At 42.8% G+C, this 71863-nt stretch overlaps 1 protein-coding gene and 1 long non-coding RNA gene across 3 annotated transcripts; one reads left to right on the forward strand and one right to left on the reverse strand.

The window, feature by feature from the left end:
- Positions 1–12608: 12608 nt before the first annotated feature.
- Positions 12609–37417, reverse strand: ATP12A (ATPase H+/K+ transporting non-gastric alpha2 subunit). Of its 2 annotated transcripts, XM_058276360.1 has the most exons (23): positions 37303–37417; positions 36337–36492; positions 32859–32918; positions 32075–32278; positions 30812–30925; positions 29921–30055; positions 29675–29792; positions 29152–29420; positions 27272–27470; positions 27003–27112; positions 24892–25026; positions 23138–23330; positions 21005–21180; positions 20154–20290; positions 18229–18379; positions 17016–17184; positions 16774–16928; positions 15413–15536; positions 15067–15212; positions 14461–14594; positions 14141–14242; positions 13672–13763; positions 12609–13588 (listed from the first exon to the last, which is right to left on the reverse strand). In XM_058276360.1, exons 1-23 carry the CDS (start codon positions 37309–37311, stop codon positions 13560–13562), a joined length of 3117 nt encoding a protein of 1038 aa, XP_058132343.1. In that variant the 5' UTR covers positions 37312–37417; the 3' UTR covers positions 12609–13559. The 2 variants fall into 2 exon arrangements, with proteins under 2 accessions (XP_058132343.1, XP_058132344.1); XM_058276361.2 differs by lacking the exons at positions 36337–36492; positions 37303–37417 and adding an exon at positions 34734–34852 and having other exon boundaries at positions 13443–13588.
- Positions 37418–37492: 75 nt separating this feature from the next.
- Positions 37493–47515, forward strand: LOC131273404 (uncharacterized). The gene is made up of 3 exons (XR_009180597.2): positions 37493–38054; positions 41905–42012; positions 45848–47515. It is a non-coding gene; the product is annotated as an uncharacterized lncRNA (long non-coding RNA).
- The last annotated feature ends 24348 nt before the right edge of the window (positions 47516–71863 follow it).

Here is a 71863-nt window from a genome sequence, read left to right on the forward strand (position 1 = left end):
TTTCCTGTTGGGAGACTTTTGATAACTGATGTAATATCTTTAAATGTGATTGGTTTATTGAGTTCTTATATTTCTTGTAGAGTCAGTGTAGGTTGTTTGCATGTCCAGGAATTTGTCCATTTCATCTAGATTGTCTAGTTTTTTGGCATAGCTCCTTATAATATCTTCTTATGATCTTTTTTATTTCTGTGTCGTCAGTTTTAACTTCCCCCCTTTCCTTTCTGATTTTATTTATTTGCATCTTCTCTCTTTTTTTCTTTGTTACTCTGGGTAAGGGTTTATCAATTTTATTGATCTTCTCAAAGAACCAGCTTTTGGTTTTGTTGATTTTCTCTATTTTTGGGGGTTCTTGTTGCTGTTGTTCTCAATTTCATTTATTTCTGCTCTAGTCTTTTTTATTTCTTTCCTTCTGCTTGCTTTGGGAATGGTTTACTGTTCTTTTACTAGTTTCTCCAGTTGTTAAGTTAGATCTTTGATTTTGGCTCCTTCTTTTTTAATACAGGCCTTTAGGGCTATAAATTTCTCTCTCAGTACTACCTTTGCTGTATCCTATGTTTTCGTAAGTTGTGTTTTCATTTTCATTCATCTCAATATATTTACTGTTTTCACTTACAATTTCTTCTTTGACTCACTGATTGTTAAGGAGTATGTTTTTAGCCTCTACCCATTTGCATATTTCCCTCTTCCCATCTATTGTTGATTTCCAGTTTCATTCCATTATGACCTGAGAAGCTCCTTTGTATAATTTGAGTCTTCATATTTATTGAGCCTGGCCTTGTGACCCAACATTTGGTCCACCCTGCAGAAATATCCATGAGCACTTGAGAAGACTGTATAACCCACTGATTTGGGATGCAATGTTCTGTATGTGTCTGTTAGGTCCTACGCGTTTACCATATTGTTCAAGTTCTCTGTTTCCTTGTTGATCTTCTGCCTAGTTGTTCTATCTAATGATGTGAGCAGTGTGCTGAAGTTTCCAACTATTATTGTAGAGATGTCTATTTCTCCCTTCAGTTTTGCCAGAGTTTGCCTCATTTATTTTGAGTCACCCTGCTTAGGTGAATAGATATTTATGACTGTTATTTCTTCCTGGTGGATTGTCCCTTTTATGGATATATAATGGCCTTTTGTATTTCTTAAAACTTTTTTGCACTTAAAGTTTGTTTTTTCCTTTATTAGTATAGTTTCCTCTGCTCTTTTTTGGTTACTGTTGGCATGGAGTCACTTTCAGCTTGCTTGTATCCCTGGGTCTAAGCTGCTTTTTGTCTGTTATTTAATTTTTGAGGTTGAAATAAAGTTTTTTTTAAAAAAGTGAAGTCTTCCTCCCTCTTTAATCTTTCAGAAGAATTTGGGAAGGATTGGTGTTCTTTTTTTTTTTAATTTAATTTATTTTTTAATTTTTTTAATTTTTAATTTTTTTAAATTTAATTTATTTTTAGAAAAGTTTCATATTACAAACTGTTACATCAAAAGTATAGGGGATTGGGGAAGTGGCTGTGGCTCAATCAGTTGGGCTCCTGTCTACCATACGGGAGGCCCTGGGTTCGTGTCCTGGGGCCTCCTTGAGAAGGCAGGCTTGCCCACTTACTGCAGAGAGCTGCCGGGCCTGCAAGTGCCACAGAGAGCCAGCTCAGCAAGGTGATGCAACAAAAAGGAGGACAAGTAAAAAACACAGAAGAGCACACAGCGAATGGACACAGAGAGCAAGATAACAAGCAAGGCGCAAGCGGGGGGATAAATAAAATACATACAGACATACAGAAGAACGCACAGCGAATGGACACAGAGAGCAGATAGCAAGCAAGCCGCAGGACAGGGGGAATAAAAAAAGTTTAGGGGCTTCCCATATAACTTCCCTTCCACATACACATAATCTTCTAACAGTTTTTCTTTTTTGAATGTTTGGTAAAATTTACCAGTGAAGCTATTTGGTTCTGGTCTTTTCTTTGTTGGGAGATGTTTGGTTACTAATGAAACCTCCTGTTATAGGTCTGTTGAGGCCTTCTCTTCTTGAGCAGTTTAGGTAATTCGTGTATTTCTAAGAATTTGTCCGTTTCATCGAGGCTGTCTAATGTGCTGGTGTACATTTGTTTATAGTATCCTCTTAGGATCTTTTTACTTTTGTAAGATTGATGCCAATGTTCCCCCGTTCATTTCTGATGTTAGTTGTGTTTTCTCTTCTTTTTCGAAGAATCAACCTTGGTTTCATTGATGCTCTCTATTATTTTTCTCTTCTGTACTTCATTTATCTCTTCTCTAAGCCTCTTTTCTTAACTCACTTCTCTTTGACAATTTATTCCACTCTCTCCCAGCCTTCCTCATTCATCAAATGTTAACACGGCATGTACTGTATGCCAGGGTTTAGCGCTGAACAAAGCATACAAAATTCCTGCCTTCCTTCAGCTTAAGTCTCAGGATTTGAATATGGGGAGATGGACAATAAACAGACCAGCACGTAAAACATATATAGTATGTCTGATGCTGATCATTGCTATAGAGAAAATTAAAAGCATGGGAAAGGGAAGGCAATGTTGGAGTCAAGAGGTAGTGGGATGTTTGCAATGGCTAGGCAGATCTGAGAAGGATTTAAGTGAGAGAAGAATGTGGATGTTTGGGAGAAGGCGTTCCTAGAAGAATAGCAGAAAGTACAAAAGCCCTGAAGTAGGAGATTGCTTGGCGTATTTATGGGGCCATTATAGGTGGAATAGAATTGGGCAGGGTCAGTGAAATAGGGGGTTGGAGGCTTGCAGGCCAAAGTAAGGACTTTAAAAATTATATTAATAATTGCTAAGAAATTTCGGGCTGCTAGTGGGTGCCGTGAACTGTTCTAAGCATTCTACATGCATAAGTTTATTTAATCCTCACAAAAATCCCAAGAAGTAGGCCTTTTATCACTCCATTTTACAGATAAGGAAATGGAAACGCAGAAAGGTTAGCTAACTTGCTTGGTAACACACCTAGCTAATGGTGGAGCCAGGCCTGGAGCCTAGAGAGGCGGTGGTCAAAGCCCATGTCGGCCACTGTTTCTGTACTGATGGCTAAAGCGCTCCTCCTTGCAATTCCTCCTGCCCGCAGGACATCTCCATTTGTGTCTTGTTCATGGCACGACCATCCTGCCACATACTCAGGCTTTCTGGAAAATTCACTGTCAAATAAAAAACAGATCTGAACTTTGTAAGGAGAGACCTAAAAGGATCATTGCAATGGAGGAAAAGGGTTATTGCAATAGAGGAATGGGACTCTTGCAGTAGGGAGAATGCGCTGACCGTAAGATCAGTAAGCATCTTAATTTAGGCAAAAGGGAGTTCTCTTTTATACAGAGGAAAGAACTGGATATATGGAAGTGAGATGAAAGGTTTCCTTCTTTGTCGAGCAAGGCTGATAGGAGATTAGGAGATCTGAAAATACTTGGTGCTGTAGCCGGCCTCTTCCCCAGGAGGGGCCCTTAAGGAGGGCCTGTGCACTAGCTCGGGCAGAGGACAGGCCAAAGTTCAGGGGTCTGGGGGAAGAAGAGAATCTTTTTCTTTTCTTTTTAATTTTTATTGCGGTAACATACATGCAACATAATATTTCCCATTTTAACCACTTTCAAGTATACAATTCAGCATTTTTCATATCCACCCTGTTGTGCTACTATCCCCTGCATACATTATTAAAACTTTTCTTTCACCCTTAACAGAAACTCCCTATTTTTTCCTTTGTTTTTTTTTTTTAAATGTTAGATTAAAAAAATATAAGAGGTCCCCATATACCTCCCACCCCCTTCACCCCACTCCTCCCACATCAACAACCTCTTTCATCATCATGGGACATTCATTGCATTTGGTGAATACATTTTGGAGCACTGCTGCACCACATGGATAATGATTTACACTGTAGTTTACACTCTCCCCCAGTCCACCCAGTGGGCTATGGCAGGACATACATTGTCCAGCATCTGTCCCTGCAGTACCACCCAGGACAACTCCAAGTCCTGAAAATGCCCCCACATCATATCTCTCCTTCTCTCTCCCCACCCTCAGCAGCTACCGTGGCCACTTTCTTCACATCAATGCTACAATTTCTTCCATTACTAATCACAATAGTTCCATAGTAGAATATCAGTAAGTCCACTCTAATCCATACTCTATTCCTCCATCCTGTGGACCTTGGAATGGTTATGTCCACTCCACCTCTATATCGAGTGGGGGCTTAGATTCCACATTGATGATGGATGCAATTCTCCTGCTTGCAGTTGTAGGCACTCTTGGCTCCCTGATGTGGTGGTTGACCTTCTTCACCTCCCTGTTAGCTGGCCGGGGTAAGTCCAATAAACCAGAGGATAGGAGTTGCAAGTTAGAGGCACTTTTTTAAACATGTCTGGAGTGGGAACTGGGCATTGAGATTTTTTTTTTATCCCCCCCCCACACCTTTGTGGCTCTTTGCATGCTGTCTGCTCTCTCTGTCCATTTGCTGTGCATTCTTCTGTGTCTGTATTTATTTCTTTTATTTCCCCTTCCCCCTTGCGGCTTGCTTGCTGTCTGCTCTCTGTGTCCATTCGCTACGCGTTCTTCTGTGTTTTTACTTATTTCCCTTTTTTGTTGCATCACCTTGCTGAGTCAACTCTCTGCCTGCCCGGCGGCTCTCTGTGGCACTTGCAGGCTGGATGGCCTCTGCAGCATGCTGGTGAGCCTGCCTTCACAAGGAGGCCCTGGGATGCGAACAGGAGCCCAATTGATTGAGCCACAACTGCTTCCCTGGGCATTGAGATTTTAAAAATTTCCCAGGTGATATTTATATATAGCCAGTGTGAGAAACACTGATACAGCTAGCCCTTCTGCCTTTAGGCTCCTCTAATTTGTCTGCTTTTTGATTTTTATTGTGGTTACATACATGCAACATAAAATAAGCTGCTGAGTACATAAAATTTTCCTGTGATGTGCCGGTGAGATTATTTTACGTGTCCCGCCCGGGTCAAAACCCCTCAACAGTTCTTCATGAAGTCGGGTGCCTCCTGCACCAGTAGCTCAGGGCTTTCTGGTCTGGCTCCAACCCTGCTCACCTCACACTTCTCTCCTCCTACCCACCGCATTCTTGGAGTGGCCATGCTTTCTCTCCCTGGAAATTCAGAGGGAAAGATGGGCTTTGTCAGGGGAGGCCAGCCGCCCAACCTCCTCGATGAATTCACCCTTGTGTGATTTGGGGACTGGATGCTTCAATCTTCCGTGGGGAGTTGTTTGGCTTCACAGAGGCTGATTCCACAAGAGTCACAAGAGCTCAAGTGTGTAGACTAGATGCCAATTGATTAACTTACATTATGAAATGGAAGGGCGCGAGGTCTTCATTTTACCCAGCCAGGCCTTCTTTCCCTGGCTGTGTTGGAAGTCAGAAAGTTGACAGGTGAATGTGGAATTGGAGCAGGCAGATTGAGAACCTGGCAAGCCCATCCCGCCTGACAGACCTACCAGATGTATGAATCAGCCGAACTGGTGCACCCCAGCTGCTCGCCACCCCACGGGCTTATCATTTGGCCTCAGGCCCGTCCCTTTCTTTGTCTCTGTGGTTGACCAGGCCCTTTTATGGCACAGTGTCTTCTTTAAGGTTACTTGCTGCTTATCTTGGCTATGGCCTTTAATGTGTCGATTGGAGTTTCACTCCCACAGACAATTTTATTTCTGTCTCTAGGGGGTTTGGCAAACTGGCACTGAGCCCCCAGGCACAACCAGGTGATGCTCAGATGAGCCAGTTATGTGCATCTCCTCCCAACAGTGACTTCCTATGGGTAGCTTGTGACCAGCTTCTTAGTCCATAGAAATGAGGAGGTGGTACAAATCAGGGCTCCCCCACCCACCCCTACCCGGAAGCTGTTTATCAGGACACCTCTGTGACCCTCCTGCTCACCCTGGGGCCTTTGCTCTTTCCTTTCCTTGGAGCTGCCACACCCTTCCCTCCCCTCTGCCTGCTGAAACTTGCCTTCCTCAAGCCCGAGTCTACTGCAAGGGCTCTTAACCTTTTTTGTTCCACGGACCCCTTTGCCAGCCAGGTGAAAACGACAGAACATGGCGGCAGGTAGCTTTATGACGCTCAACATTGGCATGTCTTTACATTCAGTTTCAGGAATATTCAAAATTATGTTTTACAACTTTCCTATAATTTCATACCTGATAACCTAACCCAGTTCAGCATCTGTTCAAACGGTCATTTTCAGCAAACATTTAGAAATTCCAGTTTTCCCACAGCATCATTAAACCATCTCTGCCATCCTTACCAACCTTTTTGCAGATAGTTACTCTCACTGCTCTCAGAAAATGGTAAATCAAAATAAAAATCACACTATATCGTGTATTATTTAATAAGTATATCACACCTGCACCAACATGTCCCCACAAGAATAATGTTTTTTTGACTTTTCAATTCAAGCTCACAGACTTCTGAAATTAAGAACTCCTGACCTAGCGCCTTGTCCTCTGTGGAGCCTTCCCTGCTGGCACCTGCTGCAGTTGATCTCTGAACAGCCATGGCACCTGGTTGGTCTGTACCTCTCCTGCCCAAATCCTGTCCTTTCGTGGTTGTTCATTTGTAAACACATCTCATCTTCCTTTGTTACATCATTTGTCTTCTAGCAGGGGCTGAATTTATTAATCTTAGAATTTCTCACTTCATTTAACATGGTGCTATGTATGTAACAGGGCTTAAGTTGTTGAAAGAATGAAAACCGAGGAATGAAATTCCGTATTGTAAGTATATAATGTGAAAACAACAACAACGACAACCCACAACTTTAATAAATTCCATTGCAAAGCCTTCAGGCTTATGCAATGCTTTTCTCCACACTGTCCCAATTTATCTTCACAACAAGGCTGTAGCAGGGAGCTTGATCCCTTTAAAACCAATCATGCTTTTTACCTTAACTAAATTTCCATTAAACTTTATCTTAGAACCTCTGGACCAAGAAGATAAAATTCACATCTTGGGTTTTGGTATGTCAGAGGGGAGGGGTGGTCTAAAAATGGGTGAGGGGAGGAAGGGACCTGCCCTGAGAACTGGCCTGAAGCAGAAATAACAGCATGGAGGAGTAGAATTACAAAATATAAGACAGGCGCTGGAGCTGGGGCCAAGATTCTGGAGCAGGAGCTGGCTTGGGGCATTTGGCAGGGCTGGAGTTGGTCAAGCTGCTCCACACAGGCCAATATGAAGGGCGGATGTCTAATTGTGGAATTCTTTTTTAACTTTTTTTTTTATTTCAAAATTTTAAGAACAATCATGCCTAACATGCAGGATTCCCATACATCACCCCACCACGAACACCTTACTTTGTTGTGACACATTTGTCACAACTGATGAAAGAACATCATCACAATATTACTGCTGTCTATAGTCCATAGCTTACATTTGGTGTACTTTCTCCACAAACCATCCTATTATTAACACCACACATTAGTATTGTATATGACCTATACAGTTCTCATACTGTTAACCACAGACCATCATTCACCATGGGGTTCACTGTGTTATATGGTCCCCTGCCTTGTACAATCCATCCAAAGTGTACACTCAGGGGCCTGAGTTTAATCACAGAGTTGTGGTGTCATCATCTCAGTCCATTTCAGAACATTTTTATTACCCCAAAAGTAAAAATCCTATATCCCCTTATACTCGCCCATTATTGACCCTTGGCATTGCTATAGTACCTTCTTTGCCATTGTTAACCACAGGATTCTTAATCCTGATAAATACTAACAGCACCCCGGATGACAGTGAATGATGATTTTCTTCCTCTCTTTCCATCGCTAAAGGATAATTAAAAAAAAAAGGTAACACCATGCATCTCATAGATATAAAATGAACAAGCATTAGATTTTATAGAACTCTTCCCACCACCCCCAGATGGTTCCCTTGTCTGTTTGCTTGTTGTGTTTGCTCATTGTCTACTTGTTTCTTCTTTAGGAGGCACTGGGAACCAAACTGGGGACCTCTCTTGTGGGAGGCAGGCACCCAACTGCTTGAGCCACATCCACTTCCTGTTTGTTTTTAGTTTTTTGCTCACTGTCTGATCATTGTTTGCTCATTGTCTTGCTTGTTCCCACCTCCCCCCCCTCTTCATTGCTCATTGTTTTATCTCATTGTCTGCTTGTTGTTTGTCTTCTTTAGGAAGCACTGGAACCTGAACCCAGGACCTCCCATGTGGGAGGCAAGTGCCCAACTGCCTGAGCCATACCTGCTCCCTAGATTTTATAGACCTCTTGAGGGAAAGAGGCAGTTGTTATAACCAGTTCAGAGAAAATAAAGTGCACAGATTTATATGGAATGAAGGAATGTTGAATGATTGTGCAAAGGGATGCAAAACTGACTTTTTCAGGGGACTGTGGGAAGATGGTGATGGACTAACAGGCAGAGCTGAATATTTTCACAAAAACAATGGAGAAAGAGCCAAAAGCTGTCTGAAGGATCTGCTTTGGGGGTTAGCAGACTGGAATAGAGTGCTACACAACTCAGGAGGGTGAGAGACAGAGAGCTGAAGAAGCCAAAACAACAAACATCAGTTACCAAGCCCCTGTGGCAGCTGGGAAAGGATCCCCTCCCCACCCCCAAGATAGTAAGCTGGGGTAAAACACCTGGGTCACTGCAGCTGACTGAGAGGGGAACAGATACCTTTCTCCCTGCCAGCTGTTTCAAGGGAAAAGGGAGGGGGGGTTGGGGTGCATTTCTTCAGTGAATTTGGTCAGCAGAGCCCATTTTGAATCTCCACTGAGGAGATTCAACAGAGGATCACAGGAAAGCTGAGACTGAAACAACTCCATGGAAATGTGCATTGACTAGTGCCATCTGCTGGCCGATCTGGAAATTGCATGGACAAAAACTTTATCCTCTCTGTATCCAACACCTGGGAGAAAGTCTGCGCCCCACTAATGAGTCCCTGGCCCGATTTTGAATATTTAAGCTGGGCAGTTTTAAAGACTGAGAATAAGTTGAACCAAATATCTAAGAAGAACTGCAGGGAAAAAAAAACCATAGGCAAGAGAGAGAAATTAGCCATCAGAGTAAATACACCAACATATTCAGATGCCTCAACTTCAGCAAAAAATAACAAGCCATACTAGGAAACTGGAAGAGATGGCCCAGCCAAAAGAACAAATCAAATATCCTGAAGAGATGCAGGATCTAATAAAACTAATCAGTGACAATTATCACACAACTCTCCTAAATCACTTCAAAGAATTAAAAAAATATATGATTAAAGAAATAAAAGATATTAAGAAGACATTGGGAAAGCATAAAGAACAATTTGAAAGCCTGCAAAGAAAAGTAATAGATCTTATGGGAATGAAAGACACAATGGACAAGATTAAAAGTACATTAAAGCCACATATGAGCAGATTTGAATAGCTTGAAGACAGAATTAGCAATTTTGAAGACAGAATATCTATGAATATCTGAACTGGAAAAAACAGGAGAATAGAAAGAGAAGAGAATGGAAAAAATGGAACAGAATTTCAGGGAATTGAATGACAATGCAAAACACACAAACATTCACAATATTGGTGTCCCAGAAAGAGAAGAGAATGGAAACGTGGCAGAAAGAATATTAGAGGAAACAATGACTAAAAACTTCCCAACCCTTATGAAGGACATAAATATCAATATCCAAGAAGGGCAATGCACCCCAAAAGAATAAATCCGAATAGACCTGCCCTGAGACTGCTACTATTCAGAATGACAAATACCAGAGATAAAGAGAGGATTCTGAAAGCATCAAGAAAAAAGCAAAGCCTCATATACAAGGAAAACTTGATAAGATTAAGTACTGACCTCTCATCAGAAACCAAGGAGGAGAGAAGAAGGTGGTGTGATGTATTTAAGGCACTGAAAGAGAAAAACTGCCCGCCAAGAATTCTGTATCCAGCAATACTGTCCTTCAAAAATAAGTGTGAGTTCAACGTCTTCACAGACAAAACCCTACATAATATGTTACCAAAAGACCAGATTTGCAAGAGATACTCAAGGAGGTGCTGCAACCTGAAAGGAAAACACAAGGGCAAGAGATTTAAAGAAGAGTTTAGAAATGAAGATTATTAGGAAGGGTAAATAAAGAATAAGCCGACAATAGAATGATATGACAACAAAGAGCCGAAGGACAAAATGAATGAAGTAAGTAATGCCTTTACAGTAATAACTCTGAATGTTAATGGATTTGATTGACATCCTCAATCAAAAGACACAGACTGATAGAATGGATAAAAAAATATGAGCTGTCTATATATTGTGTACAAGAGACCAACCTCAGATGTAAGGACACAATACTGGCTTTTCCAGGAAGGGGGTGCCTTGTCCTCCAGGGGAGAGAATTCATAATTATATCTATAGACAAGAAATATTTTGCACTGCTCTAAGTTATTTATAGCCTGAGGAATCATAAAATAGTGATGAACTGCCTGAAAGGTGTGCCCTGGGCAATGCATGGTTTTCCATTGGAGGACCAGGTCTTCCCTACACCACTTGACAGATTGTTAAATTGAGCCTCTTTAGTATAGCAGAATAAATCAACAGTGCTGAGCAAGTTACTTAAACCTCTAAATCTCAGCTTCCTTCTTTGTAAAGCACAAAAGTTGATGCTACTAACTCATGGGGTTTTTTGTGGGTATTATTCCACTAGTGGAAAGACGATGGCAGAGTCAGTGAATGTGGAGACCTTAGAATTCTTATAAATACAGAGTCAGAACCAGCTTTCCAGGGATCTGTCAATATATTCAGGTCAAAAAGACAGGCAAGAAGAATATTCTTATACACTGCTGGTGGAAATGCAAACTGCAGCTGGGCAAGAATGTGCATTTGGACATTTATCTTGTTCTGTTTTAAAAGTCTATGGCAAGAAGATACTTGTCTCTTATTTTTTCCCCATCTTGATAATAATTTGATGAGTCAGGAATTTTCAAAAGGACTGATTTGCATAGATATGTCTTGACTCATCTATTAGTAGGCTTAAAACTCCTTCCACAGAACTATGCTTATCCAGTCGAAGGTGTACACACACCCATACTAAAGCAAGCCAGGCATGTCATACGTTGGTCTCATACCCATTGCTACCAACCTGGTCTAAGTCATAGTTGTCCTGCCTCCTAGCTGGCAGCCTTACTTCTATACTTGCCTGACTCTCCTATTCTCCACATAGAAGCCAAAGTGATCTTAAAATGTAAGTAGCACCGGGCTATTGACTTTATTAATCATCTTCAATGGCTTGGCGTTATGTTTATAATGCAATCCAGCCTTCTACACATGGTCTATGATATCCTAAGTGATGGGATTCTTGCCTCATTCTTCTACCACCTGTTGAACCAGCCATGGCAAATCTTCCCTTGTATTTGCTGTATCTTCTTCCTTGAATTCTCTTCTTTCTGCTCTCTACAGTGGTGCATCCTTCTTATTCATCTTTTCAAAAACGACTTTCCTGACCACCACTCCCACCCTGAAAACTTATTATCGACAATGTTAAATTTTACCCAAGCCCCATGTTTCTGGAAAACAGTAAAGGTTAAGAAATCCCAACATCCTTTGTGTTCTGGAAAATGGCTTGCTGCAAAGAACAGCCCTAGCCCATGTGACTTAGATAAGACTCACAATGAAGATGGAACCCAGAGATAATTGTCACTGAAAATAGGGATGAAAAACCCTTAGCAATGTTTTAATTTAAGTACACATTGTAATATATTTATGTAAAGATATACAGGGTGGCCCTTCCCTTTTTCATGCTCCTAAATGTGACTCCTGAAAAACCGAAAGAAAACTATGGCTCTCAGTCTCCCTTTTCTGTCCGAGAGATCCCAATTTAGAGCCAGCAGTGGCAGCCTGTCCTTATCTTAATGCCATGATGGACAAAAGCTGATGGAGTAAATGGGAAAATGGGAAAAAGTTCACCAAAATGTAATTATCAGGTTCTATCTGAGCAGATTTGTACTGGTGTACAATGGAAAGGATGTAAAGATTTCTTTCCCTATTGTGTTGCTGATTAAGGACGTATCCTTCCCATAGAAATCCTGATTTAGAGATGTAGGTGCATCAGAAAGCAAAGACTGGGGAAGCAGACTTGGCCCAATGGACAGGGTGTCCGCCTACCTCATGGGAGGTCTGCAGTTCAAACCCCGGGCCTCCTTGACCTGTGTGGAGCTGGCCCATGTGCGGTGCTGATATGCGCAAGGAGTGCCCTGCCACGCAGGGGTGTCCCCCGCGTAGGGGAGCCCCACGTGCAAGGAATATGCCCCATAAGGAGAGCTGCCCAGTGTGAAAGAAAGTGCAGCCTGCCCAGGAATGGTGCCGCACACACAGAGAGCTGACACAAGATGATGCAACAAAGAGAAACACAGATTCCCAGTGCCCCTGATAAGGACAGAAGCAGTCATGGAAGAAAACACAGCGAATGCACACAGAGAGCAGACAACTGGGGGTGGAATAGGGGAGGGGAGAGAAATAAAATTAAAAAAAAAAGAAAGCAAAGACTGTAAAGCCAGAACACTGGTGCTAGAGAAGTAAAATTACAGGAAGTGGTAAAAAACTTGACATCCTTCTTCATTTTTCCTTTGTGTCCAATGGTCTGCATTCTAGAAAAACTAAAATTAATTAAAACACAATTAGACCTGGTTTTATAAAACATATTTTATTTTAAAAATGAGGCCTCCCTGAGCCCATCAATATGTTGCATATCACATATGAATAAACCAAAGTTAAACATGAAGCACGATTGACTGACAATTAGAATGCTTTGTAACTGTTTTATAAGAAATAAATATTACTATTTAAGACCATGGTGGCATTCTCCTCAGGCAATAAAAAGCTCTATGGGATGAACTGAGTAAGGATATACAAAATGGACGAGAAGGTCAGTTTGGGGGAAGTAGAAGAAAGCCAAATTGGAGATTTAGGGGTAGGTGCAGAAGGAAATCTAAGGGGGAGGAGAGGAGGCAAAAGGGGAGGAGGTAGCACATGGAAGGACTGGTGAGATGGGAAGAGGTTGGGTGAGGGGTGGTGAGACCTTTAAGAAGGATGTCTGGGAATCACAATTGAGATGGTCTGTGTTGCTGTGACGTAAACCTGCCACCACCTCTATCTTGTGCAAACCTTCTGCTGGATTAGCCTTTTTTGAGAAAAGTGATTATTATAATATAAGTTCCTTTGGAATTCACAGAAATTTGGGGGAGGGCATTAGACCTTCAATAGGGTATAGAATGAAGGTTTGAGCAATTCTATCTAGAGGTTTAAGGAACAGGGAGACCCCACCAGATATCTGGTTACACGAGACATTGGCATTTGAAATTTATGTACACATAAACATGCTTTTCTTTCCTACTCCATGACTTTGGCATTCACATATATTAAAACAAGAAGATGGAGATAGAGATAAAAATCACATACAAGCAATTGAATTTCAGCTTTAAATACAAAACTGAGTATCTTTCATACAGTTTTCTTCCTTTTCTTTGTTAATTTTGATGATGTCCCTATTGCACCAGAGATCTTCCAGCTAGTGGCTAGAAGATGAAGAAGACATCCTTAATGTATAGTTGGGAGACTTGGCAAATAAGATGGTCTTAATAATACATGTTCTTATCCCACCAGCCTGTAGAGATAGAAAAGTCAATTAGAAATGGAGAAGCCATTGAAATAGATAAACGAAGCCTGGAAAGACACATTACTACTTACTTCCAGGGTAAAGTCTGATGAAAAGTTTTCGCACCTCATCATACACCCAAATCAGAACAGCGTATGGTACAGCCACAAACCAATACTGAGGCCTGGAAGCAGAAGGGGGGAATATGAGCCCCAATGCAGCTGAAGGGAAGGTCCAGCCCCCAACCAAGGGGCAGAGGGGCTGCTTGTTAGTTTCCCCTGCCTTACTGGCAGTCACAACTGCTTCATTGGGTTACACAACATAAAACTGAAAAGCGTTTTATTTAACCTTTTATAAGCAACCTTTGCCTTTGAACTGATGTATTGGATGAGAGTAGAGATGGGGTAATAGAAACTGGAAAATCCATTTCCCCTTGAGAAAACTGGCAGGTCAAATCCTCTAATATAAAATTTACTCATTTCTATCTCTTTGGAAAGATTTGGGAATGAAAGAAACCCCTGGAATCCCAATGTTTAAGTTGTGATCGCAAGGAGAACTCACCGGAGCATAGTGAAATTCAGGGCTGTGACACTTCCAAGGCCATAGGAGAGGATTAACGCTATGATGATCTGTGAGGCAATCCCTACCCAGATGACTTTATTTCTGCAAGACACACAAAAATAAATCGATTCTGAATTTACATGGGGTTGTGATGATGCCACCCACCAGAGGGACACCATCCAGCAGAGTCAATGCCTTGTATGTTATAAGCAAGACTGTAGTTAGGTCCTTTGACCAACAGGTACCACCCCCCTCCTGCCCTGTGCTTTAAACCCTGGCATTGCAGGCTCAGGGTCGAACTATGAGACCAAAGTCAATACCTGAAAAGACCCTGCTGGAAGATGGAATTCCTCCGGGTTTTCCTGATGATCAGATCTGCTATCTGCTGGACCATAATGCCAATAAAGAAGGCTGTGTAACCTGTCCATTCTAGGTACTTCCGCTGGTATCTCGTCTGTGAATGAGCAGAGGAGGAGACTGTTAGATCCAGGAAGGAAACCTATAGGGAGACTGCAATGTTGTTTTGTAAAGCTGTATTCCCTCCCCCCACCTCACCAAGATGCATAGCAGATTACCTCCTTGCCTTTGGAAAGGAACACTTTTTTCCCCTTTTCACCAAGTAGGGAGAGAATGCTCATTTAATTTATTTGGCCCAAAGGTGGGTGGTGGTGTTTTGGTCACTCTTCCCAACCAATTGCAAAGTTAATATAAAAAAAATTTAGCTCAAGGGATCTAATTTGAGAGATGAAGCTGAGTCCTGGCAAAGGCCAAACCAGCATAACCAAGGTGTCCACAAGCCTTCTTAACTGAGAACATTTTTACCCTTTGTCTCATAAGTTCAGAGAAGCAGATTTCAGTGTCACTGCAGCAGGACAGCGATAGAAGGAGAGAACCAACTATAGGATGCTCAGGGTGGCCTCCCTTACCCATTCTTGTCCATAGCCGTCTTCCAAGTCATTCACACTGTCCTTCTCCCATTCTACTCGGAGGCTGATGAGAGTACCGGGTGTAAACCCCTCCTGGGCATAAACGGCAAAATAAACAATAAAAGCTCCCAGGGATTGCATGAGGCCTAAAAGAATAAACGAGATCAAGATTGAGGTCTAGAATATCTTCGGAGAACTGCCAAGTTACCCTCATTCTTCTCTCACTTCATCCTCCTCCCAACCCCATCCCCAAGAGAAGAGAACAGCCTCTGAGTGTGACTGACTCATATGCATTCTCCGGGTGGACCCTCCCTTGAGTGGCAGGCGAGAAAGGCCCTTGTCATACCAATGTGCAGGTAAGAGTACAGGGCCAGTGGCTTGTTCACCAGCCTGTCCTTCTTCTTGTGGCGAGGCTTCCTGTTCATAATGTCACTCTCGGACTTCTCATAAGCTAAGGCGATGGAGGGAATCTAGAGGGGAGAGAGCCCATGAATCCCGACCCTGAGATATGCTCTACCAATAAAGGTGGTAACAGCAGTGGCACAGCAAGGGGCCGGGGTTATACGGGACCAGTCCATCCAGGGAACAGGCAACAAGGGGGTGTGCACTGTCTACTCAGAATTTCAAGTCAATTGGCTGTAAAAAGTCATGCTGTTTTCCATCATCACTGTGGGCTGGCAGTTGTAAACAATGCTCGTTAGAAAACACTTTTCCCCTCCTGGAGTGGATTTCTCCCACCACCCTTCTCCTTTCCTTCATTATGCAATGCGGGGAAACCGCGGTCCTCAAACCTTAGCATGTGTCAAAATCACCCAGCGAACCTGTTAAGGCACAACTCGCTGGGCCCCACGGCCAGTTTCTGATTCTGGAGGTCTGGGGTGGGGCCTGAGAAGGCATTTTCAACGAGTGCCCAGGTTGTACTGATGCTACCAGTTTGGGACCACATTCTGAGAACCACTGCAGTGGAGAAAGATGAGTGAGTTTAAAAGACTAGAAATTATGGGGGCCTCAACTCTCCTCAAGGGTAAAGGCATTTCTAGTTCCCCTGCAATGTAGGGACTACCTGGTTTTGATTTTAAAAGAGTGGGGAGAAAGGGAGGAAATTTGCAAGGGCCATTTTCCTTGCCATGAATTTAGCCTGCTCTTCTGTTGCTTTTTCCCCCTTTTCCCAGTGTAAGTTCAGAGCCACATGAACTTCAACAGACACATACTACAAGTTCGGACAGTTTAGTTGAAGTTACTGACGTCTTAATAACTGCTACTTCTTACTGTATCTGGGTGAGGGGTTCCTGATCGCACACCTCTCTAACCACTGGGCTCCATGGGCCTGGTACTGCAGGGACTATTTTGGTGATAGGGTCACCTTTCTGAAAGGCAAGGGACACACACTGACGGAAGGTGACCAATGGCACATTTTTCCTTTGTGCATGGACTCATGTCATGAAAAGCTCCCTATGGGGTATAGTGGTTTACTTTCCAAACATTTGACAGATTGATTTGATCCTTTGGTTGGGCTGGGGTCTGGGGGGACTAATGGAATGGGCGCTACCTTAGGGCTCATTAGAAATGCAGATATCCAGGTGCTCCTGCAGCACTCAAGTCTGAGAAGCAGGGGTTTAGTCCTTTCCTGGCTCTTGCTGGTGATGACCCTGATATCCACACCACTGGGGCATTTCTCAGACCCTTGCTCCCTTCGAAGCCACTTACGATGTCTGTGCCCAAGTCGATGAACAGGATGGTGATGGTGCCAATGGGAAGGGGGAGCCCGGCGATGATGTAGATCAAAAAGGGGCAGAGCTCAGCGATGTTCTTGGTCAGTGTGTACGCAATAGTCTTCTTTAGGTTGTCAAAGATCAGGCGACCTAGGCAAAGAGGTTCCTCCTTACAGGACTTGCCCCTGGCCCGAGGTGACCCCAGCCCTCAGCAAGACCCCCTGAGACCTTGCTTACCTTCTTCCACCCCTGTGACAATAGATGCGAAGTTGTCATCCAACAGGACCATGTCAGCGGCATTTTTGGCTGCATCAGAACCTGCTATCCCCATGGCAATTCCAATGTCTGCCTTCTTTAGGGCTGGGGAGTCGTTGACACCGTCGCCTGTCACAGCAACAACTGCATCCTGTGGAGAACACGGTGAACGAAAGTAAGTGAGCAGAGGCAGGGATTACAGATTTGCAAGAACAGCATGGTCTCAGGGTCAGCTGGAGGCGGGAGACAACTGAGCTGAAATGAAGGCCCATTTTGGGGGAACCTATCATTGAGATGAGAAATCACAGAGGCAAGAATAATGACCTCCACACCAGATGTGTTCAAATAATAAAAACCAGTGCATGTGGGAGGTGAAAGTGGAGAGGGACTTCTGCAAGTATTTTCAAGTTAAAAAAAATTTTTATTGTAACATATATATACATACATTACATTACACAAAATTGCCCATTTTAATCACTTTTTTTACTAGTTGAAAGTTTTATTTATATAAAACTCATTAAGAACATAAAAGATCGAGTCTTAAAAATTTAATCACTTTCAAGTGTATATTTCAGTGGTATTAATTATATTCACGATGTTGTGCTACCGTCATTATCATCCACTACCAAACTATTTCATCACCCAAACAGAAACCCTATACCCAATTAGGCAGTAACTCCCCCTATCCCATTCTCCCAGCCCCTGGTAACTTTGAGTCTATTTTCTGTCTCTATAATTTGCTTATTCTAGACGTTTCATCTAACTGAGATCATAGAGTATTTGTCCCTTTGTGTCTGGCTTATTTCGCTCAGCATAATGTTTTCAAGGGTCCTGGATAGGGTGTTTTATGTCTACAATTTTAAACCTCTGTGTGCCCATATCTACACTACTGTCCAAATGCTTCCCAACCAGAAACCAGAGCTCTAGACATAAAATGCAGAGAGCTAGTTTCAGTTCTCCTTTTGTCCTGCAGATGTGGAGGGGCCTGGTACCACCCCCCATGCCCGTGAACCAGGGAGGGCAGGGAGTAAGTCCTCCTGAGTGGGTGGAGACATGAAGTAATGACGAATGGCAAAAGACTTGCTCTTGAGAGTTTCTGAAAGGTGTTACAGCCTTGGTCTGAGATTCAGATGCACATTCTGACATTCCTTCGCGCCATAACAGCTGACGTGCGCCCCTGGCCTCATCCACTCACCTGTCTCTGACAGCTCTCCACGATGATCAGTTTCTGCTGGGGAGACGTCCGGGCAAAGACGATTTCTGAGTGGTTGGCTATGAGCTCGTCCAGCTGTTCCGGGCTCATGTCCTTCAGCTCTGTGCCAGTCACCACGGCAGCTTTAGCATCCCTGGAAGGACCAGAAGAAACCAGTGAGGTCAAAGACCACATTTCAAGTTGAAACACTCTTTTGGGTAGTCCATGGGTTGAAATCACTTGACTTCACTTGGAACTAAGTCTCCTTGGCTCCTGATGCTCTAGTGTGATAAGAGTGGTTATAAGGACTGGTGACAGTTTGCTCTTCATTTCAAAACAGTAAAAGAAGCCTCAAAAATTAGGCTGTTCTTTCCTGGTATCATAAAAACAGGAAAAACACAGAGAAACCGTGTAGCCTTTCATTGCAGGAATGGGTAAGGAAATGGTACTTCCTGGGTCAGTCTTTTACTTAGCAAGAAGGAGGATAAAAGAATACCTGCTTTCTTCTTTTGAGTCCTAGAATTCAGCCTATGCCAAAACACATAGGTAACAATTCTTTGTTGTTCATTTGAGATTTATAGGATCTACTATGTGCAATGTGCTCTGTTACGGAGAAAAATTATTCAGGTCTTCTCTGAGCAAAAATATTGTCTGCTGAAAATAAAAGTAAGTTTCTCTGGGGTATTAATTATGTAGATCTGATTTGTCACTCCATACTAAATCTCTTTAGAGGCTTTCCACTGGGCTCAGAGGAGGCCCCAGAATCCCTAACTTGGCCTCAAAGGGAAGCTCCTTAGGTCAAAGGCAGCCTGTCTTTTGAGCTTCATGTCTCCTTTGGGTCCTCCTTCAGCTTACTGGACCCTTCAGTTCCAAGACCCCCAAGCTCTCCACTGCCCTCCGGGCTTACAGGTCTTGCTCCCTTTACTGGAAATGGGCATCTCTTTACCTTACCTTCCTGTGGCTAACACTACAAATTTCAGCCTTTGGATTTCAGCTTAAATCCTGTAGTACGAAACATTACATGCCTCCTTCTGTCCATTTTATATATTTTGAGCTTTTCCCTCTGGGTGCTACATACAAACTTTAAAGAATTAGGAGAGTCAAGAAAAAACCAGATCTTTACTTAGGAAGCTTCTATTCTACTCAGGACCGAATAAAAGGCAGTGAAGAACACGTTACATAGAACACGTTCATATACCTTATGAATAGATAAACGTACCTGGGGTGCTCACACGGGAGTGCATGAAATCTATTCTTGATTATACAACCAGATCATTGGCAAGTAATTTCATATAAACCCTTTGTTTCAGTTTTTCTCACCAAACTGAGTACATAAGTGCTCAGATCACCTACACTGGATTTTGAAATTTCAGATAAGGAATATGAAAGGGGATAATTTTCTTGAGTGTCAATACAGTACCTGGCATATATTAGTTGCTCAGTAAAGTTTTTTTTTTTTAAAGGCTAGGTCTGATCTTTATTTAGATACTAGATTTATTTTTTAATTTTTAATTTTTATTTTTTTGAGTACCGGAGCTGCCGGAGATTGAATCTGGGACCTTGTGTGTGGGAAGCCGCCAGTGCTCGACCACTGAGCCACATCAGCTACCCTGAGTTGGTTTCTTCATTTGTTTATTCGTTGTCAGTTTTTTTGTTTTGAGACACTGGGAACCAAACCCAGAACCTCCCATGTGGAAAGCAGGCGCTTGACCACTTGAGCTATATCTGCTTCCCTCAGTAAAATTTTGAGTGTATAAATCGATAAGTGAATTAAAGCTCAAGCTACCCTTGCATTACCCTGAGAGGGTGTCTGGCAAAAAAAAAAAAAAGCCAAAAAGGTGATTTGCTCTAAATAGCACAGCTCTGGAAAGCTGATAGGGCTTCATGTATAAACACTTCAGTTTCTGCTACATTGGTTCTGAACTTACTGTTTGCTAACCTGCTCCACGGCAATGTTGAGGCGTTTTGCGATGTCTTCCACCGTCTCGCTGTTAGCTGAAATGATACCTACACTCTTGGCAATAGCTTTGGCTGTGATGGGATGATCACCAGTAATCATAATAACCTAGGGCACAGACAATGAGAAAGGCATATGGACAATGAGGCCAGCTGAGGTAGGAACATGCAATATTGCCTACTCTACTGTGACCTGGTAGAATATGGCTAGTGGTTTTTGTGGTTTGCCCAATGGACAATTCTTAACCTAAGACTGAATTGTCTCACTCAAGGAGACAGTGATCCCACTGGATCTACCCGCGTACCTACTTGTTGCTAAGCTTCTTACATGTACTCCTCTGATGTTAGAGTAAGCCCTTTTCCTTTGATACATTACTTTATTTATAAAAAGGCTGGTTATTAGGCCCTTTATAAGATCTACTAGGGGGCAGCCCCACATTGCTTCAACAAACTTGATATTAACATGGAAATGGAATTTATATTTCAGTGTAAATATCATGAAGATTAATGGATTATGGATGTGGGATCTCAAGATTAACGAATCAAGCCTTTTATTGTCTATCATGGTCTAGGGTAAGATATAGCTATTCCTGGACACAGGAAGATAGCTTTCTTCTCACTACAGTTTCCATTTTGGTTTATTCCACATAGACACAATCATCTTTATATGAGACAATCTTAACAGAGTGAAAGTGGACATAAAAGAAGAAAATTATATTTACTTAGAGAGACCTAAGCATCTGAATATCTCCTATGATAAAAGTGCTTAGGAAGGGATTTAACATAAGTGGAGAACTTCTTGAGTTAGGAAAACAAGGCTCACCTTGATTCCAGCGCTCCGACATTTGGTAACTGCATCAGGCACAGTGGACCGGGGGGGATCGATCATTGACAAGAGCCCCACAAAACAGAGGTTGGAGGTAGGAAAGTTCATGGTCTCTATGTCAAATGAATAGGTTTCTGGAAATTCACCTGCTGGCAGGTAGAGATGACAGAAACCTGAAATGGCATGGGTTTGGGAGTCAATGAAACTAGGATAAGAAATGATCAAAGAAAACGTGGAACATTTTGATATACTCACAGTCTTACAATTTTACCAAATACATTAGAGTATACTAGAATTAAGTCCTTCAATTTCATAATGCATTTTTAAGAAAAGGTATATTGCACCCCCAAATAATTTACCAGGTACCCATTAGGTTATATGTTGTGCTCTAAGGATATAAAGACCAAGAGTAGACAGCTTCTACTTCTGAAGATGGTTTAATTTAGTAGAGAGACAGAGAGAGAGAGATAAAATATAATGAAACATGGTAAGTAATAGCTATTCTTTAGCTACCTGGATGATCAGGAAAGATTTCAGCAAGGAGGTAACGTTTCAGCTGAATCTTGAAAGAGGAGGAGATATTTTTACAGGGAAAAAAGGGAGGACTGGGGATGGAAAAGACATTTTAGGCAGAGACAACAGCATAAGCTACTGCAGAAAGTTGGGAAAGGACTTCAGGGGGTCAGGGGAACGATATGAAGTTCAGCCTTTAATCAAGATAGGTGGGAGATAAAAGCCATCAGGAATGGGGTAGAACCATTATTTTCACAGAAGGCCCCTGCCTCTCACAGGTTGAGAAATAAGGGATCACTGGGTCTGGTAGAACTCCTAAGATCTTATGGCCTTCTCTCATCGTCTTTTACATCAAATTTATTCTCGGCATGGCTCACTGATTTACAGATTTCAGTAAAATACAAACTTTGAGAGTTCGAGCATGAAGTTCCTAGAGCTACTATAGTCAGATGGGTATCAATCCTGTGATGAAAAGATTACCCAGGGTTGTGGGTTATTTAAGGCATGTTTAAAGCATTATCATCTCATTTATTTATTTTATCTGCTTTACAAACTAATATCTTTAGAAACACACATTCCACAGATTCCAACATCTCTATTGGCAATAACCTTCATGATGTTTAATGAGCCTTATCATCAACCTTGGACTTTTGTTACCTTGATTTCATCTTTCTGTGGTTCAGAACAGGTGCCAATTGTACACCTGTGATTCTCAGAATGGAACATATTATCCCCATCACCTTAAATTATCACAAATAGGCCCCTGCCACAGTGGTTATATTTTCAAGGTTCCTTCAAACTCTAATTTCCCCTGTCCCTGTTATTGGTGTTACTTCTTTCCTAGTTAAATTGGAATCTTATTTAGAAACTTATTTTTCTCCTCTAATTAGTTCTAAGTCTTATAATTCTGTCTCTATGAAGACTCTTGGAGTCTCCTTAAGATTCTCATAGCTGTCAATCAAATTCTCATGCCCTTTGACCTAAATGAAAGCAGCTGCCCCCTACCTGGACCCATGCCTCTCCCCTCTGCCAGCTCAACTTACTTGTTGCTGCCAAGAATGAACTCCCTTTACTCCCCCCAAAAATGCCCACCGTAGCTCTGATCAGCTTCCTCCACTGACTGCAGAATGAAACACTGATTCCTCACCCCATATTGAAGGCACTCCATATCAAGAGCTCTGATCTACCTCTTCAGCCTTGCTTCCCATGACTGTGTCGTCGAATGCACCTTACAGCCCTCAGCACTAGCGGGCATATTCAACAATGCTTGCTGACACCCTCTCCATTCCTGCCTACGTGCTCTGCTTATGTAGCTCGCTCCATCTGGAATATTTCCGCCCACTTCCTCTTAAATATTACCCGTCATTCAAGGCCCAGTTGAAAACGTAACTCCTTCCATACCGTCTTCTCTCATTTCCCTTATTTGGAAGTGACACCACCCTCATCCGTGCTGCCATGTAGCACGGTCTTTCATTTACCATCCTGATTACCGTACTTTGCTTTACATTATCCACGTGGATGTCATAGCACCCCTCCTTGACATTAACTCTGCAAAGATGCCCCTCTCATCTGCTGTCCCTGTCAGGTGGCGGGCAGGGGTCCAGTTGCAGAGCTCACCCAGCACGCGCTCCCCCAGGCCTCCCAGCTCCATGTATGCTGTGTGGAAGGCCTCCGCTGTGCTCTGGTCCAGAGGCTGCTCCTGGCCATTGATCATGATGGTGCTGCACTTCTCCAAGACCCTCTCAGGGGCGCCCTTCATCACCAGTAGGAAGCGCTTGTCACCGGGGTCATCAGTTTCATGTATGGAGAGCTGGGAAGAGGGCATTCATTGAGCGAGTTAAACACAGCATGCTCTCTAATGCTGAGAGATTACTACTAAGGCCATATTTGTCCAGATCCTTCAATTAGCAACATGACAGGAAGGTGGAATGCATCCCTTATTTTATTGGGTAACTTGTCCTTGGAATGTCAAGGAGGAGAAATCATGGCATGCCTAGGCATGTTCGATCCTCTGTATTTTGTGACCAACTAATATGCAGATGTTTAGTCTTGGCCCCAACCCAGAGAGGCCCCTGAGTTTGAATCCAAAGTCAGTGGAGCTTGCCTTTCATACGGAAACTGGTTGCTTTAGAGAAAACTCCAGTGGCTATCTGTCAGCCCATAATCTTGTGCCTTGAACAGATTTCCTGGTATGCTCATGAGCATTGTGCAGGCTGTGTGCCTCCATGTCTTCCCTCCCCTCCCTACCTCCTTTAAGATCCAAGCTATCCTGAGCTCAGGCAGGCATGGGGCCAGCAGGAATTCCCAGTGCCTTTTCATCTCAGTACTGAGCTGAGAGGAAATCGATAAGGGTATGACTCATGTAGCGTCTTCCTTTAGGACTTCCTTTAGAACTGTCCTTTAGGACAGTTAGACAATTTAATATGAATGCCCTTTATACAATCGTAAAATGGCTAACTCTTAGATAGCCCTTATTTTATGCCATGTGTTCTTCTAAGCACTCAATAAGAATTTGAGGAAGCTGGAGTATTTGATGAGGAATGAGTAAATTATAAAAAAAAAATTCTACCATTACAGATCTATCAGTTGGCTCTAAGGGCAGTGATTCTGTAGCCTGATAGCCTCACTTCAAATCCCAGGTCAGCCACCTACCTACTCCTTGCCATGAGCAAGTCATTTAACCCTTCCTCACTCATAGACTAGGATAATAGTGTCGCCTTTGAGGATGAAATGAGTTAATGGGCAAAGCTCTCAGAAGGATCCTGGCTCACAATGTACACTATCAGAGTGTCTATGGCTGTTGTTTCTACTTTTTCATTTTAAAGTGCTGTGGTCATAATAGATGGAGGCTTTTTTTTTTTTTAATATTGTTGGTTTTTTATTTGATGTCTTTATTTGGTCATAAAAAAGCTGGCAACCCTATGCTGACCCTCTACTTATTTTTTTTTTTCTTTTTGATTTTACTCATCTCTGATATCAAACTCCAAGATCAATGTGGCTGTTGCCTCCCACTTGTGCAAAAGTTACTTTAAAATCAAGCCCTTACCATCAGCATTTTATTAGGCAATAGAAACCCAGCAGAATACCCTCTTAATGTTAGAAATTGGTGGAGGTGGTGGGCTATATGTAATGTAGATGGATCATTCAAAGAAGCAGTTGGCCCTGACAAGATATTCGCCTTTCTTTTTTTTTCTGTACCCTGCTTCAGAGAAAGGAAGGAGGCCAGGTTTACTAGAGACCCAGGCCCTGCATCCCTAAAAACTATTCTGAAGTTAGGTATCATTCAAAAAACGTACTAAGCAAAGGATATGCACAGGTAGAGTTGCTATTCTAGTGAAAACGAAATAGGCCAGGTGTGAGGAAAAACGTACCTGAAATTTGTTGGTAGAGTTAAAAGGTATTTCAGCCACTTTGCGGTTTCTTTTTCTAACATCCATCACATCACCCAAAATGACCTCTGAGAATTTCAAAAGAGCAGTTTCTGAGGCATCCCCAACCACCACTTTCTGTGAATCAAAAGAAATAAACAAATATTTTCAGGTTTTTAGGAGATTGCTTTCAATGAATCAACATGCCTTTACCATGTGAACCAACATATCTTCTGCCTAAGCTTTCAAACCAGCTGGAGAGACAGGTTGATTATGAAACATTTAGAGTGATTCAAGACAATCGTAAAAGCATAGAACTAAATGGTGTCACCTGCTGACTTAGCATAGCAGAAGCTCACAGAAATTGGAACTCAGTGAGGACTGAGGGTTTCATGAAGGAAGCAGCTATTGTGCTAGATCTGGAAAGATGTGTGGATTATAGATAGAGAAGCCAGAAGAGTGACCCTTATAGAACCAGAATGCCACAAGTGAAGGTGGAAAAGTGGAAGTTTCTCTTCTGAGTGCTAGAGATGAAGATGGACATGGAGGATAGGTAAAGTTGTGGAAGACCTTGATGGGTATGCTGACATCTTGACTTAAAAAGCAAGAGTAGCAGAAACAGGAAAGCACTAGGAACTTTCAGCAAAGGTAGGTGGAGATACAAGCAGGACTTAAGAGAAATTAGTGGCTTGCAAGAAAGACTGGAGGTGAGGTACACTGGAGTCAGAGAGGCCAGGTAAGAAGCTGTTAGTTATTTAGATATAAGGTATTGGTGAAAACAAATGTAAAATTAGATACATTTTGAAGCAATGATGACAGGACCTGGTGTGTCACTAGATATAGGAAAAGAAGATAGTCAAAGATGACTTCTAAAAGTTTTGGCCTGGGTGACAAGTGGAATGGTTATGCATTGAACAGTTGGGACAGGATATTGGTTCAGAGCCAAGATGGACACAGAAAGAAGATAAATTGTCAAAAGTTCATGACGATGGCAGGACTTCCAAATGGAAGAACATAGCTAGATGGAGGTGCATGTTGGAGTCTGGTGAGAAATTAGAATTGGGGATCAAGATTTGAGAGTACTAACAGAAGTGATTGGCTAAAATGAGAATTAATGAGCTCATAGAGAAAGAAAGACAATAACACAAAAAATATAAGAAAGGGAAAACTTTAATGAAGGAAACACTTGGCAAATAGAGCACAGATTCAGTGACTGATGGCAGGGGGAGGAAGTGGGGAGGAAAGAAAGAGGAAGAGAGTGGGGAAGGGAGAGATAAGGGGGAAGTGGAGGGATAGGGATAAGGGGAGAAGTTTATTGTTTATTCCCATATTTCAAGACTCCTTGGAGCTCTACCCATCTCAAGTCAAGAAGAATATGCTCTAAAATTAATCCCTCTGGGCCCATTCAATTTTATTTTAAACTTCAGTGGATGGCATTTATAAAAAAAGCAAATTTGATTGTATCCACTTAGCTGGTAAAAAAGTTAGGGAATGGGGAAGTGGACGTGGCCCAATGGATAGGGCATCCGCCTACCACATTGGAGGTCCACGGTTCAAACCCTGGGCCTCCTTGACCCATGTGGAGCTGGCCCATGTGCAGTGCGGACGTGTGCAAGGAGTGCCTTGCCATGCAGGGGTGTCCCCTGTGTAGGGGAGCCTCACGCGCAAGGAGTGTGCCCCGTAAGGAGAGCCACCCAGCGTGAAAGAAAGTGCAGCCTGCCCAAGAATGGTGCCACACACAGAGAGAGCTGAAACAATAAGATGATGCAACAAAAAGAAACACAGATTCCCAGTGCTGCTGCTAAGGATAGAAGCAGTCACAGAACACACAGCAAATGGACACAGAGAGCAGACAACGGGGTGAGGGGGCGCAGAAATAAATAAATCTTCACAAAAAAAAAAAGTTAGGGAAGGAAAGTAATTTAAAGGCACATTCATTTTCAGGTATGAGACAGAATTTTCAAAGTTGCCTAAAGTCAATACTCTGAGAACTTTTAAAGATTTTTGTGATTTCTCACAGCTAGTTGGAAAGATTAAATCAAGTGTCAAATCAGAACTGAGAAAGTGACTTCAAACTGACTGTGATTTAAGATCAAGTTAGGCAGAGGTTTTACCTTCATTATGGGAACACTTTCCTGTCCTGGCCTGAACTCAGCTCGGTTACACAGTGTTACGATCTTGGATAAGGAGGCCCAGGTTCCAGAGCTTTGGTCAAACATTTGATCTGGAAAACAGAGAAGGGAGAGTAGATGCTGTGAGCACTGGATGCTATCAAATAGTCCCACTGTCCACTGATTCTCTGACTGCTGACCAGTGCTGCCATGTTTAGTCCAACCTCCAATGTCTACAGCTTGGCCCATACAGAATGTTCCAAAAGACTCACTTGAATGTTCTTCACTTGTATCTGCCATGAATATCTGATTGTCAAACCACAGGTGAGCCACAGTCATCCTGTTCTGAGTCAGAGTTCCAGTTTTGTCAGAGCAGATGATGGAGGTGGAGCCAAGGGTCTCCACTGCCTCCAAGTTCTTCACCAGGCAGTTCTTCTTGGCCATCCGTTTTGCTGTCAGGGACAGAGTCACCTAGACAGGAGAGAGAGAGAGAAGGAAGCTGGTGGAAAAACCAGAGCTAGAAAAATCATTTTGAACACAGTTTCAATAGCATGTAAGTATCTAAGTAGAGCTGTGACTGAATTTTAGGAGATAGCAAGACTACTTGTAGAAGAGAGGTACAGTTATGGATATAGTGGTTGGTAAGCCTTATACGTCAGAATCTGTTTTATTTTATTATTGCTTTTTTTTAAAAAAAACATGGAACACAGTTTTTGGTCCTTTATCCCTTGAAGAAAATGATCCTGCCAAACTCACAGGAGGCAAAGAGAGGTAAGGTTGTATGGCCTGACCTCATGAATAATTATGAGGAGAGCTTTGGCCACCCAGCTCCCATGTCATCCTCAAGGATGAATGTAGAAGCCAGAGTTTAATCGGTATATGCCGAAGTTGTCCCAAGGACTTATTTGTTGCTTTGAGGAATTTGTGTTTCACATTAAAAGCTCCATATTTTAAAGTCCCAGATCTCAAAGGGTTCTGTTGGCTTCAGTTTCTTCAGATTACAGCCTTCTGATGTCAGAAGAGAACTGGAGTTCAAGAAACCCTTCTCTGTCTTTGTGCATGACAGTACTAGGCCAGTGATTATGTAGGCCACATCTATAGGGACCTTGGAAATGGGATTCTCCTCCCCCCACCGACAGGGTCTCTGTGGCAGATTCTGGGTAGGTGGGTAGCTTTGGTTGCAGGATTCAGCTAGGTGGACCCTTACCTAAACTGAATTTGGGGGCAGGGGCAGGAGCAGGAAGAGATGAATTGTTTTGCAGAAGAAATTGAGAGGAATTTTGTATTTTTTTTTTCTCCTGAAAGAGGGAAGAAAAATGAGGCACAGCTGGTGACTATGTCTGAGTTCCTAAGCTGTAAAAATTGCCAAGAAGTGTATGGAGGGACGTGGATGTGGCTCTAGTGATTGGGCTCCTGTCTACCATACGGGAGGTCCAGGGTTTGATTCCTGTGGCCTTCTAGTGAAGGCGAGCTGGCCTGAGCAGAGAGCTGGCACACACAAAGTGCTGGCCCACGCGCAAGCTGGCCCCAGTGGAGTGCTGGCCCATGCAGGAGTGCTGGCCTGCACAGGAGTGCTGGTGCAGCAAGAGGATGCAACAAAGAGACACAGAGGAGAGACAATAAGAGACACAGCAGACCAGGGAGCTGAGGTGGCACAAGAGATTGAGAGCCTTTCTCCCGCTCCGGAAGGTCCCAGGATCAATTCCCGGTGCACACAGCATATGGACACAGATAGACAATGAGGTGGGGAGGGAGAATGAACTAACTAAATAAATCTTAAAAAAAAAAAGAAGAAGTGTAGGGAAAGCAGTTGGCTCCTGAAAGATCAATCAACAGTGGCTCAAGTCTATCCTACCCAGATCTTAAAGGGGCACTGTAACATACATGAATTACAGATAGATATCCTGAAGATGAAAATATAAAGTTTTCAAGGACAATGCATTCTAATATTAAAAATATCACAATTCCTTTTGTCCCTCCAAGAAACAATCTACCCAGAATGTTCCATTTTTGTCTCTAATTCAGAAGGGGTTCCCTCTAAAGACAGAGGAGACTTTGTTGTTTGCCTGTGGGAGCTTAACTAGCATAGGTATTATATGTTACAACGTCAGGGTATGGGAAGAGTTGGTGGCTATCTAACGTAGGGACTCACAGTGACGGTGGCCAAGAGGCCCTCAGGCACATTGGCCACAATGATGCCAATGAGGAAGATGATGGAATCCAGCACACGGTACTTCAAGGACACTGCGATGATGAAGAAAAGGATGCCGATGGAGATGGCCACTCCAGCCACAATATGAACAAAGTGCTCGATCTCGATGGCAATGGGTGTCTTCTCATTTCCAACTCCTGAAGCCAGCGAGGCGATCTGTCCAATGACGGTGTGGTCCCCTGTGTTGATGACCATGCCAACTGCTGTGCCTATGGGGAAGGAAGACATTTTATTCCAGGAGCCCTTAGCTAAGAGAAGAGTCCAACCTGCTTTACAGACTTCTCTTTGGTGGCTTACATGGTAAAGCAGTACATGGCGTTACAAAGATCAGACATCAGATCTCTGGGCTCTTCAATTCCATGTTTTTCTCTGGGAAAAGCTTTGTAACAAGAGATGAGACAACAACATAGGCCTAAGGAAGGGAAATGCTAGGAGCTGGGGGAGGGGTGGCAGCTGGACTTACCTTCTAAACAGGTTGTGGAATAGAAGCCAATATTCTTTGTTTCCAGGGGATTTTCATGAGTAAAGTCACAGGAGCGGGACTGGGGCTCAGATTCCCCAGTGAGGCATGAGTTGTCTACCTGGAAGATATTTTGAAAAGAGTTCACAACTGGGTACTTTGATTCCCACCTCAGTTCTCTGAAATCAGGACATCTAGAATGCCAGGCAGTTACAAGGATGATGGTTAGGAGTGCCCCACGATACTCACCCTACATCCCTGAGAAGACAGGAGTCTGATGTCTGCAGGAATCTGGTCTCCTCCTTTAATCTCAACTATATCCCCCACCACCAGCTGCTCTGCAGGGATTACCTTCTTCTCTGAATCTCGGATGACAAGAGCTTGCTAGGAAAGAAAAATGTGATAGACACTTCAGCTCCTGAAATGATTCTAATACCCCTCTTTGCCTATACCTCTGTCAAATCTGTCTGTAAAATCCAGGAAGAATACTGAAGGATAAACCAAAGGTTTAATAACCTTACAAAAAATAAAACTTTAATGGGATGGAGCTCCATCATCTTAGCATGGAAGGAACCATGCCTTCCATTCACAATTTCTCCTTTTACTTGGTGCTCTATGGGGCAGGGACAACATGGTTTCCCTGCTCTACATTGGCTATGATGCAGGAACACCCTAAAAGCATGCAGAGGGTCCTGTGAAGAGGAAAGCACTGGGCCTCCCACACTGGTAGCATTTTGGGGCAACATGTACTAAGGCTGAGGAATGGGAGCAAAATAATGGGGTCAGAGGCAAAGAATTAGAGGTTGATCCCTTGCTGCCAGTGGACAATCTCTGAACTTCTACAGTTTACTCTAAACTATCCAGATTAATAAAGTTATCAGAATGGTCCACAAAGGCTTAAGAGCAGTAACTGATGATGCTCTGCAGTGACTAAAGTTCTCTTCTTAATTGCTGACAAAGCCTTTTTCTGTATTTTATTTCTTTTGATCATCTCAAAACTCTATGAGGAAACCAGGGTTTAGAGAAATTAGGTAACTTGTACAAGATTTCTCAGCCAGCAAATGATGGAGCCAGGGCTTGAGCACAGATCCTCAACAAGAGGAAAGCAGATACAGGAAGAGGGACGTTGGGGCTACTCACCTGCGGAATCATTTTACTGAAGCTTGCCATGATGTTGGTGCTTTTTGCCTCTTGGTAATAAGCAAAGCACCCGGTTAAAATAACAACCAGGGCAAGCACTGCACCCAAATACACCTGAGTGATGAGGAGAAGAATCAATCAGTAAAACAAATATTAGGAATGAATCAGGGAAACGGACTTGGCCCAGTGGTTAGGGCGTCTGTCTACCACATGGGAGGTCCGAGATTCAAACCCCGGGCCTCCTTGACCTGTGTGGAGCTGGCCCATGCGCAGTGCTGATGCGCGCAAGGAGTGCCCTGCCACACAGGGGTGTCCCCCGCATAGGGGAGCCCCATGCGCAAGGAGTGCGCCCCGTAAGGAGAGCCGCCCAACGCGAAAGGAAGTGCAGCCTGCCCAGGAATGGCGCCGCCCACACTTCCCGTGCCGCTGACGACAACAGAAGCGGACAAAGAAACAAGACAACAAGACTCAGCAAATGGACACAGAGAACAGACAACCGGGGGAAGGGCGGTAATTAAATAAAAATAAATCTTAAAAAAAAAAAAAAAAAGAATGAATCAAGGACTAGAGCTCTCTCTTTAGGGAAAGGTGAGATGTATGGTATTTGTGTCCTGGTATGATTTACATGCCATTAAACTTACCTGTTTTAAGTGTACAATTGAATGACTTTTAGCAAATTTTCAGATCTATGCACTCATTGTGACAGTCTAGTTTTACAACTTTTCCATCACCTCAAAAAAGATCCCCTGTGCCTGTCTGCAGATACTTCCTACCCCCACCCCAGTCCCAGGCAATGGCTCATCTACGTTGTCCCTGTACATTTGCTTTTTCTGGACATTTCATATAAATGGAATCATATCAAGGGTATGACTTCTTTCTCTTGGCACAATGTTGGCCAATTCGGTTGTGTAGTTTTGGCCCCCAGTTCCTGGCAGGCAAAGATGCTCTCCATGTTCATGTGAGACAGTTAGCTTTGAGGAGAAAGGGTCCAAAAACACTTTACATGGATCTAGATTTTTCCTCCCTTAGGAACTCACAGTGCTTTCTAATTTGAAAAAAAAATGTTCATGCTTATACTGCCTCTGAGACATGAGGAAGTCAGATAGAGTTTATATTCTACAGATGGGAAAATTATCGTGTTTTCCCAAACCCATACAGCCTGATTCCAGCCCAGGGCTTGGCCCACTAAAGGCCTTAATTTGTGGTTCCCTCTTCCACTGCTACTAATGTACCAAACCCCATAGTAAACCAGGGTAGCCTTACATTGTCCAGGGAGGAGGACTGATCGCTGGAGTACTGAATTCCGTATGCGATCCAGCACAGGATGGCTCCTGTCCACAGCAGAAGGGAGAACCCCCCCACCATCTGCTTGAGGAACTTGATGATCTCGGGTGTCTCCTTGGGAGGGCTGAGGGTGTTGGGGCCATTCCGAGCCAGCAGCTCTGCAGCTCTGGCACTGGAGAGACCCTGAGAGAGCCAGCGAAAGCAAACATGAGTTAGAGGTTTCTTCTCCCTCAGATGCTGGACTTCCTATGTCTGTAAGTTGTGATTAGGCTTCCAAGTGCCAGTCTACAGGGACACTGGCCTCATCTTCCCTCCACCCCCCACCTTTTAAAAGAATGCTTAATGCTTAACCAGGTATCACTTTTACATTCTCCCCATGTATTCACTCATTAATACTTCAAAGTATTCTAGTAATTCTAATTTTTTTAGAGATTTATCCAGAAATACAAGTATTTTGCTAAGGGGGATTTGAAATAAAGAAGCTGTTGCCAGGGCAAAGCAGTAACTACCTAATCCCAATCATAAGAATTATTTATGGCCAAGCCTACAGTACAGCAAAGGGGCTTTCTCAGGGCCTTGGTTCAGACACTCTAGCTCTTTGGGTTAACCAGCCCTTCTGATGCATTCTGGGCAGGGCGAGTTTGGGTTCTCAAAGGTGCTGCTCTAGGTCACTCATTCTAAAGATGATGTCTTTAGCATACAACCTTTCCCTGTATGTAATCAGAGGGCTTCTCCTCCTGACCCATGTTCCCTGATGACTTACCTTAACAATGTCCGTACCATATTTAGTTTCCAGTTCCTTACTGCTGAGTTTGTGGTCATCCTGAAATCCATGAAAGGAAGAAAAGAGTGAATTAGATACACCCAGAAGACTCCAACCCTGAGCTTTGCCCAGCAAAAAAAAAGTTGGGAGTAACAAAGAGGATGGAACAGGGCCAGGAACTGTGGGAGGAAAAGGGAAAAATCCAATATGGCAGGCGGCTGTGGCAGCCAAGGGAGCACTGCCCCGAGAAAGTCTTTACCTAACCCATGGGCTAGGGGATTTGCCCACCAGGCCTGAAGGGTTCAGACTTGGTTGGCGTTTACCACATAGTACCTGTTGTTAGCTCTAATTAACAAAGCAGTGCCTATCACCTCATAGTTGATACTCTCTGGATGCTTAACCAAGACTTAAATTCTGGGATCAGTTGAGGGTAACGTGCAGTACTGATGTGGGCTATGGGTGGGAGGCTCTTTGTCTCTTAAGAGATAACCTAAACTATCTGTGACTTGTGGGTGTGGGATGATAAAAAGCTGCAGTCCTGCCCTTGGTGACCATGGCAAGGACTCCAGTCCCAGGAAGCAGTTTAACAATGCAAGGTTTATAAACTTTAAGTATTCAAGGGAAATGCAAACCAAATATGCTAAAAGCTTATCTAGAATGCCTGAAGTCCATGCTAAAAGCTTACCTAAGATGTGGAAGATATATATGCTAATTCAAGCCAATTGAAAACTGAAACAAAAGGACCATTTAGCCTTTACACTCTGTATAAAAGAAACTCAGAAAGTCTTGTTCGGGGCTCGGGTTTGCAACAGGAAGCTCCCAAGAGTCCAGCTCGCGGTCAATAAATCATTTTTCCTTCTCAAAATCATTCCTGAGTCCTGGCCTCTCTATATGCAAATAATTAAACCTCTCTCAAATTCTAATACAGTACCAAACCAGTCCCCCTGCATCTTCCTGGATGGCTTGCTTTGAGCCACAAGCAGAACCACATGTTCTGAAGCTCCCTACCCTTGCAGCCCTGATGGGGGTCTCTGACACAGGGGCACATTTCCTTATTCAAGAAATCAGATTCAGATAGTTGATTGGTTAGAGCCAAAAGCCCTGCAGATTTAAAACCTGCCAAACAAATAACAGTGTGACCCATACTTCCCAATTCTACCATGTAATCATTAGACTGAAAGGGAGTTTCTCAACTCAGCACCATCAACATTTTGGGCCAGATAAATCTTTATTGACGGGGACTGTCCTGTGCACTACAGGAGGTTAAGTAGCATCCCTGGTTTCTACCCAACAGATGCCAACGCACTCCCCTGAATCATGACAACTGAAAATGCTTCCAGACACTGTCACACGTCCCCTGTGTAAGTGTGTGTGCATGTGTGCAAATCACCCCCCCTCTTTCCTATTGAGAACCATGGGCCTAAGGGACTAGAAGTTTCTTTCTATAGCAGAAAACCAAGGGTTACGTCTTCTTCACCCCACCTAGAAAAGCCAGCAGTCAGGATAATTTATTCTTAATTATCACTGCAGAGATTCTTTAAGTTCTGACTATCTGACAGAACAGTTTACACTGGGATGGGTACCAGAACCATCTGCTTTAAAGTATATGATAAAAAAGTTTGTTACATTAAGATGTTAAGCCTTCCAACAAACGAGAACTTTTACTTGAACCCTCTCCTCAGCTAGATTCTGTTTTGCTCATTCATTCATTCTGCCAGTATCAACTGATTGTGATATTGCTGGGGATCCAGAGGATGCAGGCACAGTCCTGCCTACTCTCTTGAGGTCCACAGATAAACAGGCTGCCCAAAGCACAGCAGTACGCCGACTTCTGGGCAGATGCTTAGAGCCGCTATTGTGGAACAGAGCACCTACCTCTTCTCGCTCCTCCTGTGCTTCCGGGATAAGCATGTGGGTGCTGGCCAGCACTGCAAGAGCCCAGGGCAGCCACTTGACACTCAGGCTCGGGTTAGTATAAAGCTGCTGATGTTTATTCAGAAGCCAGGAATTTTTTAGTTGTCATCAAGATTCTAAGTGCTAGAGAGACCACGATACAAAAGTACCCTGTCTCAAATTAAAGGCCTCAAGCAAAAAGGTTGGGGAAACAAAAGAGGGAAAGAAAGATGTTCCTATCTCATCAGTGAAACAAGGCGACATTTTGGCTAATACTATGGAAATTCTTTTTCTATATTATGTATCTTCACAAAACGCTAAAGAAGGGAGACTCTCGTAATAATCAGGCAGGTAAGAAAATGGATATATGTTCATTTTACAAGGAAGAACAGCTAGGTCTTCAACTTTAAATGCTAGAGATACATAGGGAACAGTAATTACTATTTATTGAGCAACTACTATGTGTCCAGAACTATGCTGAATTTTTTTCCTGCTTTATCTCATTTAACCCTCTTAACAATTCCAAGCTATAAGCACCATTTTAAAACCCTTTTTACAAAAGGGGAAGCTAAAACCAGTCAAACTGGGATTTGGATTCAGGTCAGTCCAGTTTCAGACACGTGTTCTTAAATGTTTATCAGAGTATATATAAATGAATGTCCAGTGGTGTGCTGGCTAATGATTACCAAGCTCTTCAGAAAAAGGAAGAAAAAGATATGATTTGTAGCATTTGCTAATTTCCCACCTTAGCCAAATTTCAAGCTAATAATATGATGTCAGTCACTTGCTGAATTCCTGAACATTTAGCAATTGTCTCTCCAGCCCATATGTCCTTATGGTGGAAAATAGGGATAATCTAGTAAAATTTCAAATTTCAGTCTCAGAGTAGAAGTTTCCCCTTGGCCATTCCTGAGAGATGAAATCTGTCACATTGCGGTTTACTCTGAAGCAGCTCTTTCCATGGTGACCAGTTCTATCATGTATCCAAGTAAAGCATTTCAGTTACCACAAACCTTTACTCTCAGCTCCTACTCCACACATTCTCATTTTACTTAATAAAAGTGGAGCTTCAGTTAAGCTCCCAGTTACGGACTGATCATTGGAGAAGTGGGACTTGTGCTGTGCCTCAAACTGTCTGAATATTGATGCAGTATTGGCATCCAGCATCAATACCCCAGAAATAATTCTTTCACAGGGGGTATGACATGACCAGACACCTAGCAGAGTCTAGCGGCTTTGGTTTGCCTCCTCGGCAGTCTCAAATAATTTGAACACATTGACTAAACTGGCAAGTGGTTATTTATATCTCATTTAAGTCTGCCCACCCTTTGGTGCCTAGAGCTGGAGAGCTTTCCCTGTGGTCCACACTGGAGTGCCTCCAGTCAGAATGCCGAATGGGCAAAGGGCCTTTCTCCTGGGCAGATCCTATCATGCTGCTTGAAAAACAAAACAAAACAAAAACAAGGAAACAAGTCTCAAGGGAATGTTCATATCCTCCTTGAGACAGCTCTTTTCTTAAGTGGTAGGTTATTGGGGCAGCAGGTTCTCAGGAAGAAGGGGGCCCTTTGGGCTGGGGGCTACTGACCAGGGCAACTTCTTTCTTAAGCTCTTCCTTCTGGTGATTCTTTCCTGGTCCCACGCCACTGTTCTGCAGGCCCCTGTACTTCTCACCATCCGTCTTGTCTATTTTCTCTATGTCTTTAGTTCCACTGAGCTCCACAGAGTAAATTTCTGGCGTTTTCTGAAAGAGAAGCAAAGTGCAATGTTGGCCCCAGAGGGATTCTCTGACATGTGCTGAGCCTCCTGGAAGGGAGCAGCGTGTGGATTAGGGACACGCCTGGAATGGAGCCCTCCCCTCCTTACCCCATCCCCTTTCTCATTCCCTGGAGAGGAGAGAGGGAGCAGCAGAGGGACCTTAGCCAGGGTTCCTGCCCCGTCCTTCACTTAACTCTCCAGCCCCTTCCTTTTCTCCCCTTTCATCTCTTATTTAGAGGGAGGGTCCTGTGGGGTCAGGCCTGAGAGCCTCTCCTTAGGGCCACCCCCCCTCTGAGACTGGGTGATCCTAGACCGGATCCAGCCAAAGAGCTGCGGGCCTTCCCTCGAGAGCCCGTCCCCCAGGGACGCGCCAGGCGTGCCCCTTGCGTTGGGGGCTGCCCCCCGGGGCTTGTGAACTTCAATAACGGGGTCACCGTGAGCTGACCGACTGGATTTCCTCAGCCCTCATCTCAGCCGTGGAGTCCCCCACGCCCAGCTCCAGCGCGGTGCTCCCAACACCAGCTTCCCAGCGCGGTGAAGGGCCTCGAGAGCCATTCCTGGACATCTGGAGCCAGCCGGCTCGGGGTTCTGAGTAATGGGTGCCCCCCGTGTCCGCGGACAGAACTCGGGCCGAGGCCGGGGAAGGGGAGCGCGACAGCAGACAGCGGCGGTGGGTACCAGCCCTCCCCGCCACGGAAGGCGCGTTTCTCCTCGTAGCGCTCCCCGGCTCCCACCGCCCCGGCACCCCCGGCGCCCCTGCCCCGGCGCCCCGCCCGTGGCCGCGGGGCGCACGCACCTTGCCCATGCTGCAGGCGGGGTGGCGCGGCGAGTCGGGAGACGGCGGCGGCGGGGGTCGGGCGCGGCGCGGGGAGGGTGCGGACGCCACCCCGCAGCCTCTGGGCGCGCTCGGGGAGGCCGCGCGCTCGCGCCTTTAAACGCGCCGGCCCCGCCCCCGCTCCCCTGCCCCGCCGCCAGTACCTGCCCGCACGCCGGAGCCTGCGCGCCCTCACACCCGCGCGCGGGGCGCGTGGAGACGGCGGCAGCGTCGGCGGATGGCGCCTTGGACTCCGCCTGGGGCCGCCCGGGGATCGCCTTCTGGGGTCCCTTCTGGCCTTCCCGCCAGGGGACGGTCCAGGAGTCCCATTTTGGGTCCTTTTCTGCGGTTGCATCTTGGGTCCCCTGCTTGGGTCCCGCGCGGGGTCCTTCCTGGGATCAGCGGGACCATCCGTAGGCGACACGGAGAGCCCTGACTTTGGCTGCGGTGGCGGCAAAGGCTTCTCCACAGATTCAAGCCCTTGCTCGAGCTCTGTGAAAATCTGCACTTGCTTGTCTTTTATGAAATTAATTTGCTTACCGAATAGAAGGATTTAGAAAATATATAGGCAGAGACGGAAATTCTGAAGAGCAGTTGCCCTCTCAGAAAGGGTTCTGGGAATAAAAGACCGATTCGTTTGAGGAGTGTGCTGCTATAGGCGAACGTGAGCCCCAGAGGGGATTTGGGAGTAACTGAGAGACTGAGGAGTAGCTGGATCACTGTGCAGGATCCAGGTGAGAATCTGGGAGTTCTGAAACAATTTGGGGGGGGGGGGGCATGGGCCAGAGAGATGGGGGACTATGGCACGGCCTGAGGGGCGTGTGGTGGGAAAGTGGGGGGAGGGCAGGGACCATGGGACCCTGGGGACTTGGCAGCCAGGAGCCCAGAGATAAAGCTGTTAGTTGAGCTGGGTTGGTACCACTCCACTTAGGCCTGGGATGGAGTCTCTGCCTCCCACAAATGCTACACGCACAGATCCTCCTCCTCTTCCCCCAGCCAGAGAGGGCAGAATTTGAAGTCCGGGGTCTTCCCACTGTGGAGCAGGGACCATCAGTTCATGTGCATACATCACAGATACTTTAGAGCTGAGGGGACATTCTAGTCCAAATTCAAGCAAAAGTGGATCTCTGAGAAGATCTGTGTTGTACACTTCCCCCCTCCTTCTCCCCTCCAGAATGCTCTTCAAAGGGAAGGTTAGCAGATAAGGGTAAGGAGATGCAAAACTTGTATGAAACCAATGTTTCATTGTTTGCTGGGAATCCAACAAAGGGGCTTCGCAGGCACAGGTGACGGCTGCTCACCACCAACCATTCAAGCCTTTGCTGCAAATTTTAGGTGAATTATAGGATAGAGAAGCAGGATGCCCAGAGAGACCATCCTGGCCTCAAGTCCAGTTCAAGCCCTAAGAGCAGGAAACCAACTCATATTGACTTGGTTGGAGGAACAGGAGAGTGAAAGATGGGAGAGGAGGAGTGGGCCTAAGGGAAAGTTGGTGGCAGTTCAAAAATTAGTAAATTATAAAGCTCGCTTAGAGATGATGGTTACTTTTTCCTGTTGGTGTTAAGTTAGGAAAAGTGTTACTACCAAATTGGACAAAAGAGTTGCCATTGTCAGATTCTCAAGGGCCTTTCTGGGCTTCTGCCAAGGACCCATCTCAACCACTGCTGCTGTGGTCCATGGGTGGCCTCTGATGCCACTGGGTGCCCTAGGAGTGTTGACATCCAGCCAAGAGGACAAATGGGACCCTACTCCATACCCACCTTTGTTGCTGCAAGCACCCTGCCCCAGTGTCCAGACACCCCACCATTCCTGAGGAGAATGGACAGGGGAATTTCTTTCAATCCCCATGGCCACAGATATCTGAGATGCAGGCACCTAGAGTAGGGCCCACCTGGTAGAACCATCAGTGGATTTCCTCTCAGAACCACCTACTCAACTCCTTTTGGCTCCAAGACTATCACCCACACCATTCTGAGCAATGGATCCTGAACTCCACCCTGTTTTAATGACCTTCCTTGGGTTGCCCAAAAGCCCAGACTACAAGCTGTAACACTGTCTCCACCCATACACTCTAAGAGCAGCTTCTGCTAGATGTTTGATTTTCTTAATTTCATGCCAAGGGTCTAAGAGTCCTCCGATTGACAAGTATTACTTACTGGGGACAGGTTGACATGATATGTGTAACTATTCCTAAATTATTTTTAGTCATGTACTAGAAATATACAAGACATAGGGGGTGGTGGTGAGAAAGGGTGCTAAAATAATGCCATGCTCTACATGAATTGAAGAGGCAAAATTAATAGAAGGCAGTCTGAGAGAAAATAATTTGGCACTAAATGGGGTAGACTCTAAGTGCTTTAAGAGATTAAAGGAGAGAGAGTTCCATGGGGAAGATGGCAAGGTTTGTATTACTTAGAATTAGTTGATTAGATTTTTTTCTATTCCTTTGCACCCTCTAGGAGAGGTGGGGAAAGAGGCAGAAAAGTGGTTGAGTTATAGCCTTTTGTGTGTTGATTACTTGGGGTCCCTTGAAGCACCCTCCACACTCCCCAGCTGAGTCCTGTGTAAAGGGATTTCCATCATTTGGCTCGTGAGTTGTGAATTTGAGGATGCAAAAGTACAATAGACAATCTACAGAATGAGAGAAAATATACCATATATCTGATAAGGATTTAATATCCAGAATATATAAAGAATTCCTGCAGCAAAAAGACAAATAGCCCAAATAAAAACTGGGCAAAGGACTTAAATCAAGAATATATACAGGGGAAATGGACTTGGCCCAGTGGTTAGGGTGTCCGTCTACCACATGGGAGGTCCGCGGTTCAAAGCCCGGGCCTCCTTGACCCGTGTGGAGCTGGCCCATGCGCAGTGCTGATGCGCGCAAGGAGTGCCCTGCCACGCAAGGGTGTCCCCCGCGTAGGGGAGCCCCACACGCAAGGAGTGCACCCCGTAAGGAGAGCCGCCCAGCACGAAAGAAAGCGCAGCCTGCCCAGGAATGGCGCCACCCACACTTCCCGTGCCGCTGACGACAACAGAAGCGGACAAAGAAACAAGATGCAGCAAATAGACACCGAGAACAGACAACCAGGGGAGGGGAGGATTAAATAAATAAATAAATCTTTAAAAAAAAAAAAAAAAAGAATATATACAAATGGCCAGTAAATGCATGAAAAGATGCTCAACATCATTAGCCATTAGGGAAATGCAAATCAAAACTACAATGAGATATCACCACACCCACTAGAATGGTTATTAGTAAAGAAACAGAAAATAACAAGTGTTCCCAAGAACCTGGAGAAATAGAAACCCTTGTGAATTATTGGTGGGAATGTAAAATGGTGCAGCCACTGTGGAAAACAGTTTGGTAGTTCCTTAGAAAGTTAAGTATAGAACTAGCACATGACCTAGCAATCCCATTAGTAGGTATATATCCAAAAGAAATGAAAGCAGGGACTCGAACAGTGAACAGATTACTTACACACCACTGTTCACAGCAGCATTATTCACAATAGCCAAAAGGTGGAAACAACACAAGTGTCCATCAGAAAATGAATGGATAAACAAAGCTGGTATACATGTACAATGGAAATGGAATATTATTCAGCTGTAAAAAGTGATACATGTTACAACATGAATGAACCTTGAAGACATCATATTGAGTGAAATAAGCCAGGCACAAAAGGACAAATATTGTATGATCTCACATATATGAAATAATTAGAATATGCAAATTTGGCCAGAAGGTTAATTACAGGTTACCAGGGACTGGGATGGGGGTAGGAAACGTGGAGTTAATGCTTAATTGGTACAGAGTTTCTGTTTGGGGTGATGAAAAAGTTTTGGTAATGAATGGTATTGATGGTAGCACAGCATTGTGAATGTACAATATACATTGCTGAATTGTATACTTGAAAGTGGTTAAAATGGGGTATTTTATGTTGTACATATGTTAGCACAATAAAAATGAAAATTTTTTTGTTTTTTTTTATTTAAAAAATGAAAAATAAGAAGACAGAACAAAATCATAGAACTGCACAATACAAACAGTGAACCTTAATGTAAACTATGGACTTTAATAATATCTTGTCGGAAACTGAGGCACAGTGGCCTCTCAAGGAGAAACGTGCTGTCTCCATGCTAGTGCTGTCTCCATGGCTATGCTTGCAACCTAAGGAATACGGTGATTGGGAGTTCCCGGCAAATGGGATGAAGTTGTTAAAGGTGAAAGAAAAGATGAGCACATACCTTTTGTAGTGAATAGAACACTTAGACTTTGTACCTTGAGATAAGACTTTTTAAAATTCCTTAGACCATGGGTAATGCTGATAGTTAATACATATTGCTCCTTAATGTCACATACGCTATGTTTGTGCTTATTGGCCTGTAGACTACCTTTGCCTGCTTCTTGACACGTACACTGTGGTATATAAAGAGCCCCTTGTAAACAATAAAGTTGTCTGATGAGCTTGAGGCTTGAATGCTCTCAGAACCCCTGATCCCAATCTCTCTTTGTCTTTCATTCCTGATACCCTTTGGGTCCACGACTCCGACAACTGGTGCCCAATGTGGGGCCCGAAGTAGTTACTGTAGCAGAGATTCTTCCATGGCAGTATCGGGAACGTGGAAACTGGAAACCTTCCTGAAAGGTTGAGACGTCCATTGTAGAGTGACCCGGGTCAGAAAATAAAGGTAAGAATTTTAATTGATTTTGTTTCTGCTAGCATCAGGGTATGGGTAATCAACCAGGACGTCTGGAAGAATATTCGCAGGTACTGAAATCTCTTTTAAAAACTGTCGGAGTCGCAGTGAAAACTGCTGATTTACTTGAACTTTTTGCTCTAGTACAAAAACACTGTTATTGGTTTCAGCTGCAAAGGAAAAATCTTTTGAATCTGAAACAGTGGAAACAGGTAATGAGGGCGCTGCGTAGAGCATATCAAAAGGGAGAAACTATATGATTAATTGTGTGGGCTTTGTGCCAGCCAATTGCTGCCGCCTTAGATCCTTTACAATGAGACGCTTTACCCTATATTCATAAGATAATTGTTCCTAACTCCATTCCTCAAACACCTTTAATGCCCTGTTTATTGCACAGATCTCAACAAGGGGATCCGGAGGCCATGCAATGATTATCAGCTTTTCTGGTTATATTATGACCAACTCCATCAGATGCTAATAATCCTCAGGGAGGTGTTGAGTTCCATCTTGAACTAATAACTTTTAAACTATTGAAAGATTTAAAACAGGTAAAAATACTAAATAAAGTCCTTGTTAGTGAAATCAGGCTTGTAAGAAAACTCTCTGTTAAAGTGTTAACTAAGATAAGGAAACTATTCTGGCAGCAACTCTGCAAACCCTCTGCTGTCTACATGACAATGTAGCTGTGGGCTAGTGGGGGTTAATAGAGTTAAGCCACTGGAAAAAGAGAAAAACATGGCAACATTGGTGTTCTGTTTTGTTTCCATGCTAATTCTCATTGGGCCTATTTAACCAAGATAATAAAATTAGTACAAAATTTTTATCAAGGTTTAAAAAGGAATTTTCAGTTTTAAATCAATAGTTTACTCCTGAACTTCAAGTCTCAGTATAGTCTTACAGAGTAGTAATCCAAAAATGTGTGTTAATGATCTGTCTAACCTGCTAAATAAGAGCTTAGCTACATTTATGCGGCTCAAGTTATCTTAACTGATTGCTGATAGCTAATAAAAATGTTTCCAAGTACAAGCTTGCATGTTAGAGGCAACATGGATTCCAGAAGAAACCTTAAAAAGTGAAATCTAAGATGTGCTATAACGGAGAACTTAAAAACAGCTATACCAAGAAAGTAAGAATTATGAGTTAATTGTAAACTGTATGTTTCTGTTAATGTGTTGTAATTGTTTTGTGTCTGTTTGTTCATTCAATGTCAGTGTATATTTTGATACCTCTGGATGGTAATATAAATTAATAAAAATTTTAAAAAGAGCTCTATTCAAATGGCCAAAAATTAAATAAGCACTTATATTAATAAAGTTTATTATATTAATACATAAGTTTAAATGTTGATAAGATCTCTACAATAATAAAAATTGTAAGTCTTGATTAACAAAATTACTGTAAGTCTTTTCATAAAAAGTTGTTCTTGCCTAGATTGAAATGAATAGTTTATTTTTCTTCACAGGATAAAATGAAGGGTGTAAAACTTATATGAATATTAATAAAGGTTAAAAGTTTGTGGTAATGCTGAATGAAGTTTATAAGTTTTTTCAAAAAGGTGTGTTTTGTCCTAAAGTAGGATGGCTAATTTTCATAAACTTTTGGAACCTAAATGCATGTGGCAAGTTATAGAAGGTATTGTGGTAACTTTAAGTAAGGGAATGTGTTCTGTGAAGGTAAAATTTGTCTTAAAATAATATAATTATAGTCCATATGGTTATAAATAATTATAAGAAGTTTAATGAAGCATTGTTTAAATTAAGTTATTTAAATGGAAATTCCAAAAAGTCTTTATTAAACAAAACCTGAATTGATAATACTAATAACAAAAGGTAATTTTAAAACAGGAAAACTTGTTGGCAGCCAGCTTCCCCTGCCAACTTGCTTCTAAAAGACTGTTTCTGATATTGAATGCTACTAAGTATTTAAAGTGAAGAAAAGTTCATTATTTTAACAAGCTTGTTTAGTGTTGATGGCAATTATGTTGTAAGAAGTTTGCCTGGTAACTTAGTATGTGGAATATATAGAATGTGTTTTTATTATTAAAAATAATAGTAATAATTTTTTTCTAAGATAAAATGATTGATTATTGGGAAAGAGTAAAATGTGGGACAAAACATGAATGAATACTGAAAGTGTAGAAGGTTCGTGGAAAAGAAATTTTTATGATTTAAGTGGAGTAAAATTTGATGGGTCTGTCTATAAAATTTTTAAAGGTTTAGTATCAAATAGTATACTAATGCAAAGTTAAAAATTTTGTCCTTTTTCAAAGTCTCTCAAATCATTAGTCTGTTTTGGTAAAAGTTTGTGAAAAGTTTTTATCCTGAATAATCAGTATATGAAGAAAGTGTTTTATCAAAATAGTTTCTTGTGCTTTAACCTCATCATTTCCTGAGTGTTCAAGGAAGAAAATGTCTTATCTCTTTTAAAGGAAAATAATGTTTAAACCTGCTTTCTAAAAATCCAATCCTGAAAAGTAGCTTTTTATTTCAAACTAATTACAAGAGATTTGTTCTTTTACTTTGAAAGAAAAAGTAACAGTTAAGTTCATTTCATATGTTATAAATTAAGACTGTTTAAAAGTGTTATAAAATTAGCAAGATTTTTTAACCCTCTGTTAATTAAAGTTGTATGAGTAAAAGTTTCAAATAAATACTTGAGCATATAAATTTACCAATATTTCAGCATAATATTAAACAGAAGTATAATGTGGTTAATTATAGTTTTAATTATTATAAAAAGGTGTGTGTCACAGAAACAACCTCTTATCATAAATTAAAACAACATTGTAGTATGCAGCAGTCACAAATATTGCTAGTTTGTTGCAAGAAGCTAATGTCCAGCTATGTCGCTATCACTTTGTTTTAAAATGTGCTAAGACTTTCTTTAGTATTTCCTTATGCAAGTCAAGCCAGCCTGCAGTCTCCTACCTGTAGAAAAGTCAACAATGGACTTTTGCAGTGCTTCCCCAAGGCTGTGTGCATAGCCCAACCATCTGTCCTGGCATGATGATAATAATCTATCTGAGTAAAAAAAAATAAAAATAAAAATAAAAATGGTGGCTGAAACTCTAATGATGACATTATGTTAACCAGTAATCCTTTTTTCAGAATGAAAAGAAACATCAGAGACAACACTATCTTATCTTAAGAGCCTGAACTAAGCAAACAATTGGGACAGGCTGCAAAGTCCCTGCTGCTCTATCAAATTCCTAAATGTGGTTTGGTTGGGTGGGATAAAACTATGCCCTCTTGTTATAACTGATGGAATGCAATGTTTTCTCATCTTAATAGAGTTTGTAATAATGTTGAAGTGCTAAAAATCTTTCATCCCTCATTTAGCTCAAATGTTAAAACCATTGTATGTATTAATTGGGAAAAGTCCTTCATGGAAGTAGGAAAACCTCCAGCAAGCTGCTTTAAATAATAATAAAAGGAAGGTAAATTGTGGACATTAACTTAGCCTATGAATTGGATGTAGCAAGCACCCATATTGACTTTGGGTGAAGTTTGTGGCAAAAGCAAAATTCTAAACAAGTAACCCTTGGGTTTTAATCACAATTCTGGAAGGAGACCAAAAGTACAATATAAAAAGGCAATTGTGTGCAGCATAGGAGGTCCTGCTAAAAGTGAAAGACTTAACCCAATAGTATCTGGTCACTCTAAAGACTGCCATCCCTATCCAGGGGTAGATTGCAAATACTAAAAACAAGACAGAAATGATGGACTGTTGTAAATCACCCTCAAATTATGAAAAAACATCTGGGATACCTGCTAGTAGTAACAGGTAACTGTCATGTTCCTGCCCACCTCACTAACATCCCTTTTAGGACTGCTGATGCAGATGCCTTTGTGAAGATCCAGGGCCCTACCACTGAAACCTGAGAAAAGGCAGAGTGGCTCCACCAGAAATATGAATATCATGAGTACCAAACCTTGTGACGCCTAGCCCAGCAGTTCCAGCTGCCTGTTATTCACCAACAGCTCATAGACATCTCCCTTAAGTTCCTTCATGCCTACTGCAATGACTGTGACATCAGATCCCTCCTGCTCTTGAGAGGAATGAGCCCTCAGATGCACTATTCAAACCCACTGGAGCTGTATTCATTATCTTACTAAAACAAAAAGGGGGAAATGTGGAAATATGGCCAGAGATTAAAATACTTCACTGAGACCTATGGCAATTGCTGCCATGCATCACATTAACTTTACAAATTCTGGAACTGTGAACTTGCAGCTTGTGTCTGCCTATGGACTTTGGGCCTGTGTGCTCTCTCCTTATGCTTTTGTGACAGAAACTGTTAACATCACAAAGGAAAATGGATACTGGCCCCTTGGACTAATGACACTCATAGTCATAACCTGCAAAAGAATTTGTGGACAGGACAGTATTTGACCCTTAAACATATCATTTTAAAACATGTGTTGGAGATCCATTTGTTTTCATAACTGGTAAGATAACTATTAAGAATGAAAAATGCTAGTGATTTGTGGCATAGCTAAGAGCACATTGGTGAACAGTTAAATAATTGGGTTAATGATTTAGAATCTGCTGTTTTGCATATTGGAGATCAATTGTATAATTTAAACTTGTTAAGGGGATTGAGGTGTGGTTGGAATGAAAGTAATTTCTGTATGACTCTGCATATAATTCGTCAGATATAGTATGGAAAAAATTGAGAATCATTTATTAGGCCATAAAGTAATATCTCTAGAAATAATGGAATTACAAAGAAAAATTATTAGAAATGTCTCAAGATCAAATTCATGTAGCTGATGATAAGGATATTTTCTCAGATATGATTTCACATTTTACAAAATTTAACCCAGTTAATTGGTGATTTCCTATCTGCTTTAGGAATAGGGGCTAATCATATTTGTTCTGTTGCTCATGATTCTCACCTGTGCTGGACAGTGCTTTCAAAGAAAATTGCAAAGCGTAACAGCTGTGGGACACGTGAATAATCTGGTGCTAGCAAAAGCACTTCAATAATTTCCCCAAGTCGAAGAGCTTGGCCAGTAGTCAATGACGGGTAAGACTCTCAGAGGAGGGCAACCTAAGACGGGTATGGTCACCTCAACAAAAACAGAAAGGGAGAGATGTTGGAAACTGAGGCACAGTGGCCTCTCAAGGAGAGACGTGCTGTCTCCATGCTAGTGCTGTCTCGATAGCTACGCTTGCAACCTAAGGAATGTGGTGATTGGAAGTTCCTGGCAAATGGGATGAAGTTGTTAAAGGTGAAAGAAAAGATGAGCACATTCCTTTTGTAGACACTTTACCTTGAGATAAGATTTTAAAAAATTCCTTAGATTATGGGTAATGCTGATAGTTAATATGTGTTGCTCTTTAATGTCATGTACGCTATGTTTGTGCTATGTTTGTGCTTATTGGCACATAGGCTACCTTTGCCTGCTTCTTGACATGTACACTATGGTACATAAAGAGCCCCTTGTAAACAATAAAGTTGTCTGATGAGCTTGAGGTTTCAATGCTCTCAGAACCCCTGATCCCAATCTCTCTTTGTCTTTCATTCCTGATACCCTTCGGGTCCGTGACTCCGACAATATCACTGTAATTATATTGGTTTGTCAATTATAACAAATGTACCACATGACTGCAGAATGTTAATAACAGGGAGAACTGTGTGCCAGCACATGTGAGGGAGCATATGGGAACTATGTACTTTCTGCCTGTTTTTTCTGTAAACCTGCAACTGCTATGGGAAATAAATTAATTTTTAAAAACTACAAGGAAGAGAATCAAGGTGATAATGGGAAGAGGACGATCCACTTCCTGCTTCACATCTGGATCAGCAGGGCCTTTACTGCCTGCCCTCCTCTTCCTCTCTGGATTCCTCTCCTACGCACACCTGCCCAACCCCGCCCTCACACCTGTATTGTCTCTCCTCACCAGTTTATGACTACCCCAGAAGTTCCTCTACTGACTAAGGGTCTCCTGGAGTTGCAATGAGAATTAAAAAGCAAAAACAACAATAAACTTCAGCCAAGTACAATTCTGCACTGTTGCCTAACTTCCTAATGCATAAGCATTGTCTTCATCTTTTAATGGAAGTAAATGATAGAAAGGATATTATATGCTTTGCAGAAATTTGCCTCTTCTGAGGGAGGTGCCCTCTTGGTCATCAGCTGCCACATTTCCAGGGAACAAAAAGCAGACCCTCAGTATTTATGCATGAAGTAATTGCTGGAGTCTTGTTAACTGTGTGTAGCACCCTATCTGGTCCTTCCTGTGGGAGGAGATAAGACATATCACTCCCAGAGATGTCACAAGCCAGTGGATGGTCCAGTGCTGAGCCAGTGGTTCAGGCATGAGGGTTGAAGAGCAGAGGAAGAAATGAGCTCTATGGATTGGAATGATGGGGGGAAGGCATACTTCTTGAAGGTCAAGTCTAGGTAGATTAAGTGCCTGCAGAGTTGCACAGGAGGGCGTGCATAGGCAGGAAAAGGGCATTCCTGGGAGAACTGGCAGACAGCTTTTCTCAGGGGGTAGTGGCAGAAAAGGATGTCAATGGGGGACTGAGCAGTGCTTCAAGAGTAAGGGATTTAGATTTTATCTCTAAGGGATTTGGATTGCTGGGTGCTTGGGGTGCTGTTGAGAATGAGAGTAGCATGATGGAAGCAACCTTGTGGGCAAGGTGAGAGGTTCCATAGCCACAGACAGAGAGCCCTCCTGATTCTTGAGGTTGCTGGTTTGCAGCATCCAACATGAGACTCAGCCAATTCCTTTCCTGGGTGATGGACAGTGAGCAAGTTGCAATCTGGGGACTTGCTGCTATTACCACAGGTATGTTAGCTACCCCAGTTGCCCTGAGAATGTCTAGTCTCCAAGCAGCTATTATCTCACACATCACATATTTGTTCCATCAGGAGTCTTTGAAATGAGACTAGGAAAAGGGCAAATGATAGTTGCTCAGTCTAAGTTAAAGAAGTTTGTACTGATTGCTCCCCTTCCTACATCCCCAGGAAATGTATTTATTCAGTGCTTGCAGGGTGAACTGAGCTGTTCTACGAGAGATGTGTAAGTGGCAAGCTATGGGATGAAAGAACATAGTTGAGAGCTATGGCTGGCTTCATCCACTCAGCTTGGCTTCAGTGTAATGGCTATTATGGTGTGCTGTCATTCTTAAATGATGGAAGTTAATTTTTAAAAAGTAGAGCTTGATATATTTTGGCTTTTCCCCCAGTAATGCTAATAGTGCTGTGTTAAATCCCACCCCAAGCAACTGCCGATTTTCAGTTTCAAGTATCTGTCCCTTGTGGGATGCCTGGTTAGGTTTCAGGGTGCATTAGAAGAATGACCATGTCCATATGCTGTCAGTCCTCCATAGTAAAGTCAGGCACAGATCATGATTGCTTCTTTGGCTTGGTGGTCTCACTCCCTCTTCGATGTACTTCAAATAATTGCCTTTGATAACCCCATATCTCAAGTCAGCATGAAGTAAATTGGTCTAGCTATGAACATATCCATCCTGGGAACCAGCACTATAAAATGACAAATATTCACTCTACAAACAAATGGGGGAAAAAGAGGAGGAGCACAGCCTGGACGCCTGGTCTCATTCACACTTTGGCTTTCCGTGGCTAGTTGGGCACTCCCATCCAGAAAGATGCATGGGAGCAGAATATGTCACAGCCCAGGGACCACATAAAAGCTAGACAAGAGACCCGAGGCATTCTGTACACCAACCTAAGGAAATAAAATTATGTAAAGGAAACGAGAAACTGAGGTTTCAAGGAATGACTTGGGGCGGGGGGAAACTTGGAGCTGTTTGCAAATTCTTCTGGAAAGGTCAACTCTGAGGTGGGTGGGGGGTTGAGGTTCTGAAGTTTTACCTGCCGTTTATGCAGGTGAGGCAGCACACCAGACCTGTTCTGTGCAGTGGAGGCAGGTGCGGGTGGAGGGGGGGTGGGTGGAAGGGGCTGGATATGGCAAAGGCCCAGTTTTGCCACAGCCACCCTTCCTGAGGTCTGCACAGGAGAAAACAGTGGAAACATTCACAGGTGACCTTTTTGTGGCTGTCCAAGTGTCCCATTAGGAAATAAGCCACTGGCTACTGAAACCTGATATATTTTAAGTAACAGGCAACCAGCATGTTTGCAGGCTGGGAAAGAGTTAGGACAGAGAGGCAGGATGAGCTGCACTTACTTCACTGATGCGACAGAGCAGGACCTGACTGTCTCCACTATATGAGAAGCACAAACTAAAATTGCATAGAGGAACTCCCCACTGCTGGAATTGAAACTTGCTGGAATGCTTTAGAAGATGCTAAATCATTTTACTAAGGTTCTTTAAAGTGCCTTCTTAAAAAGAGTGTCTACCACTCTTAGGTATATATCCTAAAGAATTGAAAGCAGGGACTCAAGCAGATTCTTATAAGCCAATTTTAAATCAGCATTATTCACAAGAGCTAAAAGGTGAAAGCAACCCAAGTGTCCATCAACAGATAAGTGGATAAACAATGGAATATTATTCAGCCATAAAAAGGAATGAAGTTCTGATGCATGCTACAACATGGATGAACACTGATGGCATCATGTTGAGCCAAATAAGCCAGACAAAAGAGGACAAATATTGTATACCACTTACATGAAATATCTAGAATAAGCAAATGCATAGAGACGGAAAGTAGAGTAGAGGTTACCAGGGTCTGGGGGGAGGGGAGAGAGGGAGCTATTGCTTAACAGGTACAGAGTTTCTTTTTTGTGGTCATGCAAGATTTTGATAATGGACAGTGTTGGTGATAGCACTACATTGTGAATGTAATTAACGCCACTGAATTGTTACTTGAAAGAGGTCAAAAAGGCAAATTTCGTGGTATGTATATGTTACCACAATTTAAAAAAAATTGTTTGTATAGAAAGACAATATGATGAGATTTAAAACAGCCTGGAAAATGCCAGAGAGAGGCTTTTACATCTTCCCAAGGTTCTTCCTTGTCTTGAGCTTCCAGCATGGAAGGCTTATTGTAGTCTGTGGGGCTAGTTACCTGCTCAGGTGTGATGGCTCCTCGGACACCAGTTTCCAGGCACCACCACAATTTAGCCGCTTTCTCCCAAGAGCCTTCTTAGACTCTGGACTGACCTTTCTCCTCATCCTGGTTCTCTGTTCCCTCCCTCTTAGGATTGCCAGATAAACTACAGGACACCCATTTAGAACTGCATTTCAGATAAACAACCAAGGGTTTTCTTGTTGTCTCAAACATTGCATGGGGCATACTTACCCTAAAACAATGATTCATTGTTTACCTGAAATGAAAATGTACCTGGGGGTGGTATAGTCGTCAACCCTACCTCCTCTATGTCAGGGGTTCTTAACCAGGGTCCATGAGCTTGAACTGAAATTCAAAAAGCATTATTCTTGTGGGGACATGTTGGTGCAGGTGTGGTATATTTATTAGATAATACACAGAACTTACTAAGGGGTTTGTGGTTTTCACCTGACTGGCAAAGGGGGTCCGTGGAACAAAAAAGGTTAAGAAGCTCTGGCCTCGGGGGTCAGCCTTTTGCTGCTCGTCAGCAGGCACATGTGGGACCCTAGAGGAGCTCCACTAGTCTGCTCATTACTAGGCAAACGCTTCAACAGAAACAAACGTGGACTTTCTCTTTGCCATGCCAGTCCTCCCAAGAGCCTACACAAGTCGGATTTATCTAAGACAGTGAATTTGAATGAGCTTGGGAGTAAGATTTTATTTTTTTAATAAAATATTTTTTTCAGTCAGAAAATTCTTGCAGAAGTCACCTTCTTGGATTGGAGAAGAGTGTGATGAGAATTCAGTGTGGTCTCAAAAGCAGTCTTTTGAGGTAACCAGCAGAGGGAGCAACTTCCAGCACTCAGCACTCTTGCCCGGCACCAAGAATTCATGGGAACACCCGCAACTTGGACCCAAACTCTCTGAGGCCTGGGTCCATGCTCTAAACCTCAGGGACCTGAATGGAACTCAGAGGTCACTCCTCATCTCAGCTCTTGTGGGGAAATGAAAAAATATGCTTTTTAAAAATATCATTTTAAATCTCCCTTGATCACCCTTGATTTCAGCGATTGATTTGCGATTAGGAAAGATTTCCTTATACAGAACTTTAAATATTCATTTTGTAGGTGGAGCTTATTTCTAGATTCTTATGAAATAGAAAAACAACGTGGCTTTAGGTTCTGCAACACCTAAGAGATAATTATTTCTAGCTTGAGAGACAGATTTAATAACTTCTTCGTAAACAATGCTGAGTTGAGAATCTGTAGACCTGGGTTCTCGTCCAGGCTTTCTTATTTGCTAACTGTATTTGATTTGGCAAAAACATTTAATCTTTCTGAGGCCTTTCTGTGTGAGCTAACTAGATGAATGGTCCCCAAACCTGATGGATCCTTGATCCCAGGGAGCTTTAAAGATACAGATTCTGGGGCTTCATACCCAAGTAAATCTGGGATAAGTCCTGGAGTTTTTTTCTCCAGTTTCCCACGTGATGCTTACAAATCAGTGGCTCTGAGAACCGTGGGACTACACTAATGGCTCTTCAGCAGCACAGACTGATGCCTAGTCTACCTGAAATTCTCATTGACCTGGTGTGACCTGAAGTTTAAAGACTTCTCCAGTGGAGCAGGTGTAGCTCAGTGGTTGAGCCGTGTGCTTCACATGTAGGACGTTCTGGGTTCAGTCCTTGATACCGTTCCTCCCCCTCCAGTCCCCCACCATAAAAAAAAAAAAAAAGTTTTCTCTAGGTGATTCTCATGTACAGCCAAGGTGGATGATCCTGAACTGGATGTTCTTTAAGATCTGATCTGATGCTAACACTGTCTGGTTTGAGAACCGATAGGTTCTTGCATGGTGGTTTTTATTGCATTTAATTAAAAAGTGGTGCTCTGCTATTGTGGTTTATGTCTGTGCATGGTGGCTTCCTTTTGCTCTTTGGCAAATGTCTCATATACCTATGCTCTGACAAAGAGTCTCTCTTTCACAAGAAGAATGGGATGTGGAAAAGTGGATGAATCAGCACAAGCCAATTACCAGTGCAAGAGGAACAACACAGGGTACTCATCAGTGGTAAGTTAAAAGTGTTGCCGAAATGTTTTGACTCTGGTTTATATGTAATTGTTATTATATTAACAGAAAACTTCTCATAAGAAGAGATGTAGAGTCATCCCATAAACAATGAACTAAATTGTGATGACCCCAAAGAAATCACTTCCAAATAATGTGAAATTCTTAAATGCTGATTGATATGCATGGGTTTTACATAAGGACAAAGGAACACACTGCAAGTATGCATGAGTTCTGGCTTGAGCCCAAGCTCTCTCCATTCCCAGGATTTGGGCATGTTTGGGCATGTCTGGTTAACTGGACATGGGTGGGGGGTAGTTTAGACAAAAAGTCTAATTGGAGATTGGATAGAAGAGTCTGCTTGGAGGTAAAAAGGAACCAGGTATGAAAAGATGGGTCTGGTACAAAACCTTTGCCATGGTGAAGCAGGCTAGTAAGATGGGGAATTAATAGATGGATCTGGAACCTGGCAGAAAGTCCATGTGAACATCAGTAATCCTCAAGATGGCTGCTAGAAAACCTCCACCCCCCCAAGATTCTGCTATTCAGAACAAAGACTTCTTCTTCTGGAAGCAAGGAAAAGCCCCGGATATTCCCCAAGGACTTTATCATTGGGTCCTCACTAGGGGATTGATGGTGGGGTAATCAATCAAAACAGCAAACAGCTGGAACCCTTCCCCTGCCATTAGCAAAGGGGTGGAATAATTAATAGTTTTTAAGCAGACCACGAGGCCTGAGTACAGGCGGACCCTGCTCTCTTGCCTCTGGACCTGTTCCTGTCCTCTGCACCCTTCTCTCACCAATTTTGCTCTGCCTTGTGGCCACACAAGTAAAACCTGGGCATTTATAACTTATAATGGGGAATCATAGCCTATAAATCAGCCCTCTTTATCACTTTTCAACCCCTTCCTCTCTACCCGAAACCCTGATTTATTATTTTTTCCCATTTCTCTTCCCTCCCAATCTGAATAAATTACTGGCCTAACTCACCCAGCGTGCTCTTGAAATTCATTTCTGCAGCATAGCCAAGAACATAAATAAAATCTAGTAACAATGGGAAGGAAAGTCCAGGGTGTTCCTTCTGATTTGTCTCAGTGTCCAGCTCCTGGACTCATCTCTGGCCCCAGGGATAAAAGTCTAACAGCAGCAGCTCAGAAGTCTGTGTCACAGAACTCTGTCCACATGGGGACCTTTAGGCTCTGGGCCTGGTGGGAGGCTGAGGTGCTCAGCAGGAACTTGCAGGTTTGACTGGAATCAAACCCTGAAGTCTGGTGGACATGGAGGTGGTTAATCATGGAGTGTGAGGATGTTCTCAAGGTCAGGAGAAGGGTGCCCTGCTAGTGCTGATTGGCTGCAGGTGGTACTCGACTCTGAGCACTTGTGAGACACCTCCTGGGCATCCCCAGAACCCCTGTGGGGGCTGGGGTTCTGAATTAGCTGAGGGTAAGGAGAGCCAACAAACACAGCTGACATAATGTTGCAGGTTTCCAATTTCCCGGAGACCTGGCTTAGAATCAAAGCACCTGTGATCTCTTTAGAAGATTTTCCAATTCAATTCAACACATTCCAGGCTTTATCAATTGTTTTCCACTCCTTTATGATTATTTGGTCTTGATGGTATCTGTTTAAGAGCTGGTTCCTCTGCTGTTAGAATGGCAATACTCCTATGGTGGGTAAGGGATTGGAAAGTTCTGTTAGTATAGACAATTACAGGCTGCTCAGCTTGGCTAACAGCAGCCACCTTTTCTCTTAAATACTGATGAGAGCTTATTAGCACGTGTGTGGTGCCTTAGAGGCTCCTTTCTTCACCATTACCTCCCTACACAGCCAGGAAGGCATGCTGTTCACTGTTCAGACTAGTTTGGGTTGGGCTAAACTGGAAGAGCCAGCCTCTGGACTGTGTCCAGGAACCTCCATCTTTCCAAAGGGCTAAACTTCACCTTGATTAAAGAACCAGAGTCTGCCAGGAGCAGTTTATGAAAGGCGTGACATTGAGAAATGAATAAGCTAGTCTTCATACAAATTACCTCATTTTATTTCTTAGGTACTTATAAAATTATGATTACAGCTTCTCAAGCTGGTAAGGTCCAAAGAGAACTTCTAGTACAAAGAAAAGAAATCAAATGTAAAGGTCAGTTTTTACTCATTTGTCTGCAACCTATAGGGTACCTGTAAGGCTGATTGCCTTTTAGGATGGGATTTATATGGAAAAACTGTTTCAGAACCAGCTTTCCTTGTGGTTTATTCGGAAGCAATTTGACCACAGTTGGGGTAGCTGGGTGACAGCAGGAAGGTGCACAAGAACATCGAGTTCTACGTGAGAGAAGCGCCTAGGTCCTGATTTTGAGTTGTGAGGCTACAGTGAAGTGATTTGAAGTTCTTAGAGTTCTCAGGTTTCCCAGGAACTCAGAGAGTCCAACTTACCTTTGCTAGATCTCACATTGGCTATAAACTTTCAAAAGTAATATAATATAGTGTAATATAATAATCAGAATAAAAGAAGTCTATGTGAAATACAAAATAGTTAACAGTGTAGATATCAAGTAGGCATCTCACAGACTCACTAGATTTGGGAATCTGAGAACCTGAGAGATCCAGGTAATTGCTTCTTTGGTCTCAGCTCGATGGATTATTAATACATGAAAAGAGGGAAACACTGGTGACTCTTTGAAGACTCTATTTATATTATCAGTGATTCCCAAAATGGGTGCTGTGGAATCTCAGTCCTGCAACATGGTCACAGGCAAATACATTTGAAATACATTTTCTACCACAGCGTCCTTTCAGAGTTCATATACTATTAGTTCCCAGGACCCAATTAACATCCCTCAGAGCTGGCATTTTCTGGAATAGGAAAACTGTTCTAGAAGAGCACTGATTTTTCTGACTTGGAAAGTCAGGCCTGATTTTTATAAGGTCAGATTAAATCAGAAGGAAGAGATGAATTAAGTTACAAGTATGATCAACAACAGTGAGTACATTGTTAGCATATGCGGAGTCTAGCTCATAAATTATGAAAATGCTTCCTGATACCTTCACAGATGAGCCTGCTTCCTTGTAAGCCAGTGTTCTCCAAATGTCAGTAATTCTTCCAGACCTGTAGGCTGGGAAGTTGTGAAGGAAACCCCGCAGGGGTCCATTTGGGTTCTAGCCCAGAGCAGATGAATTGGAGTCCACACTGCTCAAGAGAAAGGAGGTTTATTAACAACAGCAGAAAGACAGAAGTACCCCAAATCTGCCTTTTCCCAACAGAGTGGCAGGGTTTTTCATGCATTCAAACAGGGAAGGGTAGAGTGGTTACCATCACAATGGTATATACAACAAGGGTAAACCTCATTTTGAAACAATCATAAATAAAGGTAAGGTCAATCTAGTCAGTTTCAGTAATTCCAGGTATTAGCTTTTTGTTAGTCTATGATATACTGGAAAAATAAGGGGGGAAAAAAGCATCTATATAACAATTCAATAATAATAATCATTTGTTAATTTCTAACCCTTCATCTCAGTTGCGAGCTTCATTTTTACTTCAAAATAAGCTGAGCACTTTCGTTTACCAAATAAACGACTAAAACTATTTTAACATTAGGTTATGGAGAACAGGACTACCCTAATCAAGACCCTGGTGTTCCTAGAAACCAAGGTGGGCTGGATTTAAATTGCTGTTGCTCAGTTGAGGCAAGATCCTTATCTCATCTCTGCCCAAGGGCTGAGCAAAGCAGGTGTAAATGCAGTGTCTGCAATGTGCTCGCTCCTTCAGAGGAAATGAATGAGTAATGAGAGGGTTTTAAAAAATTTTCAAGTAGCTTATGACCTAGCTGCAGACATGAGACATAACATGAATAGTTAAGAAGGCACTAAATGGTGAGTGAAGTACATATCAGGAGTGGTTTATGTAGGAGGGAAAAATGATGGTATATTATTTGGGAAAAGGTACTTTCTGAAGATTAAGGAACTGCATTTTTTTAAAAATAAAAAGACTTGAGATAAATGTACACTTATTAAGTAAAGTTTAGTAAAAGTGCCAACCTAATGACATAAGGGCTTTAGGATAAGTATTTGTGTATGCTTTGGGTATGTTATGAATAGGTCCAGTCCTATAAAGCAATCCTGCTGTGTAGAATAGGGCTACGAAGTTGTTTGTGCCTTTTGATCCAGTAATTCCATATCTGGAATTGATTATATTTCAGGGAAATGTCTCAAAAGTCTAAAACTTTTTTTTTTTTTTGCATAAATATATTCACAACAGTGTTTTTTAAATTACAAACTTTTGGAACTACTCAAATGGCCAAAAAAAGGGGACAATGACTTAAAACTACAGCATATTAACAGGAAAGAATGGTAGGAATTAATTTGAAAAAGTGACAAATAGGTAGAAAATACCACTACAAGGCCATGTCAAAATAAAGTTAGGTGAAAATAGCAGAAAATGAGTTATTTGAACACTGCTTACAGCTCTGGAATTATATGTGGGCATAGTAACAAAGAGAATTTGAACCAAGCTAGTAGTTTAGAATTTAACATTCATTGGCTTCTCTTTCATACAATTGCTCAAGTTTCTAAAAGAAAACAAGTTTAAAACCGCCTAAGTACGTGAAGTGCGAGTAGTTTGTGTCACAAGGGATGGTGGCTCATCATTTCACCAACCTGGAGCTTGGCACTGACCTGTGATGATCAATTTTGCATCCACTGGGCTAGGCTACAGGCCTTAGTTATTCAATCAAACACTCATCTAGGTGTTGCTGTGAAGGCATTTTGAATATGTGAGTAAAGCCCATTATCAGCTGCCTTGCAGGGAGATCATCCTCCTTAATCTGGGTAGCCTGATTCCATCGGTAGAAAAGCTTTACAAGGCGAACTGAAGAAGTAATGCCACTTAAGGACAGCAGCTTTGGCACGCCAGTCCTGACAGCTCTCAGGGGCGAGAAAGAAGGCACCCACCAAGAGGGTGCGGAAGGCGCCGGGAGGCGGCTCGCGAGGGCGCAGCGGCCCGGCCGGCCGGGCGTCCAGCGCGACAGCGCCTCAGCCACGCCGCGGGTGGCCGCCAGCGACCCGGGCCAGGGCAGCGGAGCACCGTGGCGGCAAGCGGCTGCGGCTACACCCCGGGCTCCGGGGCCCGTACCGGAAGTCGACACCCCGCAGCGGCGACCTGCAGGTGACTGGGGCCACCGTCCGCCGCCTGACCCGGAAGCCCTTCACGACCAAGCACCTCTTGAAGAAGTTGCAGGCCAAGAAGATGGGCCTGAGCAGGGAGCAGTCGGTGAACGTGTCGCCCAGATCCTCAAGCGTCTCCTCTCTGAGCCCAAGTGGATCAGCCACAAGATGCACTTCTCCCGCAAGGAGTGAGGGCCTGCGGTCCCCCCTTGCCTAGTTAACACAACAAAGAGCCAGCCAAATCCTTTCAATAAATTCTTTCTCTGGTTGAACTGGCTAGAGAGCTATTTACCCAACTCTCTCCCTTTTCCACACTCTAAGAAAAGCACAAGCTCTTTAAAAATTTCTTAGGTGAAAAATCTCTCTTACTGCTGCTCGGGGACAAAGCTCTGGTATTGGGTGAGCTAGAGCTGAGGGCAGACAGCAAGGAGCCCAAATTGGGAAACGTGATGGGCCAATGTTCCAGAAAGAGATGGGGAAAAGGGGATTCCCATATAACTGCCAGGTAAACTGGCAAATATAGCTGGGTAAACTCATTTCCAACCTAATAGGCAGGAATTCCAGCATTCTCAATACCAGTACTTGACCAGACAGAGGATAGCAAAAGCAGCCCAGGAGAGGGTGGGACACAGCATAAACTTCCATACAGGCCAGAGGTAGCATTCTTCTTTTTCAGAAACCTGGAAAAGTCATTCAACCCTGGAGATAGACAGACAGACTGGAAGGTCTTGGAAAGTTTCTTTCATGAAAAATGAGTTTGCAAGCCATGAGGTGCTAAACTCATCTCTCCAAGTCAGTAGGATAGCCCCTCCCCAACTATTAATAGATAACTCCTAGGTATCAGGTGGAGCAGAATGCTCTTGAAATAGATTTACATAGAATTAAGCCCCGTAGTTTCCTTAGGAGTTCATCATGTTCTTAAAATAGAATTTTCATCAGTGTACTCACTAAGTCTGGGGCCATATGGAATCTAGGATATGTTGGAAAGTTATAACTTCAAGGCCAGTTGGGTTAATGTATGAATTGAACACAAGTTTCCATTTCCTCATAGATACTCCACTTTTGGAGAGCAAGGAACCAGAAAAGACAGTTTCTTTTTTTAGAACTTAAATAATTTTATTACAAAAATAATGCAGCACTATAGAAAGTATAACTGGACCTCTTCTCTGCCCCCTCCCTCCCTCTTTGTCATGACAAGTAGCCACCCTAACTTCTTGGTGAGGAAGATTGTTTCAAGAGCACAGCATCTACCTTCATTCTCCAGTTGTGGAGTTGACCCCAGCTGTGGCATCTGTTCATGTAGTTTGGTATAAGACTCAGACCACAATCTGGTTGCTGTAGAGAAAGAAATGTTTGTTTTTAACCACCAAATTTAATTTCTATTTCAAAGTCTATTTTGCCAGGTGGTAGAAAGTCATGATTGGTATATTGGGCATCACCCCACTTCTTCCCAGTGTTGGGGTCATGTGGTTTAGAGGGGCTTGTGTCGTTTAAGGTATTGGGGGAGTGATCCATCTGTTGCTAGAGTTACCTCCTCACTATCTCTATTGTCTTCATGTTCTCATCATTTTTGGGAGAACCAGGGAAGGCCTGTAATATTGCAGTGCCTACTTGTTTTCTTTATATACTGGATTTATTTGTTTTTAAGTTTAAAAGATGCAGAAATTTATGGAGGATCACATAACAAACATCCTTATGCCTGACAGGCAAAATGTAGAAATGGTAACTTTTCTAACAGGTGCTTCAATACTTTTTCAAAGAAGCAAAGCTTTATATAAAGTGGAATTATCTTATATTCCCCTTTTCAGTCCCATTATTAATTTTTGAATGTTGATCTTGTATCCAGCAATCTTCCTGAGCTGTCATATTCATTCTAATAGAATGTGGATCCTCTTTGATTTGTTTCATAGAAAGTGTAACATTTGCGAATGATATATTTTTTCCCGCCAAGTATCTTTTACTAATTTTCCTTATTACACTGAGTAAGCCTCCAGTGCAATGTACAGTTCAGGTGGTGAGAATTAACCTGTCCTGCATACTTATCTTGCCCTGACTTTAAAAATGGATTACTTATAATGTTTCACAATTAAGTTTGATGTTTTTTTTTTTTAACATTTCGTTTTTTATTTATTTCCCCCCCGCCCCCCGCCACCCAGTTGTCTGCTCTCTGTGTCCATTCACTGTGTGTTCTTCTGTGACCGCTTCCATCCTTATCAGTGGCACCGGGATCTGTGTTTCTTTTTGTTGCATCATCTTGTCATGTCAGCTCTCCGTGTGTGTGGCGCCATTCTTGGGCAGGCTGCACTTTCTTTTGCGCTGGGCGGCTCTCTTATGGGGCACACTCCTTGTGCATGGGGCTCCCTTACGCGGGGGACACCCTGTGTGGCACGGCACTCCTTGCGTGCAGCAGCACTGCACATGGGCCAGTTCCACACAAGTCAAGGAGGCCCAGGGTTTGAACTGCAGACCTCCCTTGTGGTAGGTGGATGCCCTATTCATTGGGCCAAGTCCGTTTCCCAAGTTTGATGTTTTTGATAAATATCTTTTATCAGGTTAAGGAAATTCTCTTTTATTCCACATTTACCAGGGGCTTTAAAAATTATTTACTCAATAAATAGTTATTAAGGGCCCACTAGCTAGCTAATAATGAACAATTGTTGAATTTGTCTGCATCTATATGAGGTGATTGTCTTGTTTTTTTAAAATGGGCTATATTTTAGAACAGTTCAAATTTACAGAGAAATCATTAGATAGTATAGAATTCCCATATCCTACCAATTCCCTGATTAACATCTTCCATTATTAGTATGGTATGTTTGTTAACAATTAATGAATCAATTGATTCATTAGTATTAACTGAAGTCCATGGTTTATTCGGATTTCCTGAGTTTTTTCCTAATGTGCTATTTCTGTTGCAAGATCTCATTCAGGATACCACATTACATTTAATTGTCATGTGTCCTTAGGTTCCCCTTGGTTCTGACATTTTTTTCAGACTTTCCTTGTTTTTGATGACCTTGTAGTTTTAAGGACAACTGATCAGGTGTTTTGTGTGATGGTTTTTCTTATGACTACACTGGGGTAATGCATTTTGGACAGGATGACCACAGAGGTGCAGTGCCATTATCATCACATCAAATCAAGGGTATATATTATCAACATGACTTATCACTGTTGCTGTTGACCTGATCACTTGCTCTAGGTAGTGTGTGTAAATTTTCCCACTGTGAGGTCCCTCTTTTCTCCCCCTATCCTGACTGTACTCTTTGAGAGTACAGCCAACTATCCACAGCCAACACTTCAGGAGTCGGGAGTTATTCTTTGTCTCTTTGAGCATGATTTTCTACTCAACCAAGTGGAATTCTGCACAGTAGATTTGTCTGTCCAACCCCTTTTATTTATTTATTCCTTGGTATCTTTCTAGTAGTTTGCATAATGTCAGACCTAATATTCATAATCGCTGTTTTCCTTGGAATTTAAAACTCCCAATGTCCCTGGGAGTTCACTGCAGCACCCTATGACACATCAGTGGAAAGTTTGGGATTAGGTTTATTAGTTATGTTGATCAGCCAATTCTATCATTTTAAAAACTTTTTATATATCTGATCTCTCAGTTTCTGATACAGACGTGTCAAAATCTCCCATTATAATTGTGGATTTCTCTTTCTCATTGTAATTTGTCACCTTTTGTTTTGTTTTAGATGCTTAATAATTATAGATAGTATATTGTTATGTCTTCCTGATGAATTTTTACTTTTATCATTATATAGTGTCTCTCCATCCATATTAATAATTTTTGCCTTATATACTATATTTCTGATATTAATGTTGTAGCACGAAGTTTCTTTTGGTTAGTATTTGCCTGACATATCTGTTTCCATCGATTTATTTTGTCTTTCCATGTCGATGGCAGTTTGAGAGTATTTTATGAATCCTAAAAGAAAAAGGTTATGTTTGTAAATTAGTCTATTCCTCTGGGTGTTATAGTCTTTGTATTAAATTCAGCTGAAGTGTCTTGATTAGATTACGTGTTAAGATTAGAGCTTGATTCAACCACATCAGTAATACATGACTCGGGTTGAGCCTCTGCCCCCTTGGTGGGTCTGATATAAACAGACACTCACTCAAGAAGAAATTAGAGGAGAAAACTTTGTCATTTTTTATCCTGCCATGTGACAGAAAGAAGGCTCAAACAGCTAAAACCCCAGGGAGAGATGGACCATTTGCCTGATAACTTACAGCTGACCTTGGGAAGAGAGCCAAGACTGATAAGAGGAAACCCTGAGAGAAAAGCCCTATGCCAGCCTACAGCTGAGACTTGGAAGAAGCTGGGGCCACGGAGCTTCAGAGGAAGAGGAAGTCCAAAGAGGAAGGCTGAAATCTAGTAGAGATCACTCACCAACTTGCTTCAACATGTGGCAGCTGACTTTGGTGAGACAGTACCTCTTATGGTAGGAGTTGGACTTTCCACAGCCTAGGGACTGTAGGTTTTTATCCCAGATAAATACCCTTTCTAAAAGCCAACAGATTTCTGTTACTTTTCATTGGCACCCCTTTGGCTGACTAATACAATGTCAGTTTCTTTTAAGATTTGCCTCTTTTAAATAATAGGTAGATTAAAACATACCCACATAAACCAACAGTTTCCATTTTTAATAGTGGAATTTAATCCATTTACACTTTGTCGTGTCCTCCAAAAGACTGAGTCCTAACCTCTGGAACAACCTGTGAATGTGACCTTATTTGGAAAGAGTCTTTGCAGGTATGAAATGAAGATGAGGTCATACTGGATTAGGGTGGGGCCTAAATCCAATATAGTTGGTATCCTTAAAAAAGGGAACTGAAGGTATATCAAATTCCCATTTTGGGGAGCTCTGCCATGTTCTCTAATGGAGCACCAAGAATCCCCCAAGGACAGGGGCAATAACTAGTGAAGGAGGATGGTTCATTGATGGGCCCTTGATATTGATGACTGTGCTTATGAACCTTTCCTCTTGAAATGGAAACTTAGCATAGTATTATAGGGTTCCTAAGAGTTACCTCCTGAGAACCTCCTTGTTGCTCAAATATGGCCTCTCTCTAAGCTGAACTCAACATATAAATATAATTCATTCCCCACAGCATGAGACATGAGCCTTCCTGGCACCGAGGGATTACTACCAAGCACCAACCAGCAAGGCAACTAGAAAAATACCTTGACCAAAAAAGGGAAAAAGGTAAAGACAAATGAGTTTATATGGCTAAGAGATTTCAAAGTGAGTTTGGAGGTCATTCCAGAGGTTATGTTTAAGCATGTCTCAGTAGGATCTCATTGACTGCCAAAGTAGATACTACCCCAAATAGTGGGGCTCCTGAGGGCTCTGGAGTTTGGTGCCTTGTCAGTAGGCCCTATTTTGGAATTTATACTCCCCAGACTGACAGAGTTGGACTCAGTTGTGTTTTTCCTACACATGGCTCTTCTGTTCTTCTATTTTAAACTATAATTAATACTAGAGTTGGTAGGTGTATGTCCAAGAGATTTAAATCTTTGGGCTGTCCATGTACCAGCTGAGCCTTGAATATCAATGGAGTTGCAACACCTACTCTCCAGTTAATTTGATCTAACCCAGGATAACCAACAAGAAGGTGATGATGGACAGCTACCATACCAAGGAACCAAGGAAGTTTACAACTGCAAGCAAGAGAGTCCTATCCATCAGCTGTATGGGATCACAGCCCCCTCTCAATTAGAGGTGGAGTGGACATCACCATCCCAGAATCCTCAAGGTTGGAGAATGAACTATGGACTAAAGTAGACTTACTGGTATTCCACTATAGACTTATCGTGATTCTAGAAATGGAAAAAATTCTATCATTGATGTGGAGACAGAGGCCGTTGGGGGTTCTGAGGGCAGGGAGAGGGAAAAACAACTGTAATGCAGGGGCATTTTCAGGACTTGGGAATTGTCCTGAATAACATCACAATGACAGATACAGGCCATTATATATCTTGCCATAACCTACAGAATTGGGTGGGATAGAGTGTGAACTACAGTGTAAACTTTAATTCATGTTTAGTGGCAATGTGCCAAAATGTGTTAATCAATTGCAATGAATGTACCACACTAATGACGGATGTTGTTAATGTGGGGAAAATGTGGGAGGTGTGGGGGTGGGGCCTATGGGAATTTCCTACAGTTTTTATGTAACATTTATGTAATCTAAGTATCTTTTAAAACATAAAAAAAATAAATAAAAAAAGAAAAGGGAAGTTGAACCCAGAGATGGGGACGAGAGATGGAAGCACAGGGAAGAGGGCAGAGACTGGAGTTATGTTGCCACTCGCCAAGGAATGCCAAGGATTTCCAGGACGCAACAAAAGTAGAAGAGGCAAGTAACTCTTCTTCCCCAGAGCCTCAGGAGGGAGCTTGGCCCTGCTGACACCCTGATCTCTGACTTCTAGCCTCCAGAACTGTGAGAGAATAGATCTCTGTTGTTTGGAGCCACCCAGTCTGCGGTAACTTGGTAATTGATAGTGGCAGCCCTAGACAAGCAATACACAGTTATTTTGGTTGGTTACTTCTACCACCCCATTTTGGTACTGCTCCCTATTCTATGTCACCCAGAAACTGGGCTGATGGAGACCCTCCTCTCCCCCCCCAAAAAAAAGCAATGACATAACAGAAGAGGAAGGTAAGGCTGCTGCTTTCTTTTTGCCTGGTCTTTGTGTCCGTGGCTTTATTCCAGCTCAAGGTTAAGACCCTCAGAATCACTCTCTCGACAGGCACCTGGATACTGTTCAATTTAGGAAAATAGTTTTCTGGATTTGCACATATTTGCCCAAGGGGTAGTTTAATATACCAAAAAAACACTGGGTGAAAAACCAGAACACCTGGTGTCAGTGTCCTAGGGCTGCCCGTAACAAAGTACCCCCACCTGGGTGGCTAAAAACACCAGAAATGTATTGTCTCCCAGGGAAGTCTGAATCAAGGCTCTCAGGAAGAATCTGTTCCCTGCTTGTCTGCTGGCTTCTGGTGGTGGCTGGCAATCCTTGGCATTCCTTGGCTTGGAGATGTGTCACTCCTGTCTCTGCCTCTGTCTTCATATGGCATTCTCCCTGTGTCTCTGTGTCCAAATTTCCCTCTTCTTATAAGGATGCCAGTCATGATGCCCACCCTGTAATCCAGAATGAAGGTACCATAACTTGATTACATTTGCAAAGACTGTATTTCCAATGAGGTCACCTTCTGTGGGTCCAGGTTGAATTGAATTTTAGGGTAGGGGAGGGGGCACTATTCAATCTAATACAACTGGGTTCTTCTGCCAGTAGCTGTGTGACCTACCTCAGTTTCCTTATGAAATAATACCCATTTTGCCTAGTTCGTAGGAATTTTGAGGGACTTGGAATAAGAAATGCTTTGCCGGGAAACGGACTTTGGCCCAGTGGTTAGGGCGTCCGTCTACCATATGGGAGGTCCGCGGTTCAAACCCCGGGCCTCCTTGACCCGTGTGGAGCTGGCCGTGCGCAGTGCTGATGCGCGCAAGGAGTGCCGTGCCACGCAAGGGTGTCCCCCGCGTGGGGGAGCCCCACGCGCAAGGAGTGCGCCCCGTAAGGAGAGCCGCCCAGCGTGAAAAGAAAGAGCAGCCTGCCGAGGAATGGCGCCACCCACACTTCCCGTGCCGCTGACGACAACAGAAGCGGATAAAGAAACAAGACGCAGCACAAGACGCAGCAAATAGACACCAAGAACAGACAACCAGGGGAGGGGGGGGAATTAAATAAAATAAATTAAAAAAAAAATCTTTAAAAAAAAAATGCTTTGCCTTCCTTTTAGAGATTTAAATCTTGGACTTCAGATAATCAAAACTGATTATCTAGCATATCTATTGTCCAGTCCTTAATTTCTCCTCCTGTTTTTCCTTTTAGATGACTAGTGCTCATTTGATGGTGTCCTGCAGAATGTTATTGTGGGCAGAAAGTGGAGATGCAGCATAAATCCATTCCCTTTGCAATGCTGGAATAACTCATGGAACTGTCTGGGCAGGAGAGAGAGAAGGAGGAAGTTGAAGCTATTTATAAAAATCCCTTGGATGTCTGCGGAGTCCCGTGACTTAATGGTTTCATTTACCTCCTCTTTGCATAGAGCATGCAGAGTCAGGTGTGTTGCGGCTGGGTTAAAAGAGGTGAAGGAGTTAACAGTTCGGCTGTCTACAGGTATGCCAGAACATTTATGTCCACAGCTAGACTGGCAAGAAATTATGGAGCCAGGAAAATGTATCTGCTTTGGAGACTCATTCCCTTGGGCAGTTAAAAGTCTTAAACATCTACCCAGTGCCCAAATGGTATAGCTTGGGAAGGATCCAGCAGGTTTCCTTATCTCCTCACTATAAAAGACCTGAAATGCTATCACTATAATTTCCTCCTCATGGATCTGAAAAGTGTTTTGATTCTTAAGAGGCTCACATCTGTAAGCCTTCGCCAGCTGAGGGGAGTCAGTCCTTTGAAAGTAAGGACAGACAAGAATGGGAAAGAAGTGGAGAAAGACGGCAAAGATGAATTTCGCTTACTTCACAGTTTTGTGGAAGGCTGGTCCTGATCTTAGTTTATAGCCTGTAAGGTACTTCCCATGGTTGCATCGTGAAACAACGAGACACAGAGCATAGGAGTGAGAGCAAGAGCAAGCTAGCCTTAGTGCCTGCGGAGTTTTAGTGGTCTGGCAGTCATGTGACCTATCAATAAGGGTCCCTGCCCTGACGTTTGCTTTTGGCAGGGCAGGACTTTAGAGCACCACATTGCTGCCTTATGGGGCAAGGAGAGGGTTTTCTTTCACAGCAGACAGAAAGCCTCTTCAAAATAATCCAGGGTGATGGTATAATCTAGACCCTTCCCAAAGTCCCATCTGGTGTGACTGTCTATGTAGACAGTGACATGAGCCCTCCTGGTATTGCAGAAAGATGGGATGGGATGATGAGTACCAAGACCAGCTCAGTGCCAGCTTGCACCTTTCTCAGTGACATGGCTGTTGGGGGTCTCACCCAGCCCAGTGGTGGCCCAAGTCAGGGTTTAACTAGCAGCTTGGAGGGATGAGTTTTCACCAGTGAGTCTATAACCAGAAAACCCCTCCATGGAAGATGCAGAAAGTGCATTATCCACGGAGCAGTGATCTTGGTGCCATTTCAGGTTTCCATGTAATTGCAGCCCTGCATCTCCCTGGCTTCAGCAAGCTGTTAAACTGGTTTGAAAAGGTAATTCCAGAATAGCTAGCATAGTTCCACACTGAGGTGTTTTCATCTAGGAGAGAGTAGGTGAAAGGTCTTAGGAAACTCATTAGGTCCAGAATTTGCTGAAGGGCCAACTCCTTGCTGATCTAAATTGGACTCCATCTAGCCTCATCCAGCTAGTGGTTATGGAGATGCTGGAAAAATCCTACGTCTTTTACCTGATTTTTAACTGCCTTTCATTTTGTCCCATTTTTTCATTGTTTCTTTAATATTTGTTCCTATTTTTAAACAGTTTAAGCATTTTCTTATAGTAATATATTTTCTTTGTTTTCTTGGTTTTCCTTCTCAATCCTCTAATTTCACTTTATTCTTTTCATTACTTGTGGTGGGCATTTGCTTATTGCATATGCTTTAAAAAGTCACCTCACTCCATGCTTGAGAGCTGCAGGGAAATTATATCTACTGAGATCAGTCCCATCAGTGTGTGCTTATTGTACCAAAACTTCTGCCAAAAGGTACTGTTAGAATCTAGATGTGATGATAAGGCATTGCTCTGCCACTCTGGATTGTAAAACGTGTATTAAACTCTTTCTCTGTCAGTCCATACTGTGTTTTGAAAGATTGATGGTCTTGTTTTACAGCTGAGGAAATGAGGAAATAGAAAGTTGCATACTCCACCGAAGTCTTGAAAACTAGGCTGGCAGTGGGGCTCTTGGGTGTCAAGGTCTCTACTCTAATATTTAAGCTTTTGCGTGGGTAGAAAGGAAGGGATCCTCTAGGAACCATTTTACTGGAAACACATGTGCTCCACCTTGCTCAAACGGCAAAGGTTTGTTGAGGGCCTACTAAGTGAGAAAGGTCTGGCAGCTGGCAGGAGGCAGTTTTCAGGTTATTAGAGAAATCTAGGCCCTCCTTAGCTATATTAATAGGCTAGCTTAACTGTTGTAAGGAGGAGACCCAGTATAATGACTGTAATACAGGAGGAGATGACTTTTTCTTAGCACTACTGGGCGGATGGGTAGATTGACATGGGGCCTTTTATCACAAAGCTGTTGCAAGACCCAGGCTGACAGAGGTGCTTCCATTCCCCCCCTCCCCCAATTTTTAATAAATTTATTAATTGTAATTGCCTTGTCTCTCTCTCTCGCACACACACAACACACCCACATACCCACACACACACCACTACCTGTATTCCAGTTTGGAAAAACCAGGAGTCTGAGTGTTTCCATCTTGAAAGTGAGGCCTCCAAGGTTGCCTTGGAGACCACCTTCTTTCTAGCCACCTGGAAGAGGAAAGGGACAACGAGGTGCATGCATGGGAGGTCTTTATGGGCCAAGCCTGGAAGTGGCACTCATAACGTTCGTTCAAATTCCATTGTCTAGAATTTGGTCACCTGGCAGCAAGGGAGGCTGGGAAATGAGTTCCAGCTGTGCACTCAGGGAATTTGGTTAGCGGTGTATGCTGTCCAGATTCAAGTTTTCCTATACTTTTCAAATGTTTATTATTACATGCATTACTTTAATAATCAGGGAAAAAAGGCAACAAATCTTATTTAATAAAATGTAAGGCACGTGTTTGGAACTTGGAATTTTTTTTTTCCTGAAGAAACAGTAAAATTTGGTGTTTGGATTCTCAGGTCAGGCTATCCAATCCTATATAACTCAGAGAACCTTTGAAACATTGTGCTAATACAAATGATTAACTCTGCCATATTTCTCCAAGGGATTTGTGCCTCACTCCTGGAGTCAGCCTGAAATCTGTGTTCCAGAAGCAGGGTGTGAGGTGGGAGTGAGAAAGCTCCAGACAAAAAACTAGGATGCTGCCTGTTTCCCAGCGATGGATGAGGTTCAGTGTGGAGATAGGAGCGCCCCGATTCTTCCATTGTACTGTTCTTCCTTGCTGTCCTCTCATGGGAGCCGGCACCTTACCAAGGCTTGCCCACTTTCTAAAGTGATCCGTGCTCCTAAGTTATCTGCTTATTTTATCTCAACAAAATGTTCTCTCACTGGTCTCATTTAGGGGTTGGGGGGAAACATTTGAATTAATTCACTTGGAGAAAGGAAGAGACAAAGAAAGAGGGTGGGAAGGAGGGAGAGGACACACACTACTGAGGCTTCTCAGAGTTTCTGCAATTTTCAACTGCAAATTACTTAAGCCAATTGCCTCTGTCATTGGGAGGGTTTTAGGCAGAATGAATTAGTAAAAGATTTTCTGATATGACAAACAGTGACCACTGGGCTATGGGGCAGAAGGGCTACGGGTCTGTTTGGTTGGAGGCAGTTAAGAGCAAGTGTGAGTCTCCCACTCCCATTCTCTCTTGATCTGTGTGGCTCCAAGTGAAGAGCTCAGGAATAGTAGAAGAGGAAGAGCAGCGAGGAGACCATTCTAACCCATGCGCAAGCACAACGTGAGGGAGAAAATCCTTTATTATATTGTGCCACTAAGACTTCAGTGCTAATACCACATGGCCTAGCTTTTCCCGACTAATAGAGGCTTACAGGCAATGGAGGAATGAAAGCGGAGGGAGTTTTGTGTGCCTAGATCCGGACTCAACCTTGTAAAGCACTGTCATTGCTGTGATGACTTAATCTGAGGAAGGCTGGTGATGTCCCTGATGAGGAAGCTCCTGTGGATGACGTCCTCATCACCATCAGGATTCTGTGAGCAGAGCAGAGACAGATTCATTTGGGTTTAGAGGAAGGAATGTCTGGAGGACAAAGAAAATGGAGCTAGGGAGGTAGGTTAAAAGCCAAGTGAATTTCTTTGATAAGTACCATAGCACTTATCTTCTATTTATAGACATCAGGACTAATAATCTGAAATATTATAATACAAGACAGTGTACAAGTACTGAATGAGTACTACAAAATACAGTAGGTATTTAGAGAAAGAGAGATCCATATAGGCTGCAAGATCATGAAAGTGTGGGGAAATGAGATAGATTTATAATGGAAAGATGGAATGAGAAGAAGGCCTTCAGAGTAGAAGGACTGAATGTGAAAAAGAAAATGAGGTCAGAAAATCAGGTTAGATAAGTTTGGTTGGAGCTTAGGATCTGGGAAAGGTTATGTTACTGTGATTTCAGAGATGGATGGAGGACACATTGTAGAGAATTTCAAATGCTGCTAAATATTTTTTAATGTTATGCCACAAGTTGTCTATTACCATGAGAGAGTGAAAATTGGCAGCAAGCTGAGTGTCTATCAATAAAGGAATAGATAAATAAATTATGGCAAGACTGTACCAAGGCACACCATACAGCAGTTACCATCATTTTTCAGATCTTCTTGTAGTCACCTGGAAAGATCTCCAAGACATTTACTGAGTAGAAACATGAGAGAGCTAAAAGCCCCATTATGTAACCAGGCACACCCACAATACTATATATTCCTGTATAGACATATGATGCATTTATACATGTACATGTATGTTTATACATATTTCTGGAAGAATACACACAGACTGATCACAGAAGTTACATTTAGGCAAAGGGCTTGGGATTAGCCACAGTCCTGCCTGCTCTGAAGGGTCAAAGCCTTGTCCTTGGAGAATTGTTAAAGGGTAGGAGCCTACCAGATTACCACCGAGTCACCTGCTCCTGCTCTTTCCCCAGGCCCAGCTCCAGCTGGATTCCAAGCTTGGTTATTATTTAGAAGAGCCAGAGTGGACTTGCTTTCCTTCCCATCAGTTAAAATACATTTATGGTAATGGGAGTTAGCAAATACCCTTGCAAAGATAAGAGGAGCTCCCTTTTACTTAAAATTATTTTTCACTGAATAAAGATATTTCTAGCCAAGACCTAGACACTTTTTTTTTTTTTGTTAAATATTTTTAATTTGCCACTTTAAGTCGATTCTGCATGAGTTTCCTGTGGTGTACACCCAGCTGTGATTCCAATGCAATGCTAAATTGTAGATGTGATTAGTATGACTTATCCCTGATTTTAAAGAAAATCTAAGGTCTCATCAACACAGATTGCCAATATTGGGAATGAAAAAGAGGACATCACTACATTTTTAGAGATATTAAGAGGATACAGTAAGGGAGTATTACAAACAAGTTTATGCCACTAATTTTGAAAATTTAAATGAGTGGATGAACTCTGAAAAATTTAGATGACCACATTGCCGAAGATTCATATTGTCAAGTGCTGGCAAAGATGTGGAATAATTGAATCTCATATGTTACAGGTGGGAATTTAAAATAGTACAACCATTTTGGAAAGCAGTTTGGCAGTTTTTGTACAGTTAAACATATGTTTACCATAGGCCCTACCGATTCTATTTCTAGGTGTTTAGCCAGGAGAAATTAAAATGTATATCCAAACAAGGAGTTTTATGTGAATAGCACTTTTATTTTAAGAAAACCTCAAACTGCAAACAACCCAAATATTCATTAATAAGTAAATGGATACACAATGTATGATATATCCATAAA

Source organism: Dasypus novemcinctus, chromosome 15 (assembly GCF_030445035.2).
Source record: "Dasypus novemcinctus isolate mDasNov1 chromosome 15, mDasNov1.1.hap2, whole genome shotgun sequence".
Lineage (NCBI taxonomy): Eukaryota > Metazoa > Chordata > Mammalia > Cingulata > Dasypodidae > Dasypus > Dasypus novemcinctus.

Excerpts from the sequence above, each read along its gene's own strand:
- ATP12A (XM_058276360.1), bottom strand. Across the intron at positions 30,056-30,811 it reads TCAGTAAAATGATTCCGCAG|CAAGCTCTTGTCATCCGAGA; the intron begins GTGAGTAGCCCC and ends TTTCTTTCCTAG. Across the intron at positions 29,793-29,920 it reads TGTCTTCTCAGGGATGTAGG|GTAGACAACTCATGCCTCAC; the intron begins GTGAGTATCGTG and ends AATATCTTCCAG.